Source organism: Rhinolophus hipposideros (genome assembly GCF_964194185.1).
Source record: "Rhinolophus hipposideros genome assembly, chromosome: X".
Classification (NCBI taxonomy): domain Eukaryota; kingdom Metazoa; phylum Chordata; class Mammalia; order Chiroptera; family Rhinolophidae; genus Rhinolophus; species Rhinolophus hipposideros.
Window position 1 is genome coordinate 118,934,249 of NC_138046.1, and position 72,089 is coordinate 119,006,337.

The 72,089-nt window shown below is 40.9% G+C and overlaps 1 protein-coding gene across 3 annotated transcripts; it reads left to right on the forward strand.

Annotated features, from left to right (window-relative positions):
• Positions 1 to 12,743: 12,743 nt before the first annotated feature.
• Positions 12,744 to 32,291, forward strand: GEMIN8 (gem nuclear organelle associated protein 8). 3 transcript variants are annotated; one of them, XM_081042782.1, is made up of 6 exons: positions 12,816 to 12,950; positions 17,349 to 17,439; positions 20,276 to 20,313; positions 20,429 to 20,474; positions 21,075 to 21,522; positions 31,271 to 32,291. In XM_081042782.1, exons 4-6 carry the CDS (start codon positions 20,463 to 20,465, stop codon positions 31,525 to 31,527), a joined length of 717 nt encoding a protein of 238 aa, XP_080898908.1. In that variant the 5' UTR covers positions 12,816 to 12,950; positions 17,349 to 17,439; positions 20,276 to 20,313; positions 20,429 to 20,462; the 3' UTR covers positions 31,528 to 32,291. The 3 variants fall into 3 exon arrangements, with proteins under 3 accessions (XP_080898907.1, XP_080898908.1, XP_080898909.1); XM_081042783.1 differs by lacking the exon at positions 17,349 to 17,439 and having other exon boundaries at positions 12,864 to 12,950; XM_081042781.1 differs by lacking the exons at positions 17,349 to 17,439; positions 20,276 to 20,313 and having other exon boundaries at positions 12,744 to 12,950.
• Positions 32,292 to 72,089: the final 39,798 nt, after the last annotated feature.

Consider the following 72,089-nt stretch of genomic DNA (forward strand, 5'->3'; position numbering starts at 1 on the left):
TTCATAATAGAAGTTTTCTCCTTCAAGATTAGTCTTTTTTCTCCCTAGCACCCATCCCATTTCGCAATTGAGTACATGGTCCCAGCATCTTGCCTTATGTGCAGTAGGTACTCCATAAATGTTTGAATCTGAATGATAAATGTGCAGAAGTATTCCCATATTCATGATTTGACATTCATAGTGGTTTTTTTTAAAGGTCTGGGGGTTTTTTACTGTCAAAAAAAAGGGCCTTTTGGGACAATTAAATTAGTTCCGTGGCACATCTTTGCATACAGAAGTGGTAAAGTAGAAGTTAGGGAAATAATTTAAATTAGCAGAAGATGGACTCTATAAGCTATCTAATTAATGCATTGGGAGTTAATGTCACTCTGATTTTAAATCAATTTTCTGAAGTAAGTAGAAGAGCCCACTGAAACTTTCTTCCATGTATTTGTATGAATTTTGCTCTTAAATATAATATAAATGAACTAGAAGACCAAAGAAAATAGAAACAAAAGTTACTTTTCTCCGAGGCGATTTCCATGAAGAAACGCCAGCAGTTTCAGAGCTCAGGGGCTGCTGGGCATTTATTGAAACTGCCAGTAGGTGGTTTTTCTCAGGCTCAACTGCTGGAAGTAGTTCAGACCTGCTAATGAATCAAAGATGCTCATTCAGGGACCCTGTAGAACAGGGGTGTGCAAACTGCAGCCCGCGGGCAAACTGCGGCCCGCAATCCATTTTTTATTGGCCCGCAGCAAATTCCAAAAATATGTTTAGTTTACTTAAATAAACCAGGTGAGGCAATACGTACTTCACCTCGAGTGAGCGGCCCAGCCGTTTATATATTTTACCACATATGGCCCTTGGTAAAAAACGTTGAAAAAAGGTTGGACACCCCTGCTGTAGAAAGAGGCAATGATTATTGCCAAGGAAGGGGATTTTTTTCCTTCATTCCTTTTGCTTATATTTCCTGTTTTTTATACAACAAAATCTATTTTTAGTTAATAAATTTAAGTGTCCCAGCTCAATAGTGAACATTGCGAGTTCTGTTTTTATTCAGGTAGAAATTAGAAAGGACCTTTCCATCTATGTTCAAAGATGGATTAGGTGGCCAAGTGTTCACTACTTAGTTGGAATCCTCTCTGTTGGGTGCTGTCTGCCAGTTTTAACCTTTGATGAGAAATATTAACCCATGATAAAATACTTTCTCCATCACACAAACTTTCCCAGTTCTGTATTCCTTTAGGCATTCTTCATGGATAAAGACTTCAGAAAGGATCTTGAAAGTAGCTGAAGAAAAATAATCCAAACATTACAAAATCTATGCAGGAAAATCTATCTATAACTGTAAAAATTTGAAAACAAGTGTCCTAGATAGAGGAATGGTCTAGCAAATTATAATATAGCCATTTGAAAGAATACTTTGAAGCCATTTTAAATGTTGATTATAAAAGATAGCAACCTGGAAAATTCATATCAAATTACATTTTTAAAAAACAATATATAATTAACACCACAATGATATGCCCCTTCATACTCACTAGGTTGGCTAAAATAAAAAGAAAGGTAATAAATGTTGGATAGGATGTGGAGTAATTTGAATACTCATATATTACTGATGGGAATGTAAAATGGTATAACCACCTTGGAAAACATTCTGGCACTTCCTCCAATAGTTAAACATAGAGTTACCGTATGACCCAGCAATTCCACTCCTAGATATACATCAAAAAAACAGGTTTTCAAACAAATGTTTATACATGAATATTCATAGCAGCCCTATTCACAATACCCCAAAGGTGGATACAACCCAATGTCCATCATCTTATGAACGGATAAACAAAATGGGATATACAATGGGATATTATTCAATCATAGAAAGGAATGAAGTTCTGACACATGCTACAATATGAATAAACCTTGAAAACATTATACTAAGTGAAAAAAAGCCAGGCAAAAAAGACTATATATTGAATTAATCCATTTATATGACGTGTCCAGAATAGGCAAATCTATACAGAAAATCTCTAGGGCTGGAAGGGTTGGGGAAAATGGAAAGTGACTACTAATGGGCACAGGGTTTCTTTTGGGGGTGATGAAAATGTTCTAAAATTGATTGTGGTGATGGTTGCCCAAGTCTGTGAATATACTAAAAACCATTAAATTATATACTTTGAGTAGTTGTATTGTATGGTATGTGAATTTTATCTCAATAAAGTTGTTATAAAAAACATCCCTAGCTATATGCAATGAAGACTAGAGAAAAGCATATGCATAGAGAAAAAATTCAAATTTTGAAATATTTTGTAATGTGAGTATATAATTATAATGCCAAAAATAAAAGATGAATCCAATTAATATAGAGCCATCACCACAGGTATTTCCAAGCTAGTTTAGTGAGTATTCCATATTATCTTCAGTAAAGATTCATTTTATTGGTTGCAAGCCAGACTTACAACACTTGAGAATGAGAACTGAGGGAGTAGGAGGTGACTCTCCCTAAAAGAGAAGTGTAGTATAATAGACTAGAAAAGTGGCAAACACACAGTAGATCTGCAATAGATATTAGCCAAGCAGATATTTCTTGGGCTATATCCTGAGTTTAAGCGGAGTACAGCATTAGGAATAGAGACAGTGGAAATGTAATGACTCTGTGCGATGTCAGAGGGATAGTGGATGGGGGAGGGGGGTTCACACAGTGTGAGGGATATAAATGATAAACATCTAAGTATTACTTTGTCTTGTGAACCTGAAACTAATTAAAAAAAACATGTCTCCAACATTGCCAAATGTCTCCTAGAAGGTAAAATCACCTCCAGTTGAGAACCACTGATATAGATGGCAGTGGGGGACCCCTAGTTTAGACATTACATAAATTTCCAATCTATGATAACTAGTAAATAGCCCAACCTGTTTACACACCCAGAATGACCTGATACCAGATGATCCTATATTGATCAATATGGCAGAAAAACCAAGAGAAAAGAAAAAGAAAGGAAGAATAAAAGAAAACAAATAAGACTATTCTTTTGGAATGACTTGCTTTTGTTTAAAGCAAAAGAAACAGAACAGAAATAATCCCTAAAGACTGTTAAAGAAACAGACCGTTCAAGATTGTTAAAAAAAAGAGTCCCTAATGTACTTAAACTTAACTAAGAGTAAGTAAGGATAGTCTATAAAGCAGTGTTTCCCAGACTCAACTACATATTAGAATCACCTAGTGAACTTTAAAAATACTGGTATCTGAATCCCAGACCCAAGAGAGTATAATGTAGTTGGTCTGGGACGTGGCCTGGATTTAGGGTTTTTAAAAGTTCTCCAAGTGTTGCTGGTATGAATCCAAAGCTAAGAACCACTGTAAAAACAATTAAACTAGTCTTATCAATTATGCGTATACATTTGTTTAGCTTAGTAGAAAACCAAATGGTTAGCTGATAAACTGAGTACATACATTATTTTCAACATTCTTTGAGCTACTGATCATCAAATTCGTAGATGTTCATAGCATCCTATTGCCACAAGGAAAGGTATCTCTAGTTCCTAACCTTTGGGCCATCTTGTCTCCCATCATTTCCAATAGAAAACGAGCAAAACAGGTGGAAAGGATATTGATAGTTTCATAATTTTTCACAACATTGTAAAACTGTGATGAAAGATTTTTTTTTAATTATTGTGTAAAATGTGGTTTGGAATGATTTCAGGGCTGTAAACATTGTCTTTTGGATATTCCAATATGTTTGATTTGGTGATTTTTCTAAAAGTTAACTTTGTCCCTACTATCATGAATAATCTAGAATTCAATAGATGTATCAGTTTCTAATACACAATTTATTCAGAGGACAACAGGACATTATAGGTTTTCACTAATATAGCCCTCAAACTATGGAAAAGATTGCCATTTTTCTCAACTAGCTTTCTGTCACAATGACCAGCAAATCTTGCCTAATGTAGACACAACGCTGCTGTGCACCCCAAATATACTCCCTTTCCTTCCCAGGACAGTCTACACCTGCATATAAGCAATAAAACAGTGTGGACTTTCTGAGCATTTCTCCAGTCCTGATGATCATTTCTAATCACATTGAACAAAAATTTGTCCAGCAATTTGCATTGATTCTTAGGAGATCAGCATTTCTCATACATGGATCTAAGTGTAGGTCATTTCTCACACACTGATCCATGGAATCTGTAAGATTCTTCAGAATTAAACAAAAGAAACCAAAAATTATGTCCTGTTACAAGTTATATTTTAATCACTACTCTGAAGATTAAAGGATGGGTTTGCTTATTTTGTTTTGTGGTTATTGCCCATTTTGGGGGGGTACTTTTTAGAGTAAGGAGAAGGCTGGGAAGTGTAAAAAGTTTTCCCAAGCTCTGAAAGTGCATAAATACCTTTAAGAGTGGGATGGCGCTCAATAAATTATGGTAGAAACGCTCCATAGAGTTTTGAAAAGAGTGCCTATAAATCCATAATGGCTAATGTTGAATTCGAATCTTACTTTAGATACCAGAACTAAAAGAAAATAGCACTGACCCTGGATAGCAGAAAAACCTGAATTATATAGCACCTAGATTCCCAGTTACGTATAATTTATTTTAATTACATTTAATTCAATTTTAATTGCACAAATGGTTCACTCCTACAGTTAATTCTTTTGCAAAAAAATTTTAGATAATCAAGGTAGGGAGCATAAATGCCTACTTCTTTTGAGTCTCCATGGTGTCTAGCAATCTGCACGATATGTTTAAAATACACATTTTATGTTCAAAACGTGCACTATTTATTGGTTGGCTAGGGGAAAAGATCTTTGCATCACATAATTATTCTCCATTTTGTATAACTTCTACTTTTCCTTGTTTCATTGCTCCTTTCTCAACTGGAGGTAAATTTGGACCAGGATGAAGTCTATGAATGGAAAGGATGAAGTAACAAGGAAAAAGAATAGAGCAGATACAAGCATGGGTTTTTTGATGACGATTGATTGCTTGACTCTGCTTTCAGTTTCCATTGATTTGTTGGGGTCAACAGATTTCCTACTACTATGTTTTGTTCCTGAGAGGCAGTATCTTATTTTCCCTGCTGCACCATATCCTTTTTGCATAGGTCATTTTCCTGAGACCTCAACGTATCCAGGAAACAGCCAACAGCTGAGAAATGAACCAAAACACCTCTGAGCAACCAAAATAGATATCGCCATGTCTCCACTGTCCAAACATTTAGGTAAAGTGGAAAGCCCTCTGGAGCTCTCTGCGTTTAAGTCTAGTAAACTAAATTGTGTGATTTTCTAACAAAACATGTTAGAAGCAGCAAATTTGTTGGGAGTTTAAAAAAATAAGGCTGTCAAAAGCTGGAACACCAGCAACCATGAAAATGACACCTAACAGACTGCAAGGGAGGAAAAAAACAACAAAAAAAGAAAAACCTGTTTTTTAAAAAAATCAAGGAATCAAAACTCAGAGGAGATTTGATCATGCCTTATAGAGGCAAATAACCCTATAGTTGAACTTCACATCATTGTATTCTAGTGTGAGAGAGAAACTGACAATCATAATGGCAAGCCTGAGATCTGGCTTTGTCCAGAAAAGAAAAGAGTAAAATATGTTCAGCAAATTGTTGTAGAAGGCAGAGAAGTATGCAATACATTTTAGAAAGATTTGTATCCAAAACGGTTTTGTTGTTACTGTTTTTGTGTTTAAATGAGTAAGGATTAGAAAAAAATGATCCTTCAATTTTTAATATTTCAATCAGTTAAAAAAATAACAGAAAAAAATCAGACTTATAAGTCGTTTAATTATGCCACTTCTTCCCTAACATGCTGGATACATTAGGCATTACTATATTTCAAATAAATCATGAAAATCTCTTTGGAAGTATTGTGTCCTGCAAATATCACTATAACAGCAATTATGTGATTTAGGAAGGAAGGAGGGAGGGAGAGAGGGAGGGAGGGAGGGAGGGAGGGAGAGAGAGAGAGAGAGAGAGAGAGAGAGAGCTACTAACTCTCTGACATGTCAGGGGTTATTACCATTCCATCTTTCTTGCCATTTTTTCCAGCCACATATGCTTTCAATTTTGACATAGTTATTAATATGACATGTAACTTATTCTGCTTTTATTTTACTTAACATTCATCAGACTTACTTTTCCATGCCCCTCTATAATAGTCATAATTTTCATTTTGATGACTTGCTAATAGTCCATGTTCCTAAATTGCTTCCAACTTCACTAATTATCCATAAACAATACTGTAATAAACATCTATACATACATAGCTATTATGTCCTTTTATAGTTTTGAATTACTAGCAAAGGATAAATTCCCCAAAATGGAATTAGAAATGTAACTAAAGGAAGAAACATATCTAAAGAGTGACCAGCTTTATGAGATTGTGGTAAAAATAAGGTCGTAACGCTAATCAAAGCCCTCCTCCCCAGATGGGCAGAAATCTAACCCCTGGAAATCACTTCCCACTGCTCTGAATTGCCCAAGAACCTGGAGATGCCTTCAGTCAGATTTTTCGCAGAGAAAACTAGAGATGGCCCGCCATCTGGTGGACACTTCATGACGGCTGCCGTTTTCAGTTAACTCCTGTATTACGGCCCAGATGATCCCGTGGGTGACGTCCATGGCTCTTACACTATGAGCACACATCGCCCATCTGTGAAGGGGGCCCAGTGGGCATTATTATTCCTCTATTAACAGATGAAGACAGGCTCTAAGAGGTAGTTATTTGACCAAGGTGTCACAACTAGTAAGGGACAAAGCCAGATCTTCCAACCCCTAGAACAGGCCTTTGTCTATTTTACCACATGACCTCATCACCTATAATATCCATACCAAGCAAAATTTGAAAATATGGGGGAGGGACACTTTTAACCTGATTTTTTTTTTAACTATGATGGGGATACTTGCACAGTATGTGTAGGTGTGCTTCTGTGTCATGACCTATAAAATATCTTGTGAGAACAGAAAACATACCATAAGTGAAATTATGCTCTAAAGAACCCTTACACACTGTTGGGCTCAAATGATTTTAGCCAGTTGAAATTAACAGTGTTATTTAGAGATTAACCTAATCCTGAGCTTATTGAAGATATAACTTAAAAAACAATGTGAAAGAATAGAATTGGAAATTCTATCTACCAATAAAGTTTAGATGTACAGTTACACTCATTTACATGTCACTATATAGTGACATATGTCACTATAGCATATGGCTGTGAGATTAATGCACTTCCTTTGAAAGTATTTCTCCATCTATAACTAGTATGTACAGCTGTGCCCTCTGCTGGATGGAAATGGGTACTATTTTGTAGAGCTATACATAGACATAATATAGTGGGTTATAATCACATTTAAGCAGAAATTTTCATTATTTCAATTCTGATTAATATTTCATAAATTACTTGGCTTTATCTCACACCAATCTCCTAATCCTCTTTATAAGTTACTGATAAAGAATCTCATCTACTGAAGATTCAAAACACTGTTAAAGATTAGCTCAGTACTGTTTAGTATTTATTATCTATCAGCTGATAGTGACTCTTGTTACTACTGAAAAGGTACTCGTAATTTAACATAATGATGTAAATATGGATTAATCTTTTGGGAGTTTCCCAAGTCTCAAGATAATGCATATTGAAGCTTTTTATTATAGTATTTAAGTTTGTAACTACCCAAATAAGCACAATTATCCTCCCATTTCATTATTTCATTTAACCAGTATTCCCATGTAGTACTATGTTTTGATGACACAGAACCAAATAAGACGTGGCCCCAATTCTCAGGAGTTTTATCACTGAGTGGAAGATGTTGAGAAGCAAATGAACAATTCTGGAGTAACACGTGTTGTGAACACTGGTATGGCTCAGGTCCCCCTTCAATGAAGGACTTGTTGCTCCAGTCACAAAGAGCCACCTCACCCAACGCCATGCCCCCAAGGGCCCATGTCCAGTGACTGCTCTGTATGGGAGAATAAAGGCCCCACCATCTCAGCCCAACTTTGACTACTCAGAAGGGCCATTTTAGCTCCTGAGATGCCTGTGGGGTTCACGAAGACTTCTTACGCCACACCCAAGTTCAGCTCTTCTCTGTACGCCCATGCTTCTCAACTGAGGGCGATTTTGCCCCACCACCCCTATTCTTGGCAATGTGGAAACATTTTTGGTCATCACAACTGGAGGGTAGAGGTGTGTGTGTGTGTGTGTGTGTGTGTGTGCGTGTGTGCTGCCATCTAGAAGGTAGAGGACAGGGATGCTGCTAAATATCCACAATGTATAGGACAGCCCTCACCACAAAGTATTATTACCCAGTCCAGAAGGACAATATGCCAACGGTTAAGAAACGCTGTTCTATCCCACCTGCTTCCTTAATTTCCCTTTCATAGGTATTGGTCCCATGGTTGCTCCTTAATAAACATCCTGCACCCTAAACTCCATCAGAGAGTCAGCTTTCTGGAGAACAGTTACAACAAAATTTACAAGAAACAGTTTGGTTTTATATATGCGTGTGTATAAGAGAGTAGTATGTACATGTTTAAATGTATTAGTACACAACAAAACTGGGAGTACATACACTAAATATAAAGAGAAGTTATTTTAAAATAGTGGGAATGTTTGTTGTTGTTTTCCTTTGTGCTTAAGTGCCTGTGTTTTCTGAGATTAGTGTTTTTGTTCTTGTGTTTGTTTTCTTCCTGTGTTTTGTTTTGTGCATTAAGCACACACTACTTTTGCAGTTTGGGGAAAGAAAATGTGGCAATTGCAAAGAAAGAGCATAGTGAGAAGTATCCAACACTGCAGGAGGGCCAAATAACAGTCGATAGCAGATAGGAAAAAGTCAGCAGAGGGCTTCAGGGAGACAGCTGTGCTGGAAGAGAAATGGCAGTGGGTTGAGTGGAAAGAAGGCAAGGGAATCAAGGTAGCTCACTATTTACAGAAGTAGGATCAAAAAAAGAAGTTGAAAAATAGAACAGTAAGGAGATGAAAACCCAACCGAAATTATTGTAAAGATCAGAGAGCCTGGGTGTGGTTGATGCTAATGAAAAAGGGGCCAGGAAAGAGAGCGGTGCTGACATAAGAGAGGTGCACAATTGAGGGAGAAAGATGCCTGTGGGATCTTGGGAATGGATGCAAAGAATGGATTGGCCTGGGCGGAAGCCAAGAGACCTCTTCCTCTAAAACCAGAAGCACAGTGAGAGCAGAGTTCAGATGGTGATACATTTTGAAGTGATGAAATTTGCACCTTGTCATCTTCGTTTTGTCAGTAGGAGGAGAGGTCATCCACTGAAAGAGAGGGTCTGGGTGGTGGGACAGAGGCTTGCAAGGAAGGTGAAATCGAAGGGGAATTGGAGGAGAAGGCCTCATAGGGGCCTGAAGCCAGGGCCTGCTAGGGGGTGCTCCTAGGAAGCTGACCTTTCCTTCACTCATTTTCAAAGTAAGATCTCAGAAGTGTTTGCACCACCTACTTGACCCAGGCATGGGGACTGGTTCTCAACCAGTTTCTTCACAACACTCAGGCGGCAGAGGAGTACACAAAGCCCCGTAAGATTAGCTATGGCTTCCTACACCTGGCAGGATCATCCACGCCTGTACAGCTCTCAGGGAAACGTTGGGGCCCAATATCACAGTCTAGGACTATTCTGTGTTACTTCCAGCTTTAGCTAATGGCCTCTGTAGATTTCCTTGCCCTGGGGTTTAAAGAAACTCCACCTCCTCTCACCGGGCCTCTTGGCATACCTCGGTCAATCTCATCTCCAGCTGTTGGGACAAGCATGAGCAGAGTTTTCCAGAGTGTAAAAAAGAGGACATATCATACTACAGCTGGAGCCTCATTTTCTCTAGTTGTCTTTCTGTCCCTCCCAGACACGCCTCTCCCACCCCCCATACACTGGTATGAGATTACTGTGGCATGTGGCCTTAACAGACTGTGGAATTTTTAGGGGCCCTATTGAAAGGAATGGTTCTCAACTAGGGGCAATTTTGCCTGCCTGCCCAAGGGAGATTTGGCAATTTTTGCTAAACATCCTACAATGCACAGGGCAGCCCCCAACAACAAAGAATTACCCGGTCCCAGATGTCAGTAGTGCCTTGAGTGAGAAACTCTGCTTTAAAGTGTTCCTCATCTGCAAGAACCTTTTACAGTATTGCTAAAATCCATAAAAGGGTTATGTACAATTTGAGGTTAATGCCTGAGACAAATCAAAGAAAATACAGGAGGGTGAGGAATGGTTGGATTTATAAATTTCCACAAGATGGCGCTAAAACACAAGTTAAAAAATCCAACCTCTAGCTTCCACTTCAGAATCCAGTTAGTTTCTCATTCTGGTCAGCTTTTCTGGGGTAAAAGATGGGGTAACAACGCCCATCTTTTTCAAAAGGGATTGTCACTTTTTCAGTGCTTACTGTTGTTCCCCACCGCCAATATTTTCGTGCAAGTGAATTGAAATGATTAATGAATGACTAAAACTCAGCCGGGAAGATGAAAAGCACAGGGCTACCTTGTCAATCATCTACGGAATTTCCACTCCCTATAGCAACAAGGATGTGAAAGAATCTGCTAGCTTCTTGCCTTCTTCTTTTGCTAACTTTTAGCTGGGCACCATTACCCTTAGGTTGGCCGAATGATGAAGCTCTGGCCATCAGTGGGATTTAAGCAGAAGTTTTGTTGGAGACTTCTGGTTCTCAACTAGGGGGTGACTTTGCCCCTAGGGCACATTTGGCAATGTCTGGGACATTTAATTGTCACAACTGGGGAATGCTACTAGCATCTAATGGGTAGGTCACAGGGATGCTGCTAATCACCCTACAATGCACAAGAGCGCCCCCAAAACACAGAATTATCCAGCTTCACATGTGAATTGTGCCAAGATGGAGAAACCCTACCTTAGACGGAAGGGGCATACCCTGGCTTCCCACAGCTCTCTCTTACCCCTGGCTGGGAGGAAGGTGCAGTAGTGCACCATCTTGGGCCATGTGGGCCAAGGCAACAAACCAGGGAGCATGAAGCTACAAGATAGGTGGAATTTGAGTCCCTGGTCCAGTGATCTACCTTACCGCTCTGGACACCTTCCACCCAGAAAGACAATATATTCCACACTCATAGTACTATAGTATATGTACTCGTAGTACTCCAGTAACTGTTCTACCTGAAACATATCCACTCTAGGCCTGCTTTGTTCTGCCTTTCCCAACAGCCTTCTCAGCTCTTTATCCCTGGTATCTCACCCCTCTTCTCTCTTTCCTTCCTCCCCTGATGTGGTTTCTTCCCTAAAGCAGAGATTTTACCAGGCCCCAACTGATTTATCAGCCTCAATCCCTACCTGGCTTTTCCCATAAGACACCATAAGACTCCTACGATTCCCCACCCCCCATGCTACCCATAGATATCTCATTTCCTCCCACATCCATTTTCTAAACAGTAGAGGAAGAATCTTGTCTAAAATAATCCCCCTCAATATGTACATACTTTCTGGCCCTTACCTGCTACATTTTCTTCATACTACTTACTGTGATGTACACTTATATATCTGTTTATTGTCTATATTCATTGGAGTATTAATTTTATGACGTCAAAAACTGTCTTGTTCACCACTGTATATCCGGTAAATAGAATACCACTGTCCAATTGACATATATACATGTATAATGAATGCCACATATCATTTTAAATGTTCTAGTAGCCACATTAATAAAAAAGATAAAGGTGAAATTAATTTTATTCAACCTAAACAGTCCTTCCCTAACATGCTATAACTATTTTAAAAATGAGGTATTTTATATTTTTTCTCATACTAATTCTTCAAAATACACTGTAATTTACCCTTACAGCACATTTCAATTCATCTACCACATTTCAAGCTGTGAATAGCCACATGTGGTTAGTGGCTGCAATGAACGCTGCAGATATAGAATAATACTTGAAGATAGTAGGCATCCAGTACGTGTTTGTTAAAGTTAACATTCTGTGTGCTATTTGATTCTTCTATAGTACAGGAAGAACATGGTAATAATGTCCATGCCCGTCATTTTGCCTAATTGACTTCGCCATCTCCTATTAGGCATTTTCACTTAAAATAATTCTGCAATGAGCATCCGGTTTACAACGGTTTTTCCTTGGAGTAAATTCCAAGAAGTGAAAATTCTAGGACAAAAGTATACCCTCTTTTAGGGCTCTTGCTGCATTTTGCCAAGTTACCCCAGAAAATATATGCTGCTTAGACTTTGAGTGATTTATACTTGGTTATTAATGAATCCCCTGCGATGCTAACAGGGCAGATACTGCTGATAATGATTGTAATGATAAAAATGTTAATGGCAACTATTTGTCTGCTCTAACGCACCAGGCACTGTGCACTAGGTGTTATTCACATCTTATGGGCAAGAACCTGAGTCTTGGGAGGTTAATAAACTAAGGGTTAGATCACACTCAAAGTCAGATCTGGGCGGCTCTATTTCCAAAGCCCGACCGTTTCCCCCTGAGCCACGACCACCCTCCGTTGAGAGAAGGGCGAAAAGTCAAAGGCCAAAGAACTGTGGCGGGGACGGGGCCGTACAGAAATGACCTCATCTTCCCGATCCGCCACATTCGTCCGCGTAGACACCGCCTTCCGATCCGGGCACCAGTCTGGGTCCCGGCCCTAGCGCCGCGGCCCACGCGCAGCACCCAAGTCCTCCCCCCCTACCAGCCTCCGCCCGCCATTCCCACGCTCCACCCGCTATTCCCACGCTCCGCCCGAGAGGCGGATCCTCATCCTGCGCCCGTCCCCCAGCGTGATGCAGAACGCGACGCGAACGTGGCGTCTGCTGCATCACAAGCGGGACGTCCGGCGCGCAGTAACACGTGACCCGAACCGGAAGCCCACGTCTTGTCGCCCCGGCAACAGCCCCTCCCACTCACGTCCTCTCTGCCTGTCCACGGGAAATAGGCCCCTGCTAGCCCATCGCCCAGGATCAGCAACCAACGCGCCCACGAGGTGACTCCCGGGATGGCTGGGTTTTCTTTGGGAAGTGAAGGTGGAGCCTGGAGGCCCCGGAGCCTGGCTTCCTCTGAGGCTCGGAGAGCCGCGGGCTTGGGTGTCACGTGGACCCAGAGAACCTAGAGATTCTAAATCATTGTTGGTTATTTGTGAGGGGAGACTGGTTCCACAGTCTCTCAGCTCTGCCGTGCATCAGATGACTTTTAAGAATCTGATGCCCAGGCTCCCATCCCACACCAAGTAAATTCGAATCTCCAGAAGTGGGGCCCAGGCATCGGTATTTTTATTAAAGCTCCCTATGTGATTCTTATGTGCCGGTAGCACTATTAAGCCATGTCTGGAAGGTGAATTTGTCCTTTGCCCATCCAGCCTGGTATCTGAACAGAAGATCGCTCAGGGCAGCCTCATCCTTAGAGGGATATCTAGGATATTGGCCCGTCTACTCATAATTTGGGGTTTTCTTTCTTTTCTCCCACACTTTGATCTCTGAGAGGTTAGGGGGGTTGGTGGAAGTTATCTGGAGAATATTTGCACGTGCGTTTTTTTAAGCGCCTTCCCTGTGGAGGTAGAAAATGTCTTTGCCGGTTTTTCTTCCTCAGTAATTGAGTTGAACCAATACCCAACAAAGTACCTTTTAGCTTTGAAATCCAGAATCCCATAGTACAGACCGGATGGTTCTGAACAAGTTTATTTTTTTCAGGAATAATTTTTAAAGTTGTTTCATAGGCTAGGTTCTTTATTCAGCTATTTTGCACCTGAAGTCAGAACAACATTAAAGTCCAGACTGAAGATTCATAACGCAAATAACACTTCTGAGGTTATTTACTCTTCATGAATTGGGGTGGGATACCCTTTAAAAATACAATTTATACTTATATAGTTTATAAAAGTAACACCTTGTGGTGTGGCAATGCGAAGAAAACTGCGTTGTTTTAAAAGATTGTTAGTAATTTTGGAGAGGTGTGATTGAATGCAAGTTCATTGTAAAGTGTACAAAACCCCTCTGTGTGTTATTGCTGTACTGGGGAGGTATACATACTAAAGCTCCAGAGAGAAGTTTTCATTCTAAAACTTTTACAGATGGTGAAGGATTATTGTGCTTTTTAGGATCCACCATTGAAGGATAGGGTGAGATGCGAAGGATAGGGGGGGAATTGAACAAGGCTACAGTAGAGGTTGGAGAGTTTACAAACTAGGTGCAGAACTCCTGGAACTCCTGCTCTACAGTAGGAAATCCAGCTGTAGAACAGTAAAAAAAAAAGTGAACAAGTGAAAAATGTATAACTGTAGTTGGTCAAAGGTTAGATGAATTGAAAATATTTTTGAAAACATTCATGTGTTTAAACGTCTGCTTTCTGAAAGGATTCGGAGCTTTAGAATCAGTTATTTCAGTCTCGAGCTACTCAGTGATTTTAGGGAGGATACAGGTAGGAGGAGAGAGTGTTATCAGGAAACTACAATCCCAACACCATCTAAGGGCAGGAAATATTAGCTATGATTTTTATGCTGGAAGGAAAGTAGGAAATTTAAAAGAAATAGATTGCAGAATCCATGCCTACAGGTAATTGATTAAACGCCCAAATGAGTGGGGCATACATTCAGAAAAGAGAGGTTAACATGGAATTACCATGTATGTGTTAATAGAAGTAAAACTTGAAATAAGGTGTAGGGACGGAGTCCCAGAGAGCAGTTTCCAGGCTCTCGACCTCATGTGGAAAGGTGCTGGCTCGGATATTAAATGGTCATCAGCTGTAACCAGTCAGCCATTAGCCACTAATATAATTGCCGTGGCTACGCTGGCAAGCGTGGATGTGCAGCTAGCAAGTCCGGTTAGCAAGCACATTGTGGATTGCGGGTCATGTTGATCCTACTTCCTGTGTCTCGCCCGGCCACCAGCGAGACTGGGGTGCAGGAAGACCCCTCGTTGGGGTACTGGTGGATGTTTGCTTTTCTGTCTTGACCAGCCACCATTGAGAATATAGTGGTATGACTTCCCTGTCTATAGCTCCGTGGGTGTTCCTTTTTGGCCTCACCGTGTCCTGCGTTCTTATGCGGGGAGCGGGAGCTGAGTCCCTGCATTACGTAAGGCTCCTGAAATCTACTGGTGGTTTTAACCACTTTAAATTAGTGGTTTTTGCTGGTAGGCTCTTAACTTGTATTACCTGCCTATTCAACCATATTCCTTTAAGGTCACACTAGGTTTTGCTGTATGAAAGATAAACTTGCAGAAAAGCGATCTTATCTATTTCCTCTTTTGAGTTGTGTTATGTCTTTTTCAGTTATCCCAATTTTCAGCTATCCCATTGCCTGTTGTGTTTTTCAGTCAGAGGGTAACTTTGTTTACAAGTGTCCTCATATTTCACTTCTTATTGCGAGAACCCATTGGGGTTGGGGTTGAGAGAATAAAAAGGAAATGAAACTCAGTTTGGGGGCTCCCTCACCCATCATTTTTAACAGTGGAGAGGTGCAGGCTTTCCGAACATGGTAGCATGTGCACTTGTGAGAGGCCTGTGTCCAGCCAAAAGATGGAGCTTGGACTACTGAGGGCAGAAGAAGGCCATTCAGACTTGAACCATCTTTGATGTCCAACTCACTAAGCAGGGACCAGGAGGGCATCAAGCCAGATGAGCTTGCCAGCCTTATCACGCGGCTGGGGGTGAGGACAGGAAGCAGTGCTCTCAGAAAACCTCCTTTTATTGTTTATCTTAGTAGAGGAAGTTCCAGTGTGTGCATTATTGGAATATATCTTCTCCAATAGGGTTATTACTGCATATACAGAGATTCCTTAGAACCACATATGACTCCATTTATGTTATTTAGATTTCTCACCACACCTTTATTTGAGCTATCTCCAGCAGACACCCTTCCTTCTACCAGTTAGACCCCTCAAATTATATGATTTGCTCAGAGAACCAAATGTGTGGGAGCCTTACAGGAAAGGTTTGACATTCAGGGCTTTCGCTAACATAACTTATTTAATGATTGATGTTTTGTGTGTTTCTGTGCAAAAATCAAAGCACGTGAGTTTTCATGTATTTCATTTTCAGAACTCTAGTGGAAAAGGAAGATAGCAAAATCTAGTTGCATTACCACTTTTAGTGGCATTTGTGATGTTTGTATTTATCTGGTTTCTGTGACACATCCTAGATCCTATATTTACAAGAATATAAATATGCAATGAAAAGAAGATATGCAGCGTTACTACTTTCAACAAAGCCACATTACTTATTTGTGGAGTTTTTAAATAACTCGATGGAAATAGCACAATGTATCCATTGAAAACTACAAAGCTCTTGTCTGTTATTCATGTATATTTTTGCATTTAAAAATGTATCTTCCAGGAGAAGCAGATTCATTGAAGAATGAGTGCACTTTTTCAGAAAGGCTTTATGGGAAAATACATTGTTGAAGACTCAGAGGCGCTGTATTGCCTGTGGACCTCGGCAGTGTTTAGTGAATGACCTCAATGCTGTTTTTTTCCTTCCTTCTCTGGTGTTTGAGGACAGACAATGAATTCAGTCTCTGTCTGAGCTCAGCTGGGTAGTGGCTATGATGCCATTGTACTCACTGGGGACGGCTGCCCGGCTGGTAGAGCTGTGGATCACGGCCTGTCCTGACATTGCCAATCTCTTCTTTCAGCTCCACCATCCCAGTAAGAGAAAAGTTGCTATTCAGTTCATGAAGTATGCCATAAAAGAGTCGGAGACACTCCTAGGGAGGTAGGGAATGAAAGATAAAATTAAAGAGAACTGAATATGCCGGGATCATAGCCCTCTTTTCTTTGAGATTGCTGGTATCTAATGGTGGTGTTGCTATAATGTCTAGAATTAATGTTGACCTTTCAGAAATGCAGGCGTTTTTATTAGATCCTTACGCATTCTGTGGGGAAAGAGTAACCAGCTTTAAAAAGTGAACAGGACCGTTTTTTAGAGGAGGTTTTCCTCTTCCCTTGGGAGCTAACTGATGCGGTTAGCAGGAAAGGGTATGTATTCCTTCTTCTAGGGAACAGACACTTGCAAGTCTCTCCTGCTTCCTGTCCTCGTTGGGTCACTATCTAGCACATAGCAGCTGGTAGGGTCTCCATCAGAAATCATGGCACCGCATATGCATTCTAAGCCCTATCCACTGATACTGTTTTGCAGGAGTTTAGGGTTGGGTTTTTGTTGTTGTTCTGTTTTTGTTTTTTGTCTTTAAAGGTCTATGTAAATCTTTAAGAAATGGTCCAGTTTGTGGTGCAGCCGCTATGGAAGGCAGTGTGGAGGTTCCTCAAAAAATTACAAATAGAATTGCCGTATGACCCGGCAATCCCTCTCCTGGGTATCTACCCAAAAAATCTGAAAACATTTATCCATAAAGATATGTGTGCTCCAATGTTCACTGCAGCTTTATTTACAGTGCCAAGACATGGAAACAACCAAAATGTCCTTCGATAGATGAATGGATAAAGAAGTTGTGGTGTATATATACAATGGAGTACTATTCGGCGGTAAGAAAAGATGAAATAGGACCATTTGTGACAACATGGATGGATCTTGAGAATATGCTAAACAAAATAAGTCAGACAGAAAAAGCAGAGAACCGTGTGATTTCACTGATATGTGGTATATGAACCAAAAACAACAAAAGAACAAGACAAACAAATGAGAAACAAAAACTCATAGACACAGACAGTAGTGGTTACCAGAGGGTAAGGGGGGTGGGGGGTGGGAGATGAGGGTAAAGGGGATCAAATATATGGTGATGGAAGGAGAACTGACTCTGGGTGGTGAACACACCATGGGATTTATAGATGATGTAATACGGAATTGTACACCTGAACTCCATGTACCTTTACTAACAATTGAACAATTGTCACCCCAATAAATTTTAATTAAAAACAGAAAAGAAATGGTCCAGTTTGCTTTAGTCATGGAGACAGTTCTTATTCCCAAATATTAGGAATTGGTCACCAAGATTGCTATTGTTCATAATCCCATTTCTGTTGCTTCCACTAAGTCTTCTAAGTGTGAGAATCTCGAAGTTTCTCCACTGCTTTCCAAGGGGAAAGTGAGGAACAATTAGAACGTTCAGCACATTGAGGGCAGAGTCTATACAGCTTCATAATGTATTAACATAAAACACGGCGGGGCAAATGATGGTTTGTTTTTTGTACTGACCATGAACTAAGAATGGTGTTTACATTTTGAAAGGGTTGGGTTTTTGTTTTTAAATGAAGAGTATGAAGAATATGTGCTAGAAACTGTGTGGCCCACAAGCCCATAATATTTACTATTTGGCCCTTTACAGAAAAAAATTTGCTGGCATGAAATACCAGGATTTGAATCCTGGAAATAGCAAGTTACTAATAATTATAAAGCTCTATATAAGCTGCTATTCCTTTAGGTCAGGGGTGTCCAAACTTTTTTCAGTTTTTCACCAAGGGCCATATGCGGTAAAACACACAAACAGCCGGGCCACCAACTCGAGGTGAAGTACGGATTGCCTCACCTGGTTTATTTAAGTAAACTAAATATAGTTTTGGAATTTGCTGCGGGCCAATTAACAATGGATCGCGGGCCGCGGTTTGGACACCCCTGCTTTAGATATACTTTATCTTATTTGATTTTTGAGAGATTAATTGATTAATTTGTCATTCATTCTCAGGAACTATTTTTAATTGCCTATAGGATTTTAGGAATCTTAAAAATACTTCAAATGTATAAGGATATGATACATAGGTTTGGAAGTTTGAGAAGGAAAATTATAAAGCCAAGGATGAAATGAACATATTCAACGTACAGCCCCAGAACTCTAAACTTGCTGGAGGAAGGCAGCAGATTTGATTATAAGTGTCCCAGTGTCCAAAACAATGCAGAAAGCATAATCAGACTAAAATTGATGACAGAGTTGTCTGTATTCCATCATTAATATAAATTCATCTTTCCTTAACGGCTTGGGTCTTCAGAGTCTAGCCCGTCAGCTGATTAGTCGGTATACTTTATAGATATAGATACTTTATATACTGGTTGATATACTTTATAGATAGTTGGCACACTCAGCTGAATCAGAGCTGCTTCTGGTCCAAATGCTGGAATTGCCTTTCTTCAGTCATCTCAGCTCATTGTCCTAGCTTCTTTCTTGCAAAAGCTCAGAGTGTGCCTTGCATGATCTTTGAGGCAGCGTAACATGGCAGCCGTTCTATCAAATTATTTGTTGAATCAAAATAAGTAACGGCTCCTCAAATTAGCACGCCCTCCCCCTTTTTAATCACAGCCATTGACATTTGAGCAGCCTGGCAAACATGGATTACACTTGAACTTTACTTAAACAGTTGCCTACTTTATCGCATCTGCCTACACTTCTCACGCTGCAAAGTGGAGCCTCTCATAATCCATCTCGTGCATTTTCAGAATGTTGGTATTACTTTTAAAGGCAGGCTGGATTGTCCCAATTATAAATAAAAACAGGATTTTCTGAGGTCTGGAGGACTGTTCAATCACAATAATGTTCATTACATATTTGAGGCTGTCAGACTTCCCAGTTTGGGAGAATTACTGTTCACATTACTTGGGCTCTAAGTATATTTCATAAGGCAGAGAAGTCTGGATTCAAAACTCTTTATCTCCAGAAGACACGCAAATGTCTCTTAGACTTTTCTAATTTAATTCCTATGCTACTTGTTAATCTCTAAAACAAATTTGATTAAGACACACATGGAGTTCACTTTAATGTCCTTATGTGCTGCAGACTCTCCGAAAACTATTCAGATTTTCAGTGATAGAAAGATGACACCCTGGCTAGAGTGAATTACCCACTTAAGGCTGCACCTTACAGTTTAGTGCTCAAGTGTGGACTAATTTCTTTCATAATTTCATTTGTGTTAGTTTTACTTCTCTGGGTGGTTAGCCCCTGGATTGTATTGACTGTGATATGTTTTCTTCAGGAGCCTGTAAAGCACATAGCAGTTAGCCAGGTTTTCAGATAATTGCTCATGTTTTAAACCTTCAAATTATAGCTTAAAAGTAACAGGAACTTAATTTGTGCTTATGTTTTCACAGCGTTTGTTAGCTTTCTTCCAGTTTACATTCAGAGAGAGAGAAAAAGAGAGAGAGAGAGAGAGAAAGAGAGAGAGAGAGTTTTCCTGAATTTAGAACAATGAACAGGAAATGTGGGCCACGTTTAAGGTAAATTTACAGAGGGTCATGTCAGCTGTCTTGGAAATACCCTATTTGAAAGCTTATACTTAAAAAGAATGCGAATGATTTCCTTTAGGCTATATCTTAAAAAAAAAAAAAGTCATTTAACATCTTAATTTTCAACATTAACCATTTCCTCCTTTTCAGACCAAGGTCAAAGCCCAGGTGCCAGCCCTCCTGTAGTGGTAAGTTGTGTGGAGAGGAGGCGCTCTGAGGAACTGCTTTGGAAACCCCAAAATAGCCATGAACATCACACACGTGTGCTAACCAGACGTTTGCACTGTGCTTGTTCTCTCCTAGTTTGGGTGTCCATTTGGAGTCTCAACAATCAGAGATGGAAGCAGAGGTAAGATTTTTTTTTTTAACTCATAAGAAAAAAAAGTGAATTTTAGTCTTTAAAGTCTTGGTGTTCTCATTCCATGGTGGAGAAGACCAGAGAAATACATCAACCAACAAAAAGTAGAAGTGCCACGGACTGTCTTGCTCCACGTCTCTTGTCCCAGGCACTACAGACTAGGCTGGGCCAGCAGGAGTTTGGGGGGCAGAGAGGGGGGACCAGAGGACATCACATTCACAGGTCCATGTGGTTCTTGGCACGAGTTGCTAATTACAGTGGGAAGAAAGGGCCAAGATGCTAGACTCAGCCTTCTCCCCCTCTGCGTCTTATCTAAAGATGATCGTTGTCAGCCTCTGTCCCACTTTTTTCACAGCCAGAACCTCAAACCAGCTGTCCCCCGCCTACCTCCTGTATAGTACTTCAGAGCAAGTGTGCATACACTAGGTGTCCATTGTGGACACCGACCTGTCATGTCCTGTGACCCAGTAGCACCCTAATGCATGGTAGTTGTTCAGTAGACACTCAGTGAATACGTGTTGATTCACCACATGAGGATTTCTCTTGAGGATGAATGGTGGTGTCTAGCCTACACCTCCCTTTATTTTGTAGGCGGCATCATCGAAACCTACCGAGTCTTGGTCTTCTCATCCCGTATACGCGAGATACTGGCAACATTATTATCAAGCAATGGCTTGGATGCGAAGCCACCAGAATGCCTATCGGAAGGCCGTGGAGTCCTATGCCAGCTCCCCATGGTACTTCGGTCCCCCATCTTTTCCCCAGGGCTCTTACGCCGAAGACGGCCAGCCTCCTCAGTCCCTCTATGACCATCCGTCGGCCTCCCAGCACGCCCCCTGCGGTTATTCCCAGGCTCCGCCCTGTGGGCAGCATCCGCAGGGCAGCACAGGAGATGACCCAGCTTGGGCCACAGACGAGAGGGAGAGCGAGAGCGAGAGCGAGTCAGATGACGAAGTAGAGTGTGACCTGAGCAACATGGAGATCACCGAGGAGCTCCGCCAGTACTTCGCGGAGACCGAGCGGCACCGGGAGGAGCGGCGTAAGTGCTCAGCTGTGTCCGCATGTTCCCTCCCCCCGCCCTGCCTTTGCAGTTTTACCTTCCCTAATCTACCAAGTTAATTCCTAACTCCTCCATTGGGTACACATAATATTCCAAATCCAGTCGTAAGCCTGGGACAGCTACAGTGATGTTGCAGCTCGATTCTGTTAGTTTCCAGAGCTGTTTTCATATAGGACTTTTTTTTTCAGTTCTAGAACAAAGCTTATCCTAATAGTATCTCTGCCATTTATTAACCATTAGAGATTCCACCAGATGGAGAGTGTGCATGTGTGTGCACAAGCACATGTGTCCGTGTGTGCACACATGTGTCCCCTCATCTACACAACAGGCCTTCAAGGCATTAAACCCATTTTCCAAATGAGGAAGTGGGCCTTCAGAAGGTGAATTGACTTGTTCCGTGGTCCACAGCTAATAATTTGCTGTTAGGATTCAAACCAACATCTGCCTGACTCTGATTCCTGTGCTCCTTCCTCAAGTGCAAACTTAGGGATTAGGTTTTATCCCTGACACTGTTAGGTTCCGTTGCCAGCTCACTGGTGCACAGCTCTGAGACTTCCTGGTGCTCCAGAGCTGCCAAATCTTAAATATTAGCTCTCTTCAGAGTTGAGCTCGGTGTGAACCTAAATAGAATAACAAAATGCCTAGTACTTAAACTTTCAGGTTTGATCCTGCATTGAGGTAGTCTGTCCCTGGGGTTAGAGAATTATGGTAATGGCCTTATATCTTCAGTGAGAAAGCAGGAATTTTCTTTTTTTAATTTCTGACTAATTTAGTACAAAGAGCTAAAACTGCTTTTGGTGCTCTCCTTACTATTAAGATTACCACACCATTTACATTTTAAGTGTCTCTAACAGATATACAGATGCTTTTCTTTATTATAATAAGTAGCCAGTCTCAATAATGTTTGTATTGAGTTCTAATTATATGACATTTCACTATAATTCTCTAATGAATAGAAACATAGAAGCCTGGGAATGGGCGAGTTTCATTTCCATTTTGAATGATCCATATTTTCGTAATGATGGGCTAGCATTTCTTGATCCCCACTGGGGGCCAGGAACTGAGCGATGGGCTTTGTATAAACTGTCATGCCCTTTGGTGTCTTTGCCCTGATTCTTCACTAAACTACTCACTCAGGTTTTCTTACTTACCTTCTTTTGATTAAACTGTTTACTTCTTTGATGTGTATTAGAAAGCATATCCAAGTAAGTATTTTTAAAACAGTACTTTATATTACACATAGAATACATTTCTTTCCTTGATCTCCAGAAATAAATTTTACCTTTTTTCAAAATACATGCGAAATAACCATTAGTCTGACACATAAGGGAGAGTAGGCATTGGATCATGTCCACATGTGGTTGCAGTGCTGTTTGTTACTTTTGAAAAAGAAAATATGATGAAGATAGAGGTTATTTCTATTGTCCTTGCCAGAAGATAGAATAACATGTTTTTCCACTAAGAGATTGTTACTTTTATGATGGAAGCTGTAAGTAAGGATGGGAGCAAACCCCAGTCATCAAAGGTTATTTTGAATTATCTGCTAATTTAGCTGTATTATCTGCTGATACAGTTATTCAATAAAAATAGATATGAATAAAATGAAAATAAAATAATGAAATATTTTTATATAGTTCTTCCCCTGTAAGCAGATCAGTTACAGATATGTTTAAGAACCATCCCTGTTCCTCTTGCCCCTGTCAGATAAAATCCTAGGTAGGTAAAAAGAAGTCATGAAAATTATCTGCTACGTGGTACCTGGCACTTAATATTATTTTGAATGAATGACAGGTTTTCAAATCTTATCTCATAAAGTGCTCAACTTGACCTTAAGGGAAAATTTTAGGCACAGAGACAGACACGCAGGGAGAACGCCATGTGAACATCAGTTCTGCTGCTATGAGCCAACGGAGGCTGGGAGAGGCCTGGAACACATCCTGCCCTAGCCCTTCAGAGGGGGCACGGCCCTGCCGACACCTTCATCTCGGCCTTCTGGCCTCCAGACCTGGGAGAGAACACATTTCTGTTGTTCTAAGCCACCCAGTTGGTGGTACGCTGTTACAGCAGCCCTAGGAAACTAATCCCATCACCGTACGAGAATTATCTTCCCAAATGTAGTCTGTGGCTGGAACATAAAAGTGAACTGGACAGGTCTTACCATCTCTGTGACGAAAATGTGTGTATTTGTTTTACTGTGATCTAGATAGCAAACCAACAAGAAAGGGAATTTTACAAAAACCCATACAACCTCCATCCTTAACCTTACTTTCCGATATTTACATTATTGTTAGTAACATTGTACAGAGGCAGCTATGGCAGAACCACTCCAATCATGGGGTTGCACCCTTTACCATCTGGAGGTTCTTATCCTCCTGTGGGCCACCTGCCCTAAGTGGTCTGTGCCTCAACCTCCTCAGCTGTGAAAGGGGGGTCCTAATTAATGGGTGGTAATTATAAAGATTAAGTGAGATAATGAGAGAAAAGTTATATATGAACAGTGCTCGGTACCAAGTCAGTGCTCAGGAAACGCTAGTTGTTACGGTTAGTTGGCGATAACTCACCCTTTATTGTGGCTTATTAACCACAAACTGGTTTTCCTCTGATAACTGTTTGTATTGATTAGTGCTTGATGGAGACTCTGCACATGTTTTATAAAGATGTCCTATAACTTCAAAAAACGTCATGTATTTCTGCTCTAGGCAGCACTTATCAAACTCGGAAAGAATTAAAGTTTGAGTGTCAAATTTCGTCATTAACACTATTCCGTCCCAGTAGTCATTAGCACAAGTTTTAGTTCTGTTTGCAGGACTTTCTTACTCCAGTAAAATACTTGGGCTGGAAAAATGAACCCACTTGCACATTACTAATAACAGCGCTGAGCGCATCACACTTCCGCTTCTTTGTGCTTTTTAAAATGTGTAGCTGTAGGAAAACTCAAAACCACTTGTCCCAGTGTCTCTGCCATGCTTTGGTGTCTCGCAGTCTGCTCTGAAAGGATTATGAGGTCCCTGGGAGATGTGGGAATTGTGTGGCGAGGGTGAGAACAGGCTGTGCTGCCAGAATCTTACTGCTAAAGACTTGGTCTCTATTAGGAGAAGCTGCCGGGGCCTGACCCTGCACCCCCCAATAACAAAATAACGGGGAACAGTTCACCAGCACGATTTTGTTCCCCAGCACTTTTGGTGGTGTGTAAGCTGAATATGTGTTCCTTCCAGCAGTAATGAATGATGGGATTCAGATGTAAGTCATCTGAATGCCCAGGGTACTTTCCGGTCCATTACCTTTACTAGAAACATTCATGGAGGTTTAGTTACATGCACAGTTGGGAAATGTTTAATAAGGAGAAAAGGGACCTGAGTAGTGTGAATACTTGGTTAAAGTTGTTCTGTTTTGCTCTTTGAACCACTAGAAGCTACTTCTTTAATAAGGGCAAATTCGACTTTGAATATAAATCATTTCGTGAACACGGAATTTTATAAAATATTACTAGCAAGGGAAAACGTAGCTAACCTTGAAAGATTAGCTTTTCAGTATTATTCCCTTCCGCAGAAACGTATGTTATATAATCCATTATCATCTGAATCTTATTTAATATTTTCTTAAGGTAAAACCCTTTAGACTAGACAGCGTGTTCTTGCTTGTGATTACTCCTCTTCCAGATAATCTCTAACATATTTCAATGATAAAAACAAAAAAATTAAGTAGGATAAAGAACTCCTGTTGTGCAGTGGGAACAGGCATGTTTTTGATTGTGTTATATGTCATCATTTCCTAATGAGATATTTCCTTGTTTAAAACTTCAGTGGTAACATTACTTATGGGAAAGTTGCGAAGTTTTAAATGTCAGCTGTTTTCAGTTACTTCTTAGGAGAAATGTTTATTGTTAGGTTAAGAAAAGTATCCGTTTTTAGGCATAAATAACCATCAATTGAGACTGCAAGGTTGTAGTCCTAATACTTAGAGGGAAGGTGAGTGCAAGTTACCATTCCCGGTAGAGAAGAGCACTCCAAAACAAACACCACCACTGTTGTCTTGGGCTTGAGCTAATCAGGTATGTGCCACCTCTGTTTTGGGGCAGATGTTGAGTCGAAACAGGACATCCTCACAAAGAGCAAGCCCAGGTGGGAAGAGGAGACAAAATCAAATTAAAAAATGACACCTAGGAGAGCCATCGTGGTGTGGTCCATGGTTACTTTTGCAAATGAGGAGGTAGAGCCAGTGACCTTGGCCATCAGAGGAGGGGCTCCGTGGGCTCATTGTGGAGAGATGGAGTGTGGTCCAGGCTTTGAGGAATGGCGTCGACTGGGAATGAGGGAAAAAGGAAGGGGGTAAGTGCATCCCGCTTAGCACTCACAGTGCTGTTCTTACCAAAGGGCCCAGATGTGCTTTTCATACATTTGATGGGAGACATCTGCTCCATTGTGTTTGGATGTCCCTGAGCAGGAAGGTTTAGACGCTGACAGCCTACTGGAACCCCATCTGGTTCTCCCTCAGCCCACCCTGTATGGAAAATCTAGAGGATATAGCGAAGGTCACAGCCCAGTATTTAGTGAGCCGTTTCAGTTTAGTCAATGAGGTTCAAGTGTGGAATCATACTGATTGAGCACAGTTCCACTATGTGTGTGCTTTGTCTAGACCAGACATTCAAACGTATATGCGTAAAACCAATCAGTGAGAAGATACATGTGAAAGGCTACAGAAAAGTAGAAAGAAGGGATGGAAATGCACTGTTATTCTAAAAATGCAAATGGTGATTTATCCACTGACTTCAGGATTACATTTGTCATGGAGCAAGGGATGTGGGCTGAGGATGGAAGACCCATCAGAAATGACTCCAGGTCTGCACCTGTGTTCTAGGCATATTGCTGGTAATCCAGAAGTGAGGCCTTTGTGGTGTAAATCAAGTCTGCACTTTTACTCGATTGTGCTAAGATTATTAATTCTGGCAGTGTAGCAATGAATATAATCAGAAAGACATGCTAATCCTGGAAAAATGAGGAAAAATAACATTCTTTAACACTCGTTTGTCTTTGTGCTTTGACCTCCAAAATGTTCTGCCTTTGGGCTAATTATCTGTGGAATACTGAATGCATGTGTTCCTGCTATGTCAGGTTTTCTAAAGTCTGAGTCTCTCCCCATGATATTTTTTTCCTTTATGGACTGTTAGTCTATGTTGGTAACATCATGTAAATGTATAGACTGAGGCAGAAAATATCCAGATTATATATCCTGAGCCCAGATGGAATCCAGTAGAGCCTCTCCTTAATAATATACGAGGTCTGCCAGTTAAGTTCGCAGACTCATCCTAGAAACAGTGCTACCTATCTCATTGCTGAATATCACTATGGTCACCTTCCAAGTCCTCCCCTTGGGAAGCTATGCACTGACACCAGCGCCTAGCCCACCCTTTAGAGCAATTTTGCAATGCTCTTTCTGGAATGGCCATCAGAGCTGTCGTCGTATTACCCTTGATGTCCTGAATGTCATCCAAATGTCTTCCTTTCAATATTTCCTTTATCTTTGGGTAAAGAAAGAAGTCATTGGGGGCCAGATCAGGTGAGTAGGGAGGGTGTTCCAATACAGTTATTTGTTTACTGGCTAAAAACTCCCTCACAGACAGTGCCGTGTGAGCTGGTGCATTGTTGTGATGCAAGAGCCATGAATTGTTGGCGAAAAGTTCAGGTCATTTTCGTCTTTTTCACGCAGCTTTTTCAGCACTTCCAAATAGTAAACTTGGTTAACTGTCCAGTTGGTACAAATTCATAATGAATAATCCCTCTGATATCAAAAAAGGTTAGCAACATCGTTGCAACAAGTCCGGGAACTTAATTGTCCGACCTCATAATACTGGTTTCCTTGTTTTAACCCTATGTGCATGTTAACCTGTGTATAAGTTTCCTAGGACTGCTGTAATAAATACCACAAACCGGGTGACTTGGAACAACAGAAACGTATTTCACTAGCAATTCTGGAGACCAGAAGTGTAAAATCATGTGTTGGCAGGACCACACTCCCTGCAAACACCGTAGGGCTTTGCTTCTTCCAGTTTCTGGTGGCTCCGGGCATTTGCTGGCTGTGGCAGCATAGCTCCAATTTACAGGCTTTCTCCTTGTGTCTCTCTCCCTGTGTCTCTCTCTATGTGTCCTTCTCTGTCCCACATAAAGACACCTGTCACTGGATTTAGGATTGACCCTATTTCCAAATAAGGTCACATTCTCAGGTTGTTGTGAATTTGGGGAAGGACGGTAGTCAACCCAGTACAACCCTGTTTCAAAGCTCAAATCTAAAGATACTCTGATTTGTATTAAAACAAATGCCCATGACCAAATATCCTACAAGAAAAAAGCGCTCGGGAACATCAAGTCCCACAGCTGTTTTCAGTAAAAACGACCAACCTTTCGATGACAAAACACCTGAATGTCTGTCGTGTCTGAAATGTGATGTTCTCTGCATCTGTCAGCTGATTCTCCATCTGGTTGGATGAGCCCTCACCTTGTTTAGACAGGAAGAAACACTGCCAGTGACTGAGAATCCTTTCTTTCACTGGGAAGAAGGAAGTAATAACTAGAAAACAGCATAAGCGGATGCCTTCAAAGGAGTATATTCCGTCCTCAGACTTCTTGGTGCCCTAGGTCAGTATACTCGTACGAAAGTACTTTCAGCCAGTCCGAGGGTATTTGGTTTTAAGCCGGCTGCTTTTCAAATCTGTGGTCTAGCCTTCAAACATTTTTTTTTTTAATTGCGTGAGTGAGTGGAGGTGAAGTGACTCAAACGTAAGGGAAGAAGATTAGACCGCAGATCATTGGTGCCGTCCCCTTCCCCCTCCCCTAGCCTCTCCGCCATGGAGGCTCTGAGGAACCTACCAGAGGGGAGCTCCGCCCAGCACCTTTGTGATTTGACCATCTGTTTCTCTATCCCTGGGTTGTCATAATTTTTCTTTAAACAGCATCTTGAAGAAACAGTTGTTTACAAAAACTAACGTGTGGCCTTTGTCCGAGCTTTCTCTCAGCAGTCATTTCCTGAGCACCTGCTTTGTGTCAGACATTGCATGCTCCTGGGGCTGGGGGGGTGGGGATAAAGGACCGGCCCCTCTTCCATAAGTGACTCCCACAGGTCCGTCCTGGCTGCTAGCTGGTATTTCAGTGTGGGGGACAGGCTTTCTGCCCCTTAGATCTATGTTTTAGGACAACTAGCCACCTTGCAGGAAACTGGGAAACCTCCAAACCTCTTGCCTAGCTGAGAGGGGACAGGGCCTTACATTTTCCTGAGGAAGGCTGGAGGGCAAGAAGACAGTGGAGAACTGAGCAGAGGGCTGTGTCTTTTATTCTTACACTGTCGGAACTTGGTTAAGAACTAAAACCCAGTCAGTGATGGTAACTCATGAGCACACGCCGCATGTGAACTTGGAAAATGGCACAGACTTCATGGACTGCCAGCTGGGGTTGCTTTGTATTAACAGTGTTTCATCCACAGATGTCAACAGTAAGAGAAAATGTCTCTCAGCATAGAATTATGACACCAATTTAATATCTGTAAGAGAATTTTTGTCAGAAGGGTAGCAGAAAGAGGCATAATTATAACCATGTTAAATTATAAAGAAAGAAAAAGAAAGGTACAAAAGTAAAAAGGTTAAATTCTCATGTCCTAACAGTAGAGATCACTAAGATAGTGAAGATTCCAGTGTTTATTAAAACTTCTCAACTCAGAGACTCAGATTTAGACAGGAAGTTGAACATCTGTTGTGTCGCTAAATTTGTCAGTAAGGCTGATGATAGTCTTGGGACAAATTTGAGAGTGAAAGGACTGCCGTCTGAGAACCTCTTGAGGCCCCTGCAGCCCCACATGGGACCGTGTCCTCCGGGTCAACAAGGAAAGGAGAACCCCAGGATCGGTCATGGGCCCCAGGCTCTCATAGGTGGGACTCTGCTGTCCCTGGCTAATGTAAAGACGCCAAACCCTCAGAAGAGCAGTCCTTGGGAGGTGGGGGGAATAGAATTTAAACACCCTTGAAGACTGAACAACTTACATCCTTAGGTTTCAAACAAGGCAGAAAGACCAAAAATGAGAAACAAATGCTGTTGACCTCCCATTCATTTGCATATTAGGTCAATATTTTTGTTTAGGTCTATATTTCACAGTAAGTCAAGTCTATTTTTTCCATGGATAAGGTAACAGTTATATGGTATTAATTTTGACAGTCATTTGGCATATCCATTTATTGTTTCCTTATGTGAAAATGAACTGCAGATGTGCTAAGACTGAAATGGCCACATACATTTTTAATGTTTCCAAGTTTATAAAACTCCTTCCCGCCAACTCCAAGGTGTTACTTGAACAAGATTTATGAGAGTGACTGTGCATAGCCACATAAATAACTTCGTGTTCACACTTGATTTGCTCACTTTTGTGGTCCCTTCCATACTAACCTTTCTTCTACTTTGTTTTTAACGAGGAAAGAATGATTTATATGGTGGTTTTATCTGCTACAACTATCTTCACTCCTTGCTTAGTAGCATTTCTCTTGGTAGCAACAGGAGCTACTACTAACGTGTGCATTCTACTATCAATTTCTGTTCTTGACAGTTGTTTACAAAAATCTATGTAAGTAGGCTAAATTTTACATTCTGCGGCATTGTTTTGTTGATGTTTTTGTGTTTCTTTACATAAGAATAAAAGTTATATTGGTACTTGTTATACTAAAAAATAGAGGGGAGAATAAATTATATAAATGTTTCTTGCTTTACAGGAATCCATTTACATTAGTAGGGATGAAAGCATGTAACAGTAGCACTTGAAACTGAGACTAAGGTAACCTGTGAAGTGGAGAGTCAAATCACGTAGTGAGGACCTGGACACATAGTTGCAGCTTTGTTAATGGAGCAGGAAGATTAGACCTCAGGTTTCCCTTCCATCTGCAGAATTGCCATTGCTCCACCCTTTTACCTTCGACAAGTGTTGAATCACTTGACTTTCCATTGCCTGGTAGTATTTGTGTTTTGGGATATGTGGCAGGGTCATCGATCATCGGGGCCATTGTGTAGTTACTGGCACTTGCTCTTTTCCAGATTACCTAAAATCAATAGCTCCCCCAAAGGGCTGCTTTTTCCCCCAGCGCTTCGTTTGTGGTGGGAAGTACTACTATGTTTCCCCGAAAATAAGACCTAACCGGAAAAGAAGCCCTAGTATGATTTTTCAGGATGACATTCCCTGAACATAAGCCCTAACGCGTCTTTTGGAGCAAAAATGAATATAAGACGCGGTCTTATTTTTGGGGAAACACGGTACCTCTTGCAACACTGGCTTTTCCAGGAAGCATTTCATTTCCCTGCTGGCCTGGTACAGCATTTCAAACCCAGTGAGCTCCAGCGGCCATTCTTCACTGGGCAGGCTGTGGGCCAGCCGGGCAGAGGAAGAGAGGAACCCAGGTCGGGTCATTTTCTCCTATATTTTCAGGGCTCCTTCCAAAGGTTTGATAGTTTGGACTGACTATCCTTGTGGCTTTTTGCCCTTTCTCTCAGTGTATAACCCAGATAAGTGAACAGTGAGCTTTATAACTAAGTAGTTGAGAATATGCAGATCGTGCCATAGAATCTAGTGAACATCTCAGCTGGCACAGCTGGGCCTGGCTTCATGGTTTGAAAGGGGAAGCTGGGGGACGTGGGAGGCTGCCTGCTGCGCGTGTGGCAGCCGCAGAATTCTCCCGTTCACCGTGTCGGCTCGTTCTCAGGGCGGCAGCAGCAGCTGGACGAGGCGCGCCTGCAGGACTATGTGAGCGCTGACCACGACCTGTACTACAACACACAGCGCTCGGTGGAGGCCCCATCCGAGAGGCCCGGAGAACGGCGCCAAGCCGAGATGAAGCGCTTGTACGGGGAAGGCGCAGCCAAGATCCTGGCCATGGAGGCCGCCGTGCAGCTGAGCTTTGACAAGTGCTTTGACCGGAAGCGGCCCAAATACTGGCCGGTCATCCCGCTGAAGTTCTAAGCCCTGGAGCCTGGGCCCTCAGTCATCACCCTCCCTTCTTTTGGGATTTGCTCTCTTCATTTCCTACCGTGTGTTTTCTTGGGGAAGGGGACTTTATCCTGAAAAATCGGCATGTTCACCAGAGTCCGAGGGGCCCATCACAGGGGTAGATGGAATATGTCAGCCACTCAGAAGCGGCAGGGCACGCACTTTTACCAACATGAGATTTATTTTTTTGACCTCAAATGAAATACTTTTTTGTGTTAACAGTAGTGTTCAGTTCACTCAAGTTCTCACTTAGAGATACTGCTTAGTTTTCTGTCTTTTTCTGTTTTCTTCTATCTTGAACCCCACTGAACTAGGCAGATGCCTTAAATAAGTGCTCTCCCACTCAAACTGCTTGAGCCCCACTGAGAATGATTCAAGCATGCGGCGAGACAAATCCCACTTCTCTCCCATGCACAGGTCAGCATGCATGCCCTATAAAGGGCAGCAAGTTTATGTTTTTGGCTTTGCAGGCCACACGGTCTGTGTCATGACTACTCATTTCCACCCTTGCAGCATGAAAGCAGCCATAGAGGGTAAGTAAATAAATGGGTGTGGCTGTGTTCCAATAAATTTTTTTTATAAAAACAGGCCCGTCGGCTAGATTTGGCCTATGGGCAGTAGTTGGGACCCCTGCTCTAATGGAATGAAACTAACAGTCTGACATTTTTGTTACCGCCTTATCCCTACAGACCTTGAATGTCAAACAGATGTGAGAGTAAAGAACAGTGATTCCCAAACCTCCTCAGCTCTGCAGTCTCCTTTGTTGTATAAAAGGTATAATTGACCTCTTTGTATAGCAAATTCTGTTTTAATAAGAGAATACATTTCTGAGAATGAAAATCTAAAAATTGATGGAACAGTCCATTTTAAAAAGCCTTTTAAATAAGTTATTACAGTGCGGTGCCAGGGTGAGCCTTGTTGTCCTGAGAAGATTAGCACATCCATCAAAGGTTGGTGAAAAGATTTAGTATTGACATGTTTTTCCCTAAGAACACTTAGCTCCACATTTCAGCCCTTGCCCTGTGACAAATGCATTACTTTCATCAGCCCCAGGTGCTTATTTTTCTAAGCTCTCGTTTTATTACTGGAGTTGCAATTTGTGCTTGGGTATTGCAGACAAAAATCAGAATTAACTTCCCCTGAGGTGACACATGACTAAAATCTCAAATCTTTAGTAGTTCTCTTTATTTTAAACTCATATACCTAAGTAGAAAACAGACGCGATCCAGGCATGAATACAAACGAAAGCCGGTAATTGCAGCAGGTTCTTAGCTGTTTGAGAGTGAAATGTTTCTCTTTCCAAAGGACTCTCCTACCTTTCCCCAAAGACAGCATCACGTGGGGCCCAGCCCTGATGGCTTTGTGACTGTGGACTGTGGGAGTTCCTTCCACCTCTCACTTGCTTCTATGTTCACTGCTCTTGAAGTAGGTATTAATGCTTCCCTCACATGGGGTGCTTGTGAGGACCGTTGAGTTAGTGCCTGTAAAACACACAGTGCTAGCCACTCAGTACATGTTGACATTTATTCCCTAGCTTTCAAAATTGCCAAGGAGAGCCAGTGAAAATCCCAGATATGAAACTTCTTCCAAATATGGAGAAATGTTTCCCTGTCATCTCTTCAAATGGATGCATTGGCTTCTTTTATCTCATTCCTACCTGTCCTTCCCAAGATGCCTCATGGATAATTTGTGATAGGAGGGACCTATGACTCAGTCATTCATTTATTCAGCAAATATTTGACTTCTTTCCATTCCACGTAACCAAACCATAGTCTCTTTCCCCAGGGAATTTGTGTTCTAGGAGGATAGGCAGACGTGTGCAATGATAATTGCGAATCGTGCACTGCAAGAGCATGTGAGAGAGATGACGCCGGGCCTTCTCAGCTTCAGCACTATTGACACCGGGGCCAGATCACTCTTTGTTTTTGGAAAATAGTATGGATGTATATATATGTACTAAAATTGAGATACTTGCATGCAAATGATGTACACAAACACACCAGCTTCACAATAATGGTTAGTTCTGAGCAGGGAAGAATTGGAGTGCCATTCAAAAGGGGTTTTTCTGTCTCACTGATGTTTAATTTCTTTATAACAGAAAAGCTATGGTGGGTACCCCGTTTTGCTAGAGGACCCCAAGTTCATCTATTCTGACACAAAATAGTGTATTTTTCACTTCTAGGGTTAACTGTTATGTGAAATGTTTATTCAAATATTTACATAAGGATTACTATAGGTCACATACTCTTCAAGTAGCTTTACAAATATTAATTTCTTTAGGAATCAACCTATGACGAACCTATTAAGTAATTATTACAGGTACACAACCTGTTCTCCAAAACACTTAGGTCAGGTGTGTTCCAGAATTCAGACATTGTTGTACTTTTAATTCCATTCAGGGCAGACTTTGTCTTCAAATCCTTAGAGTCAAGTCAGGTTTGGCTGCCAAACAAATTGTTGTAAACAAAATAAAAACAAAACAACAACAAAAACAGCTTCTAGTTTCCAGAACGTTGGGGATTTCAGAAAAGGAGTGAAGGAATGTTATTCCCGTTTTGCAGATTAGGAAACTGAAGCACAGAGAAATTAACCAAGTTACCAGGTTCACTGTCAGTGATGAAAGTGTGTCAAACCCAGACAGTCTGACTCCTAAACTCCCCACTTTTAGCTGCTTCGCCCTGCTGATCTTGGCCTCTACAACCATACTTACAATATATGTAAAGTACAATGTATCCAAAGCACAGCGAACGATCTGGAGCCTCTTACAGCCCTCAGCAGGATTCCAGTGTATTCCGTGCTGGAACATGGGGCTAGGTTCTAGTCCTAGCTTGGTTTGAGAGTGTGTGACTCTGGATAATGCATTTGTACTCTGTCCAAATTTCAGAACTGAGGCTATAGCCATGAGAAGAAGAGGGGACACACCTGAGATCTTGAGGAAATAGACATTCCCGTGGCTTGGCAGTTTGGGGTAGGTGAGGAAAAATCTAGGATGGCTCAGGTTTCTGTCTTGGATGGTAGTTCTAGTCGTTGAGGTAAATAAAGAAAACAATGAGAAACCTGTTTGGGAAGAAGGATAATTAATTCTGTTTGGGACACTGAGTTTGTAGAGTTCACAGGACATCTTGTGATATTCTGTCAGTCACTGGATACTTGGGTCTGGAACTCCGTGGAGAGGGTCTGCATCAAAAATACGGACTTTAAAGTCTGCAGCCTTAGGAATATGGAAAAAGGGATCATATGTAGACTAGGAGGAATGGACCAGTTACAGTGGGTCCTGAAGAACAATGACTTCAAAACAGGTAAAGAGGAATCTGTGAAGGGAACTGAGAAGCAATGACAAAAACAAAGAGGAGGAAAACCAGGAGCTAGAGGTATCTCAAAAGGGAAAATCATAAGTGGAACAACCAGACAGTACAGCTTCTACTGGATACATTAAGAAGTTGACTTCACCACCAATGAAATAATTTTGCAAATAGGTATATATTTGTATAGATAAATATCGATATTTGAGATATATCAAGATACATATCTCAAATCTTTGTGCAAATATATGTATATCAGAATCTAATTAAGACTACATCTAAGTACCAATTTACAGGAAGTTCAGAGTGGACTAACATGTTAAAACACACTGTGCAGATAAAATCAGCCAAATCCAGAATCAGGGAAATTTGATAGGACAGAAAATTTAGTCAACAAATGGACTTAAGAAGTGTGTGTTGGAGAAGAGGTGAGAGCAGGGGGAAGGGACTATTCTAAGATGTAATGTGTAGACTATATGGATCCTAATATGAACGAATTATTAAAATTTGGGGGGGTTGCATATGGACTGTTAGAGAATATTAAAGAATTATTAAATTTGTTAGGTATAATAATTATTTTGTGGTTTTACATATATATAAAAGTTCTTACCTGTTAAAGACACTGAACTCTGCAGTTGAACTCATATGCTATCTTGGATTTCCTTTCAAGTATTCCAGTGGCAAAGCATGGGAAAGGTGACAGTTGAAACAAGATCAGCAAAATGTTGAGAATTGTTGAGCTGGAAGATGGATACATGGAGACTGATTGTGGGGACAAAGCCCCAGAAAGCAGTTTCCAGGCTCTCAGCCTCACGTGGAAAGGTGCTGGCTCAGGTAGTAAATGGCCATCAACTGTGATTGGATGGCCATCGGCTGTGGCTAGTTGGCTGTCAGCTGTAACCAGTGAGCCATTGGCCACTAATATAACTGCCCTGGCTATGCTAGCAGGAAAACGGGGGCTAGCAAGAGCAGATTGCAGAGAGGCAGATGCCGCCGGTGAGAATATAGTGGTATGACTCCCCTATCTATAGCTCCGTAGGTGTTCCTTTTTGGCCTCACCATGTCCTGTGTTCTTATGTGGGGAGCAGGACAGGAGGCCCCGCAGGCCGCCCCACACGACAAATGGCGCAGCGAGCAGGGTACGGTGCCGGCCAAAGCTTTCCAAAGGGCAGTGGAGCAGTTTGTGTGTATGAACACAGTCACAGGAAGACCAGGAGGAGCAGCTGCCGGAGAGCTGGACCCCCGTGGAGGAGTGGGAAGACATGGATGGTTCCCCAGCCAGCATAGGCTGGAGAAAGCGAAGGTTGTTGCGGCCCTGTGGGCTGGGAAGTGCTTGCTGAGGCAGCCCGGATGCAGGACTTGTAGTCCCAGGAGGAAAGGTTTGCTGAATCCTTTGCTGAGTCCTCCGTGGGAGATGCGGGTGAGGTCAAGGTCGTCCCTCACCCCCAGGACAGCCCTGGCGAATGACTATGGGGAATGGCCTTCTATCCCTAATTTAATGGACCACTTGACTGTTTGGGAACATGCCACCATGTAGTGGAACTGGCAGATGTTTGCTTTTGTGTCTTGACTGGCCGCTGTCGAGAATATGTGAGCACCTGGACTGTGAGTTGCTGTTTTTCCAGCATGGTACCCTGAGAGGCCCAGGAGAGTGTCAGTGACCTGAGAGCCCTGGCTGAGTCCAGGAAGTCTGGCTGTGCCCAGACTGGTGGTACCCTAAGAAGCCCAGGAAGTCTGGCTGTGCCCAGAAGTACTGGTGGTGCCCTGAGAAACCCTGGCTGTGTCCAGGATATTGCATTCACCTCCAGGCTGCTCGCACAGGACCCCTCGCGGAAGACGCTTGTCGCGTAGATTGTGAGGCGAGACCCTGTAGGGGTGGAGTGTGGGGACAATGCCCCAGAAAGCAGTTTCCAGGCTCTCGGCCTCACATAGAAAGGTGCTGGCTCAGGTAGTAAATGGCCATCAACTGTGATCAGATGGCCATCAGCTGTGGCTAGTTGGCCGTCAGCTGTAACCAGTGAGCCATTGGCCACTAACATAACTGCCGTGGCTATGCTAGCAGGAAAATGGGGGCTAGCAAGAAGATGGTGGCTGAGCCTGTAAGCGGTGCAGTGAGGGTTGAGAACAGTGTGGCTCCTGCTTCCTGTGTCTCCAACCCAGCTGCCACCAAGAGTATAGTGGTATGAGTCCCCTATCTATGACTCCGTCAGTGTTCCTGTTTGGCCTCACCGTATCCTGCGTTCTTATATGGGGAGCAGGACAGGAGGCCCCACAGGCCGCCCTGCATGACACTCATTATGCTCTTTTCTCTAGCTTGAGAATTCCATAGTAAATTTTGAGAAAGTGAAATGGAATTTGAAGGTGAGACATGAATAGCATTGTCACAGAAAGGTCTGCTAAATTAAGAACAGAAAAGTAGACTTTGGCCTGACAATCTGGAAACCATTATAATCGAAGGACCTTAAAGCAATCTCAATGGATTAGTGGGGAGAAGAAAACCAAAGTTTACATCGAAAGCTGAGATACTGAGGATGGGGGAAAGGACTGGGGCGTGTCAAAGGGACACCGGAGCCAATCTGAAAGATCTCCCAGTGGCCAAACTGCAACAATTTGAGCAACAAAATATGTAACATAGTATTGGATTGTAACCCTAAGTATAAAAGAAATCACACAAGTCCATACTGATAGGTGATTGAATAATAAATGGGGATAAGAGACAAACTTCCTTATAGAAGAATTCCAAATAATATCTGTAGATATTGCGCCCTCTATGAGGCACCTTATTCTCCCTCCCCCACTGAGTAAGGACTAACCTAGTGACTCCCAGAGAACAGAGTACAGAAAGAAGAAAAGGACAACTCTCAGTGGAAAAACCTAGCAGACACCACATCAAGTGCTCAAGGTTAGCATCACCAGTGATAAATTCTGTGGGTACCATGTGCTACCTGATGTGATTCAACGTGATGAGAAGGGCACTTCACCTCTGGTAGTCTCAAACCCATCACTCCAGTCTAGTCATGAGAAAAACATCAGATAAACCCAAAGTGAGGGACATTCTACAAAATACCTGACCAGTATTCTTTAAAACCCTCAAGGTCATGAAAAGCAAGGAAACAGAAACTCACAGAGGAATCTAAGGAGACATGATAATTAATTGCAATGTGGGATCCTGGATTTGATCCTGACACAGAAAAGAATCTTAATGGAAAAACTGGTGAAATCCAGATAAAGTCTATAGTTTTATTTAATAGAAATGTGCCAGTGTTAATTTCTTAATTTTGACAAATGTACCATAGTTTGTGAAATGTTGATAATATGGGAAACTGGGTGAAGGTATATAAGAACTGTGTACAATCTTTACAAGTTTTCTATAAATCTAAAGTATTTCCAAAATAAAAGATGTTTTACAATCAAAATGGAAATTTAATGTCAATTTTTAAAATATATTTTTAATTCACGTTTATGGGGGTGACATATGTTAGTAAAGTCACATAGGTTTCAGGTGTACAATTCTGTAACACATCGTCTATATATCACATTGTGTGTTCACCACCCAGAGTCAGTTCTCCTTCCATCACCATATATTTGAATATCAATTTTTGCTAATTGTATTTATATGTAACTCTTGTTCCACTTTTAAAAGGTGGGAGAGATTTTTATTTTTCTAAAGAAAGAATTTATAAAGCATTTTTGCTTCTTTTGAGTGCTATGGATTCTGACACGTCAGACACCAGAATGACAAGATGGCAGGGTAAGTGAAGTAAGGATCCAACCTTTGTTAGGTACCTACCTATTGTCTATAGTATTGGATGATTTACATGTATTACCTAACTTATTTCTCCTAACAACATGATGAAGCACAACCCCCCATTTTCTGATGAGCAAATTGATTCAAAGTAAGAAGAAATAGCATGCCTAATGGCTGGGGGGTTGGGTGGAAATGGGGAGTAACTGCTAACGGGTGTAGGGTTTCCTGCCGAGGTGATGAGAATGTTTTGGAACTAGATAGAGATGGTGATTATACAACACTGTGAATGTATTAAATGGACTGTTCACTTTTAAATGGTTATTTTTTTTTTTTGGTGTAAGCATAGGATTTATTATCCAGGGACACTTGGGACATTGCAGAGAAATGACATTAACATCTTGACAGTTGGAAAGGATCTAAAATAAATAGCAACAAGAGCTTTACAACTGAAAGGTTCATTGAATCCAATGTACAGAGTGCTTAGAAACAAAGACATGTCTGCCATGTGGTGCCCCAGGTAGGTTGGTAGCAGTGGATTTGCTTTAAGGTTGGTGAGTCATAAGGCCTAATCCTTAGTCCTCTGCCCTTCTCTCCAAATCCTCCCACCATCATCCAAACAATTCAATGGTTACTTTTGTGTTATATGAATTTCAGCTCCATGAAAGAAAATGCAATAAGTTAAAAAAAAAAATTGAGATGCTATGGTTTAGGGATGAGAGAAAAACCTGGAAAGTCATGGGCAGAAATTATGTGGTATGTAATATTTCTCAATTTTTATTTTTTGGCCAAAGAACAGTTGTTCCATAAAATAGGTAATAGTACATGACAGAACACTAACATCCCATAGGACACAATTTGAGAACCACTTTTTCATTCAGTGAGGCCTCATTTTAAGAAAGGAACAATGCAGGAGGGCTTATTTGGCTACAAGTGCCATAGAAGCCATCCATGTGGCGTCAGGAAGTTGAGAAAAGAAAAGGATCAGAGACCAGTTGGAGGAGAAGCTATATTTGGGCTCAGTCTATTTCTAGAGTGGATAGATTTGGCAATATGCAGATGGCACGGACACACACTCTAGGTAGAGCGACCAGCAAAAGTCAGAAAACATGGTTGTGTATAAGAAACAGAATGTAGATCCATCTGCCAGACTCCCAAGGTTCTCAGACCTGGCTGCACATTAGAATCACTTGGGTCCTGCTCCAGCCAATTAAATCGGAATCGCTAGCAGCAGGGGCCCAGGCGCTGCTCGTTTTTTGAAAGCTCTCCAGGTAATCCTAATGTATAGCAGGTTTGAGCTGTTCTCAAATATGGTGTAGGGATGTTCTGATGATGTGCAATTTGAAGTGTGATGGTATTCTCTAAATCTCAAACTTTAGCATGTGTAACAGTCAGCTGGAGATCTTTCTAAAACACAGATTCCTGGGCCCTACTGTCAGATTCTGATTGAGTAGTCTGAGGTGAGGCCCATGAACTTGCATTTCTATTAAGCTCCCAGGTGACGCTGATACTGCTGTATGGACTTTACATAGAGTAGCACCAACGTAAGCAATGTGATAACAACAATAAAGGTTCGCAAATGCTTTGATTTCTTAAAGTATGATCCACAAAAGTGGATTCAAGTGTCTGAATGGGAGACAAGTTGGTGGTGGTAGGGCAGCCGTGCCAGGACTTCCAAATATCCCACAGCTCTTCATCCTCCGTAGCATGTACATTATGATGGGGAGAAGGCTGTGAAGCCCTGAGCTAGAGTAATGGGTTCGTGAACGGGCGTGATGACTCAGAAGTACGGAAAACGGCCAGATTATGAAGGGCCTTCCCTGCTAGACTATGAACTCTAAGCAACTGCAAGGTCTTTACAAAGGCCTGGGCTGAACAAAGCCATTTTTCAAGAAGAAGACGTTTGCAGTATCTGTTCAAAGGCGATTACAGTAATGAGAATTAATGGAGCTTGACTAGAGAAGTGGCAGTGGAACTGGAGAGAGAAGATGGATGTGAGAGGTGGAGCAGAAATAGCAACTCCATCCTTTCAGGTGCTCAAACAACTCTTCTCTTTCACTCCTCCAACCAATCCATCAGAAATCCCGTTGGCACTACCTACTTCTAACATTCTCATTACTGCCTCCGTGTCCACAGCACCACCATCTCTCACTTGGATTGGTTCAATGGATTCCTAACCGCCTTTGCCCTCCTACCATCTGTTCTGAACACAGCTTCTGCAGAGATGCTTCTAAAACATAAGGCAGATCACATCACTCCTGCCCCCATCCCATTTGGAAACTCAAGTCCTTACAGTGGCCTTAAGGCACGACAAGATCTGGTCCCCTATTATCTTTCTGATATCAGTTCAGTTTACTTGCCTACTCTTCCATTTTGCTCCAACCCCATTGATCTAACTTTCTAGGGCCTTGCTACCCAAAGCGTGGTCCCTCGACCAGCAGCATCGGCATCAACTGCGGAGCTCATTAAAAATAGTCTCAAATTCCACTCCAGACCTACAGCGTCCATCTGCATTTTAACAAGACTCCCAGGGGATTCCTCTACATCAATAGAGTGGGAAACAATGATCCAGAACAGCCAGCCTGGCACACTGCTGCCCCCAGGATTTTGTATTCGTCAATTTAAAATTGCAGTTCCCTCCAACAGGAGGGCACTCCTTCAACCCTCTATTGCCTTTATTTTCCCATAGTACTTATCACAACCTGAAAATGGTGGCCTCTGGGGAGTGGAAGCAGGTGTGGAATGATAGGGTACAGACTGTAACTTTTTTGAGCATAAGTCTTGCAGGATTATTTGACTTCTAAAATATGCACATATATACCTTCCATTTGTTTGTTGAGATTAAAAACTGCCAGTGTCTAGTTCCACGCGTAAGGAGCTTGAGAGGCACCACGCCATTCTAACAAGTAAAAAAGCTAAACAGACTGAAAATCAACTCTTTTAGGATCTGTGAGAGGGGAGGATGCAGAACAAACCACTGCCCCCATGATTGGAGAGTAGGGAACACATGGAGTCGTGGCTTACCACAGCAGAGACTCATGAGATGAAACCACCGTGGGAACAAGTGTTGGGGCAGGAAACAGGAACTGTAATTGACAAATTGCTGGACGCTCAGTTTGGACAACGCTGGGAGTTAAACACTCAGGGGGTCCCAGTCATAGGGGGCCTCCAGCAGTATTGTGAGATTTATCTCTAGGAGATTGACCAGATTCCCACGGTAAATATTGGAGAAAAATCCCCTCTGGTTTCCAGTAGGAGGAAGGGAAATGGAACCATTTTGAAATCTGCCAGAGCATTGTGTTTTTCTTAACAAGGCCTAGCCTCAGGGGAAACTAGTTAAAAAGAGCCCAACCTGCTGGGATATTATCAGAGCCTAACTGACCTGGGGATGGGAAACTCCCAACTCCAGCCATCATGTCTCACCTAAAGGGAGAATAAAAAACAGAAGCACTAGGGAAGTTCATGGTCCAGAGGCACAGGCTCAGTAAAAGACAGAGACCTAATCCTAGGACGACAGAAAGCTTCTCCTCTACACCTCACCTCCACATCCCTAAAGACCTATTTCCAGCAGTTCCTTTTACCTGGTACATCATGTCCAGCTATCGAGAAAAAAGGATAAGGCATACCAAGAGGCAAAAAACACAGTTTGAAGAGACAGAGCAGCCATCAGAACCAGACATAGCAGGAATGTTGAAATTATCAGAGCTGGAATTTAGAATTATGATTAATATGCTAAAGGCGCGAATGGATAAGTAGGCAACATGAAAGAACAGATGAGCAATGTAAGCAGAGTTGAAATCCTAAGAAAGAGCCAAAAAGAAATGCTAGACATCAAAAACACTGGAACAGAAATGAAGACTGCCTTTGATGAATTTATTAGTAGACTGGACCCAACTGAGGAAAAATATCTCTGAGCTGGAGTATATATCAGTAGAATCCTCAAACACCAAAAAACAGAGAACAAAGACTGAAAACAAAAAAACAGAACATTTATATCCAAGGACTGGGGGACAACTACAAAAGGTGTAACATAGGCATAATGGGAATACCAGAGGAGAAGAAAGAAAGGAACAGAAGAAATATTTGAAAACAATGACTGAGATTTTCTCCAAATTGATGTCAGATATCAAACAGATCCAGGAAGCGCAGAGAAACCAAGCACGATAAACGCAAAACACAAAACACCCAAAACAGTACACCCTGGCATATCATTTTCAAATTCATAGAAAATCAAATATTTAAAAAATCTTGAAAGAAGCCAGAGGAAAAAACACCTATAGAGGAACAAAGATAAGAATCACATCCAAATTCTCAGAACCATGCAAGCGAGAAGAGAGAGGAGTGAATATTTAAAGTGTTGAGAGAGGAAAAGATAAAACCACCAACTTAGATTTCTGTACCTGGCGAAATTATCCTTGAAACGTGAAGGAGAAATGAAGACTTTCACAGACAAACCAAAATTGAGGGACTTTTTTTGCCAGTAGACCTCCCTTGCAAGAAATGTTGACAGAAATTCTTTAGAGAGACGGAAAATAATATAGGTCAGAAACTCGGATCTCCATAAAGAAGGGAAGAAGAACAAAGAAGGAATAAGTGAAGGTAAAATATAAACTTTTATTTTTCTTATTTTCATTTGAAAGTTTGGTTATTTTAATGCAATTTCATTATTCAAGGTAGTATGGATATGCTAAGTGGTTGCTTTTTTATCGTTAAGAAAACACTAATAGCTTCTTCTGTAATTTTGTCAAATTCAAACATGGCTCTTTGGCAGTTTTTAAAAAACATTTTGTTTACATATCTTGATGAGTTTTCTGAAACCTTTTTTAAACCTTTAAGTAGTTTGGAAACATTTGCCTATTAGCTCATTCCTCTGGGCACAGCCTTTCAGAGCACTTACCCCCTTGAGCTGAAAATCTGCATTCTCTCAGCTGGTGGTAGGAGGTAAAGGTGATAATAGAGAAATGAGGGGCCAGCAAGCTTTGTAAACTACTTCTAATTCTCTTCATTAGTATGCTGTGATCCACCTCAGCTTCTGCAAGGTCAGACATTCAAGAGAAGTACTTGGCCAAAAAAGCAGGATTCTAACAAGTATAAAATAGATTTTCAATGAAACAGAATCTTTGTAGGAAAGAGAAATTAGGTTATGCTTCACATTCCCACTCTTGCTTTAAGATATCTGTGTATTTAAGTCCAAAGGGGACTTACAGAGTTGGTCTGCCCTAAGTAAAAATTGAGAATGTCTGAGTACATTCATTTTGCAAAGTTACAGGTAAGGCTTTTCAGGAAATGCTGCAGGACATCCCACAACAATGGATGGTGATTAGCAATATACAGTAGTACCCCATTTTTGAATGTCTCTGTTGACGAACATTTTGGTTTATGAATACCGTAAACCCGGAAGTAAATGCTTCAGTTTTCGAACACGACTCAGAATTCGAACATGTCACATGGCTTCCGCTGAGTGCAAGATCCTGAGGCTTAGTTGTCGGCTGTTTTCCAACGTTTCAGAACTCGTGGATTTCGTTTGAAAACCGGGGTTCCACTGTAGTTGGTGTGCTATCAAGTAATTTGTAAGATATTTAGGTCAAAGGGGCCTAACTATAGTCTAAAAAACAATTCTGAAATGTGACCATTTGAAACTTTAGCTAATCATAAAGTAGAAAACAAAACTCATCATTTAACAGGATGCTTGTTAACCTGTCAGACCTCTGTTGGAAGCTAAATTCCAACACAGGTCTTACATTAAATTTTCTTTTTGCTTATTTTACTTAAAATTTTAAAAAATATCTTTATTGAAATATAATTGACACATAACATTGTATTAGTTTTAGGTGTACAATAATAATTTGGTACATGTATATATTGCAAAATGATCACCACAATAAGTTTAGTTAACATCCATCACCACACATAGTTATATTTCTTTTCTTGTGATGACAACTTTTAAGAAAATTCTCTTAGCAACTTTCAAATATACAATACAAATTGTTAACTGTAGTTGCCATGCTATGCATTACATTCCCAGGGCTTCTTTATCTTTTAACTGGAAGTTTTTACCACCAACCAGTTCTCTGAATTTATGGTGGGGTTTTGGCGCTTTTTTTTGGCTCTTTTTTTACATTTTACATATAAGTGAGATCAGAGGGTATTTGTCCTTCTCTGACTTGTTTCACTTAGCATAATACCCTCAAGGGTCATCCATGTCTACTCAAATGGCAGGATTTCCTTCTTTTTGTGGCTGAATAGTACTCCATTTTATGTTTATATGACATTTTCTTACCCATTCCTCTGTGGGACACAGAGGTTGTTTCCATGTTTTGACTGTTGTGAATAATGCTGCGGTAAATATGAGAGTGCAGATATCTCTTCAAGATGCTGTTTTCATTTCCTTTGGCTGTATCCCCAAAAGTGGGATTGATGGATTATATAGTAGTTCTGTTTTAATTCTTTGAGGGACATCCATATCTTTTTCCACAGTGGTTGTGCCAATTAATATTCCCACCAGCAATGCACAAGTGTTTCTTTTTCTCCACATCCTTGCCAACACTTGTTTCTTGTCTTTTTGATAATAGCCATTCTAAATTATGTGAGGTGATAGCTCATTGTGTGTGTGTGTTTTTTTTAAAGATTTTATGGAGAAGGGGAACAGGACTTTATTGGGGAACAGTGTGTACTTGCAGGACTTTTTCCAAGTCAAGTTGTTGTCCTTTCGATCTTAGTTGTGGAGGGTGCCATTCAGCTTCAAGTTGTTGTCCTTTCAGTCTTAGTTGTGGAGGGCGCAGCTCAGCTCCAGGTCCAGTTGCCATTGCTAGTTGCAGGGGGCACAGCCCACCATCCCTTGCGGGAGTCGAACCGGCAACCTTGTGGTTGAGAGGATGTGCTCCAACCAACTGAGCCATTCGGGAGCTCAGCGGCAGCTTAGCTCAAGGTGCCGTGTTCAATCTCAGTTGCAGGGAGCGGAGCCCACCATCCCTTGCGGGATTCGAGGAATTGAACTGGCAACCTTGTGGTTGAGAGCCCACTGGCCCATGTGGGAATCGAACCGGCAGCCTTCGGAGTTAGGAGCACAGAGCTCCAACAGCCTGAGCCACCAGGCCGGCCCTCATTGTGGTTTTGATTTGCATTTCCCTGATGATTAGTGATGTTGAGCACCTTTTCATCTACCTGTTGGCCATTTGTATGTCCTCTTTGAAAAAATGTCTATTCAGATTCTTTGCGCATTTTTTAATAAGATTGGGGGTTTTTTCTATTGTGTTTTATGAGTTCTTTACATATTTTGGATATTAACCCCTTACATAATTTGCAAATATTTTTTCCCATTCCATAGGTTGCCTTTTCATTTTGTTGATGGTTTCTTTTGCTGGGCAGGAGTTTTTCAGTTTGATGTAGTCAGACTTATTGATTTTTACTTTTGTTGCCTTTGCTTCTGATGTCAGCTCATTGCCAAGACCAATGTCAAGGAGCTCACTCACTATGTTTTCTTCTAGGAGTTTTATGGTTTTGTCATACATTCAAGTCTTTAATACATTTTCAATTGATTTTTGTGTATGGTTGAAGGTTATTTTACTTTGTAATTTTGTTTTTTACTTTTTATTTTTCTTATTCCTAATTGACCTAACAGATAACAGTTTGTTGAATACATTGTTGCTATTATTTTCAATAATGTGTGCTTGTGTATATGTCTTAGGTGTGTATATATCTTCTGTGTGTATATATGTGTGTACTTATGTATGTTTATATATAAGCTAAATGAATGACAGCAATGATACAAGGAACAAGAGGAAGGAACTAGAAATATTTGGTTATGATAAGGTTCTCACACTACCCGTGTAGTGTTATAGTATTATTGGAAAGTGGACTTGGATTAGTTGTAAATGCATATTACAAACTCTAGAGCAACCACTGAAAAAAATTTTTTAAGTATAATTGATATGCTAAAAAAGGAGAGAAAATGGAATTATGTAAAATGCTTAATTATAACCACAAAAAGCAGGGAAAAAGTAGAAGATAAACATAGGAGCAAAGAACTCTAAGACGAAAAGAGGCACAAATTACTAATATCAAAAATGAAAGAGAGTACATAACTATAGATCCCGTGGAAATTAAAGGGATGATAAAGGAATACAGGGACCCTTGAACAACACAGGTTTGAACTGTGTAGGTCCACGTATACGTGGATGTTTTTTCAATTGACCTGTGCAGTTCAAACCCATGTTGTTCCAGGTTCAACTGTACTATCAACAACTCTGTGCCCACAAATCTGATAACCTAGATAAAATGGACCATTCCTTGAAAGACACAATCTTCCAAAATTCACACAAGAAGAAATAGATGATCTGAACAGGCCTATATCTATTAAATGAATTGAATCAATAATTAATAAGCTCCAAAACAGCACCAGACCCAGATGTGTTCACTGATGAATTCTACCAAACATTTAGGGAAATTATAGTAAGTCTTTGCAATCTCTTTCAAAGGATAAAAACAGAGGGACTACTTCCGAACTCATTATAGGAGGCCAGCATTACCCTAATACCCAAACCAGACAAAGACACCATATGTAAACTACAGACCAGTATTTCTCATGAACATAGATGCAAAAATCCTCAACAAAGAAGATACAAATAAATTGATGTCAAAGAAACAAATGAAAAGATGCTCCACATCATATGTCATCAGGGAAATGCATCCTATTAGAGTGACCAAAATCCAAAACAGTGACAACGCCAAAGGCTGACAGGGATGTTGAGCAACAAGAACTCCCATTCATTGCTGGTGAGAATGCAACATGGTGCAGTCATTTTGGAAGACAGTTCAGAAGCTTCTTACATGACTAAGCATACACTTACTCTAAGATCCAGCTATCATACTCCTTGGTATTTACCTAAAGGAGTTGAAAATTTATGTCCACACAAAAACCTGCACGTGGATTTTTATAGCAGCTTTATTCATAATTGCCAAAACTTGGAAGCAACCAACATGTCCTTCAACAGGTGAATGGAGAAATAAACAGAGGTCCATCCAGACAATGGAATATTTTTCAGTGCTAAAAAGAGATGAGCTATCAAGCATGAAAAGATGTGGAGGAGCCTTAAATGCATACTACTAAGTGAAAGAATCACACAGTATGTACCAATCTGAAAAGGTACATACTGTTTGATTCCAACTATATGACTCTCTGGAAAAGGCAAAGCTATGGAGACAGTGAAAAGATCAGTGGTTGCTGGGGTTGGATGGAGGGGATGAATAGACAGAACAGAGAGACATCTGGGTTTGCAACCCCTGGCGAGCCAGATTTCCAACCCATTGAGAGAAGATAGGATAGGCATTATCATTCTCACCTAATAGACAAGAAAACAGAGGCCCTGAGAGGTCAGGAATCTTCAGCAATGACACAGCAAGTCAATGGCAGAGCTGGGGTCTGAACCCGGGGCTCCCAATGCTTCTGTGCAGGACATGCTGCCGTTGCCCTACCCCGAAGACAGCTGCCTTTTGCTACTGCAGTCATCCTAGGAGGCTAATTTATTGATTTCATAGTCCATTGTCTAATCAGCCCACACACTGCTGAGTTTATCACCAAGCAAATTCCCACTTTTTTTTTAACAGGAAAATGGCGCTGTCCTGCAATGCCTTGAACCAAACTCTGCAGTCTCAGCAAACCACTTGCTTTTGAAATCCATAACTAAACCCGAATCTTCATATTCTTTCAGCCAAACCATTGTGAGTTTTTTGCCAAGTCTGAACTTTCTCGTGATAGAGACAGCTAAGTGGAGGAAATGGAAGAAACGGCCACAACAAAATATCTCCAGGATATACTGTTAAGTACAAAAAGCAATGTGCTGAAGAGTGATTATGGAATAATCCCATTTCTATAAATGGGGGGGAAGAAATAAGTATACTTACATGTATTGGGTGTATTATAGTATTTATCTATGCAAAGATGTGTCTAAGGATATGTGTGAAACATGGTTGTATCTGGAGAGCAGACTGGGACCTCAGAGTGGGGGTGACAGGCACTGTTGGTGCCTGAGCACTCACTCAGGCCCTGCCAACCCCAACCACTGCCCTCTGTGACATGGCCTGAAGCCTCCCTCTGGCCACAGAGCTTTCTCCGCTTGTGCTCTTGACACATGGAAGTACTTGAGAGTTAACACCCCCTGGGAGCAACCTGCAGTCGATGACTGATGGGAATTGGTGGAGAAATGCACCAAGTCCTTGTTGGATGGGATGATTCTGAGACCATCAATGTGTGTTCTGCACTTATTCCCAGAGTTCCCTGCATCACTTGATTCCCAGGTGCCCACCTATAGTGTGGACATGCTCTTTTCTAGCTGCCTTCCTTTCCTGTCTCCCTTTCCCACTCCCTCACCCTTCCAAATAAGTTCTGAACCCTGTTGCAGGGCTGGTTTCTGGAGGAACAATGCATCTAATAGAACTTCCTTCAATGATGGAAATGTTCAATGTCTGCACTGTCCAATATACTAGCCACTAGCCACACATGACATTTACACTTAACTCACTTAAAATAAAATTTTAAATTCAGTTTCCCAGTCACACTGGCCACATTTCAGGTGCTCTCCAGCCATGTGACCAGCACAGAATGGAACATTGCCATCATCACACGAAGTTCTATTGGACAGTAGTGTTTGGGGTTGGCGGTGGAGGAAATGAGTGTAGATTTGGACCATATGCATCAAGAAGCAAGCAGGTAATTTTAAAGGGGGAAAGGCTATAAGCTCACCTCTGGGTCCTTCTGACATCAATGTGTGGAGTCTGTGTGAAGCCTGATTCTGACTCAAGTATTCTCTTAATATCTATTACCTAAGCCTTATTCTTTTCCATTCTCAGCTACTGGGAAGGCTGCCACTGTCCCATATGGCATCTTTATGCAAATAAGACCAAGGTGCCCCTCTCTCCCAGTGTATGTCACGCCATGCCAGTGCATACTGGACCTCAGCAGTGCCACCAAACAGGACATGAACAGGGCAAGGAAGAGGTTCTTCATTGCTCTACTTTCTGCATTTCAACCCTTCCCTTGGTAATGAGCACAGACAGAATGGCAGGCCTTGAATTTGTAAGTTGGCAGGAGGGCCAAAGCATAAGTACCAGGAATAACAATTTTTAAAACATAACACTAGTAATACCACAAGTCAAAAATATGGTCCTACCACATTAGTATTAATTTTAAAATAGCTTAGATAGTCTAATAAAGGAATTAATGGTCGTCCCATCTATCTATATATAGAGAGGGTGCCAAAAAAAGGTATACACAATTTATAAAAGTAAAAAGCTGTATTAAAATTACACTGATGGTAACCACTTTGAGCACCTCTTATAATTACAGAAATCAAACATGACTTGTATTCATCTTTTGTTATCAGTATATATTGAGTATTATAATTTTAATACAGTTTTTTCCTTTCTTAATATGTGTATACATTTTTTGGCACCTTCTCTCTCCCTATGTATATATGACTGGACAATAGCCTGATTATGTGATTATGTCCATTTAATGACAAATATGGATCTCTCTAGTCTATTTAACTGTAGCAGTACTACTTATGAGGATGATTAAATTCATGGCCGCACACAGTATCTGAATATTGTATAATTCTATCCATATAAAATGTCCAGAATAGGGCCGGGCCGGTGGCTCAAGCGGTTAGAGTTCCATGCTCCTAACTCCGAAGGCTGCCGGTTCTATTCCCACATGGGCCAGTGGGCTCTCAACCACAAGGTTGCCGGTTCAACTCCTCGAGTCCCGCAAGGGATGGTGGGCTGCGCCCCCTGCAACTAGAAAATGGCAACTGGACCTGGAGCTGAGCTGCGCCCTCCACAACTAAGACTGAAAGGACAACAACTTGACTTGGAAAAAAAAAAAAAGGCCTGGAAGTACACACTGTTCCCCAATAAAGTCCTGTTCCCCTTCCCCAATAAAATCTTTAAAAAAAATTATTAAAAATCACCACATTGCACACATTTGTTTACATTTCAACAGAGCCCAGTGAATACTTTGTTGTGGATTGGAACTGGTTCTAAGGACCAGCATTTGGGAACAATACATGGAGGACATGTTCCAGTGATCAATTTCCAGCTCTTTGTGACAGATGCTGCCGGTTGTCCCCCAATATCCAATGTCTCTTCTTCCATAGTAATAGGAACCCTGATTTTTAGCTGGACCCATGGAAAGACTACATTTCCCATCCTCCCTTGCAGTTAGGTGTGGCTATGTGACTAGGTTCTGGTTAACGAGGCGTGAACATAAGGGTCCCATGGCTGCTTCCAGGCACCTCTCTTAAAAGACAGCTGGCACATGCCATTGTGCAGTTTTATTCTTCATCACTGCCTCTCCTGCTGCCCAGAGTTCTGATGTGGTGGCTGGGGTCCTGCCCTTCATCTTAAACCATAGATGGTAGGTCACACCCTGGGAATGGTGGCTCAGTGACATGAAAGGAGTGTGGGTCCTTGAGGACTCTGTGAAGCACCACAGCCATGCCAGGTCCGGACTTCCCTGTCCTGACTTTTATATATGAGAGAAATAAATTTCTATCTTCTTGAGCTCCTATGATTTGGAATCTTCGTTACCTACAGTTACACCTAATCCCTTCTGATATGTGCCTCCCCTGGCCATACTGTGAGAAGGGCCCATGTCAGGACACTCAGGATCTGGGCTATTCAAATGGGGGGTAGCCATGCAACTTCTTCCCATCATTGACACATCCTCTGCCTACCTCAGTTACATTTATAATAACTTGCTTTGTCTGACTTTTCTATTTCCCTACATATTGCCATTTTTCTATTCGGACTATTTCATGAGATGTTTCAAGCTTTTTAAGAAAAGTACGGTAGAAATAGAAGTAGTTACTAACAGTAACAACACAAGTAGCAGAGAATCTCATTATAACCATGCATGAAGTGAAAAGCAAAGGGGTATAAGAATCAAGTTTCTAAAAAGAAACCATAAAAGGCATCACTGTTCTCTTGTCTATGGCTCCTTCCGCTTTCCCTGGGGTAAATGGCATTCCCTATGCAAGTCTCTCCTTACGGTGGACATGCACATCTGTTATTTCTATTTTAGAATATAGTGTGTCTCTTTAGATCACCAAAGGCCATTGTTGCCCAAGTTATGAAGAAAAGAATATTAATCCATCATAAGCATTTTCCAGAATACAGCACTTTTCTGTCATCGTTCCAGAAGAACAGTTTTGTGTAGTAGTTGGAAAAGCAGATTTCTGATACAACATTCTGTACTCTGTATTTAGTTTTTTTTTTATGTAAGGAAACAAACGTCCTGAGCGAATATAACCATAAGACACCCATTTCACAAATTGGGCATTATTTCAGTTTTTCACAGTAACTTGGCAGGTTATGTAAAGAACCCAAGGAAGTCAATTGGTCCATAGACATAGTAATCATTTGTGGGGTTCAAGAGCCTAATAAATTGCAACCCTCTATCCAACCAAGGTCAGGACGAATTGAGAAATTAGTTCAGGAGTCCAACCAATGGAGACATAAATATCAACCTTGTTACTTAAAAGATGATTGAAGATTAACTCCACAGCCAAATGGAGTTCCCAATATATTCCCATCGACTTGAACTTAACTGTGGGCTCCTCTGTTTCTGGGGCAGCACCCCCCCATAAGCTCCTCTCAGTGGAAAGAAAACCAGAATAGACCTCTATGTGGGCAGGCAAATCTGGAAGAGAAATAACTCCAGAAACTCTGAGCAAAACATATTCATCTCCCTCTACCAAATATGCCACTCCTTCTGTGGGGAGAGGTTATTAGAGGCATGGAGAGAAGCTGGACTTGTCTACACATCCCTTCCCCTCCTCCAGCAGACCCTGTTCCTGCCCCACCTCTATCAGGACTTACTACTTAAGGCTGACTGTTGTTTGCATTTACTATATCTTATATTACATAATCACATATACGATCCCAGGACATTTATTAAATGGCTAGAGAGGATTCCATTGTATGGAGTCTGAATAGTTTACTGAACCAGTGTTTCCTTATTGTTGGACAATTAGATTTTTTAATTTTTCAATGGAAACAATGCTACAGTGTATATAGACATCTTTTTCCACTGTCTCTATAGTACAAATTCCTAGATTGTGGAATGCTGGATCAAAGAGCATATCCAACTTGAATTTTCACAGATTCTGCCTAAGTGCTCTGCAAAGAGATCACTGAAAATTGCCCTCCCATAACAGTGGGTGAGGGTGTCTATTTCTCTTCCTTGCCAGTAGTAGCAATTAACAAGTTGTTGGATCTTTGCCAATCTGTTATTTTAAAAAATGTATTTTCTTGCTATTTTAATTTGCATTTTTGTAAATTATAAATGAAAGTAAGCATTTTGTCACTATTGACCACTGGGACTTCTTGTTCTGAAAACTGCTTATTCATGTCCTGTCCCATTTTCCTGTTAGGTTCTTTATCTTTTTCTTATTGACTTATACGAGCTTTCTGTAAATTTAGGAAATCAGTCATGCCATATATGGTGCAAAATTTTAACTAGTGCATATTATCTTTTAATTGTTTTTCACTGGTTTTCACTAGTACACGTTGTCTTTTATGGTAATTTTCTGTGCAAGAGCTTTTCTATTTTTGGTGAAATTTATTAATTTTTTCCTACATATCTTCTTAGTTTTGTGTCTTGCATGGAAAGGCTGTCCCACGATTACAAATTAATTCCCCCAAATTTTAGTGTTAGATTTTTTTGTGATTTATTTTTTACATGTATATCTTTGGTCCATCTGGTGTACCAAAGAGGAGACGTAGACATTTCATCTTATTTTCTCCAAGTGACTAGATAGGTATTCCAAAACTATGTATTAAATAATCCATCTTTTCTTGGAACGAGGTGGTAAATGAGATGGAGAAAGACAAAATAAGGAACAAGACAGGAAATGAGGAGTATACAAAACCAGGTGGTCATGGCAGGTCTCATTGAGAACATGGTGGTTGAGGTGAGGGAATGAACTGTGCAGATAAGCAAGAACAACGTGTGCAAAGGCCCTGAGGTCGGACCAGGACTCCTGGAGCAGAGTGAAGGAGAAAGAGAGAATGAGATGAGGTCAGAGAAGTAACAGGAAGAGATCAAGGAGGGCCTTGTGGGCAAATGAAATCTGGGCTGTTTCTCTGGGCAACTCGGGGAGCCATTGGAGCATATGGAGCCCAGGTGCATTATGAGCTGATGCAAAGTTCCCAAACTTGATGCTATAGGTATTTTGGTTGGGATGACATTGAAATCTTACATCATTTTAGGAGGACGACATCTTTATAATCTTATATCCTCATCTCCAAACATAAATTATGTGGCAATATTATAAATGGACAAAGTGATAAACGGATCTGCTTCTATGAATGTATTCTACAGGTAACTGCCACATATGTGCTAAACGACTTGTGTACAAGCCTTATTTCCAATAGCAAAAGACTGAAAACAATGCAGACATCCAGACACCTACCAATATGGGACGAAGTAAACGTTCATGCATGCACGCCATAGAATATGCTACTACAAAAAAATGGGAAGAATGTTTATATAGTGATTTGCAGTGATCTACATACACTAAGAATATACTAAGAATAAAAGCAAAAAAAAAAAAAGAATAAAAGCAGGTATACAATAGTGTGTATACTATGCTACCATTTGGGTAAAAAAGCGAACTGTATATTACATGCGTATTTTCTTGGTAAAGATAAAATATCTTTATAAGAATACATAAGAAACTGCTAATAGCAGTTACCACTAGAGAGGACAGGGATATAAATGAAATTTTTCACTGGATACCCTTTTCTGTCTTTGGATTATCGAGCCGTGCAAATATACTACTCGTTCCAAAAACAAATAAATATAAATTTTAGTGAAATAAAGTATGTATTTATATTAGGGTCATTTTGGAAATGTATTTGACAATGGCTCAAGCAGAATTAGTAGAGACCTAAATCATATACAATGACCTATATGATGTATCTTTACATGTCCTTTGTAATATATACACAAATAGACAAATGTGGGGCTAAATACACAATGTGCTCATTTCTCTGCCCCCCCCAAAATGTTAGAAAGAGGTGTGGGGGGGACAGGCACAAAAGATGCTTTTCAAATTATTGCAGTGCAAGCAAGCTCAGAGAGCTTAATCTTGGCCTGTCAATTATAGATTTAGGCCCATGATGAATAAGTAGGATGTGTGGTATATTAAAAGATGATCAAACTACAGGTAAAAAAAAATGAATCTGGCAAGAGGAATCAGGTGTGTGGGGTGAATACCTAGGATGATAGAGGGGTATACAGGTCTGAATTGGACAGTTAAGATGGCTCACTGGCATATTAAATTATCCATATTCATATATGCATATGAATATTAATGTGTGGGAGTTTATGTATATACTTGCCTATTAAATTCTAATATGCAGGTTGTAGACATTAAACCTGGGGTGAAGTCTGTCAGAGCAATGCTGCAGCTGGTAAATATCAAAGATATGGCCATTTGCCTTCAAGTTAATTGCAAATAAATTTTGTCTGAAATACAAAAAAAAAAAAAAAAAAAAAAAAAAGATGGCTCACTGAGAAGGTGACATTTGGGGAAAGGTGTGAACATGGGGAGGGAGCAGCCATGCTAGTGTCTGAGAGAAGAGCCTTCCAAGCAAAAGGAAGAGCAAGTGCAAAGGCCCTGAGGCAGGAATTTTCCCTGCCTATTGAAAAGACAGCAAGGAGGCCAGCATGCCTGGTATAGATGGACAGGGAAGCATAAGTGGTGGGGAGGGAGGCAGCAGATGCTACAGGGCTTTGTCAGCTGGAGCTCTGCTAAAGACACTGCCTTAATGAGATGGGAAACCACTGGAGAAAATTGAGTCGAAAAATGAAATCTGCTGTTACATGTTGAGCGCATCCCTCTGGCTGCTGTGCAGAGAACAGGCTGCAGGGAATGAAGGGTAGAAGCAGGGAGGCCAGTGCTGGAATGATTCCGTTACTCCTCACTTCACTCCCTGAAGCATATTCTCAGAGCTATTTCAAGTGGATGCCTACAAAGAATCTGCCTTCAACACAGAAGCAAAGTCTTTAAAAGCTATTTTCTTTCTGATAAGAATAACACATACTCACTACAGAAAACTTGAGACAAACAGAAAAATATGCCTGAGAGAAAAAAGTTACCAACATGATATTTGCCAGATGCAACTGCTGTTGACATTTGGGCGTATTTCTGTTCACCTTCACGTAGTTTTACATAGCGAGGTTCATAATAGGCGTGTACATGGATATCCCACTTGATCTATTAACTGAATAGAATAAGCATTTTACCACCAAAAGAAGTACTGATTCTAATGGAAGCATAACATTCTATTTCATGACCACATAAAATTTAACTCAGCCAGTTCACTAAATAATGTATCAATGAAGTTTTTAGGCATAAATTTTGGTCTGCATTTTAGATTTGCTCTCCATAGGATAAATTTCAGAGGGGGAATTAGCAAGTCTAACAAAAAATGTATTTTAGGTGTTTGATACCCACTGTCAAATTGTTTTCCAAAAAGGTTGTGCCTGTATAAATTCCCATAAGTTTACTAAAGTCATAAACAACCCTGAAGAAAAAATATATATCCTTCATTAGCATCATCCTCTTAAAGAAAATTTCTTTTTAAAATGAGAAGATGTCAGCATTTCACACATCATGTGCATAGCAGAGAGGGTGAAAAATAAGATTCTGAGTATCAAAGAGTCATTAGAATTGTTAGACCAAAGCTGCAGTTAAATTGTGATCCAACTGGAGGAGTACATATGAAACCAAGTGCATGCTGGGTATACTTTATAGGCATAGAAGTAGTCATCACTAAATATATGCGGTTGCTAAGAGACTAAACTGGGGACTAAGAATTACGTTTAACACATTCTCCTCAAATTGAGTTATTCCAAGACTAGCCTTCTCTTCCTAAATGGTATAACATGGAGACATTTGTGACAAATTGGTGTTCAGCCAGAAGGAAAGAAATATGTAGAACGATGAGATAAGATGTAGGAAAATGTGGGTTCTAGAACAATTCATTACTTCCTTATTCCAGGTCAATCACTTGACCCTTTGAGTCGAGTAAATTAGGACTAATATTTCCTGTCTTGTCTCATCTACCTCACAAAACTTTTATGAAGATCAAAGATGCTAATAAATGGCGAAGTGATATACAACCATAGTGTCTTATTACCATATTGAAGTCTCAGGCGAGCTGTTTTAGGTACTTATATATAATGAGGTGCTTTAAATTTCTCTCACTGGGTTTGTCTTATATTCAATTATAGCATATTCAACAGTCTGCTTTTGGGGAAGTCTATTCAAAAAGGAAAGCTTGTAATGCAGGTCATCATTCTGAGCCCCCAACGAGACAGAAATTTCCTAAAGGGCAAGGATTGAATGTGTGTCCAAAACCCCCTGGGTTAGGAGGAAACAGGATTATACACCCCTGTTCTGTCTTCTTTCTTAATGGTGTATTATAGATGAGGGCAAAATGGAGGTCCATATAGGAATTTCTTTCCTGCCTCTGAGCCTACCCTTACCCCCCTTCTTGCTATTCCATCCTCACCCTGAGCTGCCAGGCAAGCTACTCCCTCAATTCTAGGGAAAGTCATTCCGTCTAGCTTTTTCCCTAATGCCATCATCTAGTCCCAAACCTCAGTTCATTGGATGCTGTCACGCTCTTCTCCCCCCCAGAGACTAGCCAGGCTCCATGGGCTGACCCTGCTGTCTTATCTCCTTTGTACCTGCTTTGGCACCTAGCACAAGCTCCGTGTTCTTTGACTAAAAGAATGGATGAGTTTTCAAGGGCCCATGTCACAGAAGGAAGTGAATGCCTCCCTGATAAAAATGAAGCCGTTGTGTATTTTGGTTTCAGAAACATACTGATAAACCAATCTCTCTGCATAGATACATTACTATATACTTAAACCTGTTTATGCATACATAACACAAAATGTTGACAATAGTAACAAGTTGAGGTCACTGAGGCGTGACACTAAGGTCTTATGTTTAAATAGAATTGGAGTATACTCAGAAGACAAAGGGATTTTTAAATCCGGTCCTCCTAAATCTTCTATCAGAAATCTAATTCAGTGGCTCTCGGTCATCTGATGATTCGATAGCAATGAAAACTCTAATAAATACTAATGTCTGTGAACTACTTCCAGAGATTCCGATTTAATTCATCTGTGGTAGGGCTTGGACATCTGTACATTTTAAAAGCTCCCCTAGGGATTCTAATGTGCAGCCAGGCTAAGAACCACTGCTCTGAAGTGTCTGAGGTTGAGATGACTGATCTAACTAATTAAACCTCAAGTCTGAACACATTGGACTTCCCGAACATCTGCATAAAGTCTGTTGCTCTCACCCTCTCACTCTCATTTCCTTGCTCTCTCACTGCTGTTTTTCAGCCAATCAGGCAACAGTTCATATCCTAATGGTTCAAGCTGAAGCAACCTGAGATCTTTAAAACCCAGGACATAGTGGTGCAAATCAGGGACTATGAAAGGATGAGACAATGCCATTGGGTTTCCTTTGCTTCTTCAGCTTGTGTTATGTGGGTGGCCTAGTTGATGGGAGGGAACAGAAGAAGCCTAGAGAAAACACTTATATACCAGGATTTGGCAGACCTTCACAAGGTTTCACTCTTGGAATCAGGCATAAACCAAGTGGGATAACATCTGACTCCCATGTGGGGGCTGCCACATGGCCAATAATTATCCTAAGATTCTCTGAACCAGGCGGTTCCTGCGTTTTTATTATTAGTCCCAGGATCCTAAGGTGCCATGACTCTTGGGTTGGGATGGAGTGTGGACAGAAGTGTCTCAATATCAGTGACACAGAAGCACTCTTTATACAAGTTCATCCTGGCATGAGATGAGTCAACCGTGGTACTTCTTCAGAAGCCAACCTCGGATTGTAAATTCCCAGAGGGCTGGCTTCCTATTTCCCAGCTCTCACTGCCTCTCCCAGAGAGATGGTCCCTCGGCAGATGCTCAATGAGTGTTTATAGAACAAATACCCCTCCAGCTCCTCTGTATTTCAATAAACCACTGAAGCCCCATGATTTGTTTATTTACAATATCAAAAATGGTTAATCTAGAGACAACACAAGCCTTGTGGTTTCTTCCATTGGCCTTCTTAGAGCTGTAAGATATGAACCACAGAGTCCAAAAAGACAGGACTAAAAGAAACATGGGTTCCTCCCTGGTGCCATGTTGCTCTGGGGAGGAACTACACTTTCCTGGGGTGTCTTGATGAGCCAGGAGGTCACAGAAGACTTTGGGCTGCAGTGGGCCCCAAATCCCTACGTTAATCATCTCCCTGGCAACCAGCATGTCAGCAGGATTCTGATGAACATGACATCTAAAGCTCTGAGCTTGACAGTTCTCTCAGAGTTGTGTTATCCTGGGAGCAGATTCAACTGGTACCTCACTCAGCTTTGATTGCTATAATCAGGGCCTCAACTATCACGAGAATGAAAGAAACAAAAATCCAGTCAGATCATGATACTTCTCAGAAAACATCAACTCGAAAAATTGTACTATGCCTTTTATCTCAGTGTCTCAGTTCCATTTTTTCCTGTTATTTCTATTATTTGTTACCTCGTATAACCAAGATTTTTATGCTAAAAGAAAGGGTTACAAGAGAACGCTGTTTCTACTGCCTTATGGAAGTAGAATAAGCTAATCCTAAGGCTTCTGCTGGAAGGAAGCCCTACTTCTATTTTCACTGGAAGTTTTTCAAATCAAGATAATGAGGATTTCCCGGGGTCATGATGTTCACCTTTTTGCCCTCCATAAAATTAGCTGATTCTTACACAGATATATTTCATGTAATTCCGAAATAGATACATTTCATGGAACCTTTTCCTACACCATTTCTTGCTAATTCTGGAACATGCCATTCCCCTGACAGATAACATGACTTTTAATTACACTGGACAGCCTGACTCAAAGCCACGTGTGCCAGGGCCGAGCCAGGAGAGCACCAGGAGAGGCCTCTTGACATCCGCACTCATTTCTGAATTTGCTGTTGCACCAGCTTCTCAGCTTCCAATTTCTGTTTTTTGCGTTGGATTTGGTTTTAATCATCTGCCAGAAATAAGCCAGCATTTTTGCAGGGTAGGAGGTTGTAGACTTTTAGGAAACTCTGCCATGGTGAGTTTTAGGAAAACTGTCAGACAGAGCAATGCATTGTTTTCTTTCTGTCTGATACTGAATTTAATTCTTAGATTTTAGACTATTGAATCAGCCTAAATTAAACAGAGACCTGTATAGGTTTGCAGACATTGCTAACTGTGATCATAGTGACATTTATCAAACATCCCTTCCTTATGAACCAGGCATTCATGTGCATGAAAATCCCACCCCATGCGCAGGGGCAAGAGTTCCTGACAGGAAGTGAAGACACCCAGGTTCTAGCCTTGACCCTGACATTCACGGGTGGGCTATTTTGGGCAGACACTTTTCTAAACCTCCTTTTTCTTTCTTCTTTAACCTTCCTTGAACCTCCATTTCTTTATTGTAAAGTTTTGTGGTAGGCTGCATAATCTAGCTCAAGTCCCTTCCACCATCTGCAATTCTAAATAGAAACAAATTTCCAAAAACTCACTTGGCCAAATTTTACAAAAGGAAAATAAAAGATGAAAAAGAACCAAACAAATAATTCCAGGCTTCCTTCCTTTTGTTATTCTTTGAGTTCTATGACTATTATTTTTCTTCTTGTCATTTAGTGGGAAGGATAGAAGATTTAAAAAAAAAGAAAGAAAACAAAAAAGGACACAAATGGAAAGCAGAGGCACAGAAAGGGAAGAGGCAGAGAGGAAAAGCAAACAGTTTGGTGGCAGAAGCAGGGTCCCAGGGCCTGCTGTTCCCCTCTTCTGCCAGTAGCCCTGCGAACTGACAAAGCACAACCATAGGAGATGGTGTGAGCTGACCCAGCAGCATTTCCCACTCTTAGAGGCCACAATATAACTCACTTCAACAAAAACTTACAGAATCCCTTTGTATAGGAGGAACGACAGCCTCAAGCCCAGAAACTTGCGGGGAAATGGTGGAGACAAGAGGTTAACGGAAAAAGATAATCTCCAGCAGCAGAGAATCAAGTCCAAAGTTGTGTGGGAGGGACGGACAGCATGCCCTGGCGGCAGTCGGAGAGCAAGGGGACCTCGTGAGCTGATAGGCGTCTGGAGGATACAGGCTCGGAGAGGTAGGACTTGATTGAACACAAAGGTTGGGTGGTAGGGATGGGTGCAGACAGCAAAGAAGGGGTAGAACCTTCTAGATCCACCCATTCTTCCTCCTGACACTGCTCCAATATGTTGCAGGGGCCTGTGGGAGACAGTGTCCCGACGTTTCTTCAGATGCTCATCTATTATTTTAAATCAACCTGCATATACGTGTCATTAGGGAAGGAATCAGCACTTTTCTTCAGAAAGGACCATTTATCCAACACATTGAACATTTCTGTTTCCTGTAGATGTGGGGCTAATTTCCTGGAAATTTTTATTATTCTTTTCCAGTAAGACCTTATGCTGCAGTGAATTTCAGCAGGCTCAATTAATGGACTCATCCTCTCATTTGGGATATTACATTGTTATTTGCAAGATGATCCTACAAAAATGTGGATGATTATCTCTCTTTTCCATTCCTCTCTCTCTAGAAATCTATGTTTAGGTAGGAACTGTAGGGGGCACAGAAGGAGAAAATAAACTCTGATTTTTGTTGGTTCAGTTTCACTCACAGTAAGAATCAGATCCTAGACCCTCAGAATCTGACAGGCAAATAAATGGTCTGGTTCCTGCTCTGGGGGCCTGTTTTTAAAAGCTGCTTAATGTCTAGATTTAACACACACACACATCAGAAAACTGTGGTTGGAAAAAGACCAAAAGCAAATCTCTAAATGCTATAGCTTCTTTTATGTGTAAACTGAAAAAGATGTACCAGTGAAGACAACCCACAGAATAGGAGGAAATATTTGCAAATCGTTTATCTGATAAGACACTTGGATCCAGAATATATAAAGAATTCTTACAACTCAATACGAAGAAGGCAAATAGCCCAACTAAAAAACAAAAAATGGGCAAAGGCTTTGAATAGGCATTGAACAGTCATTTCTTCAAAGAAGATACACAGATGGCCAATAACCAATGAAAGATGTGCAACACCATTAGCTGTGAGAGAAATGCAAGTCAAAACCACAATCAGATACCACTTTACACCCACTAGGGTGGCTAGAATCAAAAAGATAGACAATAACAAGTGTTGAAGATGTGGAGAAAATGGAACGTTCTTACGCTACTGGTGGGAAGGTAAAATTGTGCAACCACTTTAGAAAACAGTCTGGCAGTTCCTCAAAAGGTTAAACACGGAGGTACCAAAGCACACAGCAATTCTACTTCTAGACATATACCCAAGAGGAATGCAAACATATGTCCACAGATAAGCTTGTATGTGAATGTGCATAGCAGCTTGATTCATAATAGCCCCTATTTGGAAATAACCCAAATGTCCTTCAACTGATAAACAAATGTGTATCCATACAATGGAATATTATTCAGCCATAAAATGAATGAAATACTAACACACGCTACAACATGGATGAACCTTGAAAACATTATGCTCAGTGAAAGAAGCCAGCCATGTACATTTGACCCTTGACTATCATGGGTTTATACTATGCAGGTCCACTTTTATGTGGATTTTTTCAATAAATATTGGAAAATGTTTTGGAGATTTCCTTAATACCGTGAAACAATCTCATTGATTACACTAGGCTACCATAAAGCTATCCTATTGCTGCTTCTTAGGTATCAACGCATGAATCATTATACCTGAAAATAAATAGGAATTTCTTTCTCACATTATCTTTTCATTTTTGATGTCTAGTGTTAGTAACGTGTAACATCTACAGTGTTTTGCATAATATTAGACAACATTGGTGTAGGTATTGACAGATGGACAGACGATTCATCTGGTAAACATATGATGTAAATTTACGGTATCGATAAATACCATGTAGTACTATAAATGTATTTTGTCTTCCTTGTGATTTTCTTAATATTTTCTTTTCTCTAGCTTACTTATTGTAAGAATACTGTATATACTACATATAACATACAAAATATGCATTAATCAATTACATCAGTAAGGCTTCCTGTCGACAGTAGGCTATTAGTACTTAAGTTTTTGGCGGAGTCAAAAGCTATATGTGGATTTTTTGTGAGGGCAGTTGGCACCCCTAACCCCCATGTTGTTCAAGGGTAACTGTATATGAAATATTCAGAACAGGTGAATCTTTGGAAACAGAAAGTAGATTAATGGTTGTCTAGGGGAGGTTTGGAGATCAATTGGAAGTGACTGCTATTGGTCCAGGGCTTTTTTAGAGGGGATGAAAATACTATAAAATCGATTGTGGTGATGGTTGATATTTAAAACCACTGAAATTGTACACTTAAAAAAAAAGATATGCCAGAAAGAGAAATCCCAAAACTTTGTCCCACTTTTGCTGACAGGTGTGAAAAATGAAGGGACAGAAATCAAATGACAATGACTCAACTGCTGTTCCTTTCTAATGTGACCCACCAAAACAGTTAAAATTGGCACCTGTCTATTTCCCTGAATCAATCCTGTTGGCATAGATGATTATAAGGATGAGTACATCCCATAACCCACTTTGTTACCGGGTAATGCTGATGACCAAGGACACTGTCTGAAGACAAGAACCCCAGGTTGGGAGCCGGTCATCCATCACATGGATGTCCCCGGATGTCTCCTAGAGCCAGAGTCATTTCCACAGGCTGAACCCAGGTCGAGTTTTGCAAGAGGCAGGGGTGAGATATTATCACTCTGCAGAGAAATCGAGATGAAAAAGATTCAATTCCTATGCTCCCAAAACAAGTCCCCAGTTTACACACACACACACACACACACACACACACACACACACACGAACCGATTTCTTCAAATGTGCTTTTTTTGGCTGTTTATTACCAAGGATCCAGTAATTCTACTTTTGGAAATCCATTCTAAACAAATAAGCTTCAATTTAGAAAAGAGCTATGTTCACGAAGATGTTTATTATCACAATATTGCTTAGATTGGTGAAAAATTGCCTAAAAATTGGGGAATGGTGAAATAAACCATTCCAGTATCATAAAGCCATTGAAGTAATGACAGTAAAAATGTGGCTTTAAGACAACATTCAGTGAAAAAAGCCTTTTAAAAGAATGAACAGTGATTGGATGTACAATGTAAATATGTGGAAATGTACACATATAAAAATCGCGGTTTTATTAGGGTGTTGGGAGGGCAGGTGGTGTTCTTTTCTTTTTTCCCATTTTTCTGTAATGAGCTTTTATTTTAGGATAAAATAACTTAAAAATTTAAAAATCATTACAAGAATTAAAATGGTGATTTTTCCTTATAGAAAAGAATCATAAACTACTGTCTGTATTTTCTAATTGTGTGGAACAGTAGTTTCCAAACTTTAATGTGCATACTCGTGGATCTTGTTAAAATGTGGGTTCTGACTCAGCAGGGCTGGAGGGGCCTGAGACCTTGCATTTCTAATGAGCTCCCAGATGCTGCTGCTAGTGCTGATCCAGGGACCCCTCCTTGAAGGAACAAAGGGCCAAAGAGTTTCTTGAGAGAAACTGTCTAAAAATCAAAACCAAAAACAAACAAAAACACTGATTGAAGATTGTTAAAGAAATGTTTCCTATAAATTGGCACCAGGGATAGCCAGGCCAAACTTTACCCACAGGTTGTTTTTTTTTTGTTCCCAAAGATGCTTTCATTCATGTGCATGAGCTTGAGAAAATGCCAGCTTTCCGTATCATTACAGATTTCATCACATTTAAATTATTTTTAATTGTGGTAAGCATACTTAGAATGAGCAGAAAGGCCATTTTTCTTCCCAATTAAGTGACTTGAGTTCATTTCTGCTGTCCTGGGAGGCAATCCATGGTTCCTTCCCTTTATTTTTTTCATAGTGAAATTATAACACTTTATTCGAATCAATATACAAAATTGAATAAATTTACAATATCATTTCATTGGTAATTTTTTTCAGATTATTTATTTATTTATTTTTTTATTAAATACATTGGGGTGACATTGGTTAGTAAAATTATATAGGTTTCAAGCGTACATTTCTATAATACATCATCTATGTATCGCATTGTGTGTTCCCCACCCAGGGTCAGTTCTTCCATCCCTTCTACAAATGGCCACTCAGCTCTTGGCTTCCACAGAATAAAGCAATCAAGAGTCAGGAACCCTTTTCTGTGAAGTGTACAATGCTTGGTCCGTCTCTCCCAAGGGCTTTCACTGGGCTGTAGCTTACCTGAATGTCCTCCAGTCTGACTCCTAAAATAAAATGTGGAGAAGCTTTTCTGCTCTGCCTCCCTCAGGTGGCTCGTGGCCTTTATATGCTGCTGTTTGTGGAATCACCACACTGTTCAGTGAGGGGTTGTATTCACTTCCTACTGCCGCTGTAGCAAATTACCACTATGTAGTGGCTTGAAACAACACAAGTTTATTCTCTTATAGCTCTGGAGGTCAGAAGTGTGCAATCAGGTGTTGTTGGCAAAGCTGTATTCCTTCTGAAGCCTGCAGGGGAGAATCCTGCCTCCATTGGCAGAGCACATCACTCCAACCTCTGCTTCCATCCTCACATCTCCTTTGTCTGACTCTGACCCTCCTGCCTCCCTCTTTTAAGGACCCTGATGATTACATTCGCCCACCCAGATAATCCAAGGTCATCTTCCATCTCAAGAGCCTTAACTTGATCACACCTGCAAAGGCCCTTTTACCATATAAGGTAACATAGTCACAGATTCTGGAATTGTGGACATCTCTGGGAGACAAGGGGCATTATTAGCCTATCAAATGGTCTATTCACAGCCCATAGCTACTTGCCCCTTATTGAGTTTTTTGTTCTATTAATAGCTTGATTGATACCCAGAGTTAGCCATAGTTAAAGTTATCAACCATAGAGTGGTGATATGTTAGCTCGTTGTGTTTTCGATTGCTACATAACAAATGACCACAAACTTAGTGGCTTAAAACAATGCAAAGTTGTTATCTCATAGTTTCCATAGGTCAGGAGTTCAAGCCCGGCATGGCTGGATTCTCTGCTCAGGGTCTCACAAGGCTGAAATCAAAACATTGGCAGGCCTACATTCCTTTCTGGAGACTCTGAGGAAGAACATACTTTCAGCTTCATTCAGGTCGTTGGCTGAACTCAGTTCCTTGTGCTTGTAGGACTGAGAACTGGGGTTCACATCCCTCCTTTAGCCAGGAGCCCCTCTCTCAGCTCTGTAAGATGGCTCCCGTTCATTCTCTCAAGGCCTCCATCTTGAAGCCATCAACAGTAAGGCGAGGCCTTCTCAGACTTCCAATCTTCCTGAGTTCCTCTTCTGCCTTCCTCTTCTCCCACCAGTCAGAGAAAGCTCTCTGTTTTTAAGGGCTCATGTTAGATTAGACTCCCCAGATAATGTCCCTTTTTAAAGTCAGCAATGAGAAAGAAGGCAGTGTGATGTCAGAAGCAGAGACTGGAGTGGTATGCCTTGAAGATGGAGGAAGGTGCCACAAGCCAAGAAATCCAGGGTAAGGAAATGGATTCTTTTTTGGAGCCTCTAGAAGGAACACAGCCCTGCTGACTCCTTGACTTTATCTTAGTGAAACTGATTTCAGATTTCTAAGCTTGAACTAGATGAAAATAAATCTGTGCTCTTTGAAGCCACTAAGTTACTGGTAATTTGTTACATCAGCAAGAGGAAACAAACCCACCACCTTAACGCAGTCCAACTTTAGCAGGCATCAGAATCACCCAGAGCTCCGGCCCCACCTCCAGAAGCTCTGCTTCAGGAGATCACAATGAGGCTCTGAACTGACAATTCTGATAGGCTCCCAGGTCAGGCTGATGCTACTGGTTCCAGCTCCGTTCTCTGAGTAGCAGTGGTCCAAGAAACTTATTAAAATCCATATTCCCTAGCAGATAACTTTAGATTCAGAATGTCAAGAGCACGCCTTTTCACAAGCATCCCCAGCTGATTGTACCAAGTAGCTGCCAGTCATACTCAGAGACACAAACTTAACAACCTGAGCGTCCCCGAGAGTGGGAACTCCTTGTTATCTGGTATGCCAGTGGCAAAAAGAGGCTTTGAGACCCCCTTGCACCAAGTAATTCATTAATTCATCGCACAGAGGGGTCACTCGCTATGCTTCTGAATCAGTTAACCCAAATGACCATGAAATAGGTTGCTGGGGCTACCAGGGCTTTGTCTACTGGCTACGCAGGGAAGATGTACACAGAGAGCATGGACCACTACGTCTCAGGACCAACAGACACACAACATCACTCGGCCTCCAGCTCCCAAAAAGCAGAAAGGGCTGGGAAGCCTGGTCAACATGGAGAATGGCATAAGAGGGAAACCTGCCAAGCTGAGCTGGTGGGTATCAGAGGAGGAACTGAAAGCCAAAAAAAAAAAAAAAAGTTGAGGAGGTGGAGGAATAAGAAGAATGAAATCAGAAAGAGACAGATTGAGAACAGTCAGTGATTATGAGTAAGATGTGGGAGAGGCAAGGGAGACAACTGCTGTGTGGTCCGAGCCAAGGATGGAGGTGGGAGAACCATCTGTGCAGCCAGTGGTCTCTGTGAAAACCACCGGGCTGTACCACGGCCCTCATACCCCACCTCGGAGTGCCCTTTTACACCCACAAGGACGCACCTGCTCCCATCACACCAGGCGAGGAGCCATGAGCTGCTGGATACTTTGACCTGAAAGAGCAACAAAGCTCCCCAAAAGAAAACTTAATGCTGGATTTAAAACTCCACTCCAGGAATAAAACCCCTTTTCTTGTGACAAAAAATGAAATGAGACAGCCAAGAAAACATCACTGAATGCTACCAAAAGTGGAGTGGCATCAATATATGTATAAGTACATATATATGGTACATTTATATCTCCACCCATCTACATATATACATAGTGAAAGTTTGGAGGTCATTGTCCAGTTGGAAGGTGTTGGTCCACACAAACACAAATACACCCACACACAGAAACTAAAACAAGCCAATAAAGAAAGTCTTCTGAAGAAGCCAAGTATAAAGAATGAAGACGAGGCCAGGTTCACCCCCACTAGGTCCTCCCAGGGCCACTCTGGCTGCTTTGTAACTGTAGCTGATGTTTATGGAGCACTTAACGAAAGCGAGGCTTTGCACCCTACTCTTTAAGTGCAGTAACTCATTGCCTCTTCCTAACAATCCTCTCAAGAGAGGCTCCCACTATACAGGGGAGGAAGGATGCTCAGGGAGGTTCAAGTCACTCTCTGAAGTACCTGCAGCGTCTATAAAGCCAGGGGCAGGATTTGAACCCAGTCCAGTGTGCTTTTAAACCCATGCTCTTAGCTGAATCACCAGGTCACACCTGTCAACTGTGCATATTTAACTGGGGCAGACAACGTGCCACCCACCAGCACCTCTTGCCCTTCTTACTAGGATGTAATAATTAACTTGTCTGAGGAGGGAGCCTGGCTCAAGGGGACCCATGGAGAGGTGAGACGCAATGCAACAGGCATCAGGAAGAGGTGGGGAGATACGTCGTGTCCCCAAAAGACCTGGCCTTGCACCAAGACCCCAAATGCCAAGCCATACGCAGGGGAAGCAAAGAAACCCTGTTCACAGCTGCTGTGAAGGGGCCTCTGTTCCACAGAGGAAGAGGAGCCTGGCTTTTTCAGACAGCCAATCTGCTCCCACCACCCACACAAAACTTCTTAAGAAAGCGGAAACCAAACACAGAGAGGATTAATCCTACCTTCACAGCCACACGCCTACATATTTTTTCCTGGCCCTTTGCGGTCATACAAAGACATACAAATCAAAAAGTCAATTAGCAAATTGGCTTCCTCAATGACATTTTGCTTGATAAGTTTAAATCACAAAACCACTGTTTTCAAATGCCTGCGTGTCAGGGAAACACAGGGAACTGTGAAGGGTAATGGGCGTGCTATTCAGCGGTGAAAAAGAACGCAGGGCTTTATAATTGCTGCAGAATCATTCATTTGACAGTACAAAGACAAAAATTAACTCAGATAAAATTCCCTTTTGGGGATATAATTATGATTATTCTAAAGCAATCATTATTCATTTTACAGATTGGGAAATTGCTCCCAAAATATGACCTGTTTGGAGATAGAAAGTGACTTCAATGTAATTCTTTTAAAGGATTATTTTTTGTCTCAAATTCAATTGCATTTTAAGAAATCAAAAGAAATATAACAGTTTTTAGAATTAGAATTATGTTTTTTGATTGCCTTGTAAGAAAAGGACATTATGTAGGTGGACTGATTTGCTCATATTTTATCCTTGTGTGTGCTGTACATTTATTTGTGAACCACAAAGCACAAAGGATATTTTTAAACTCCTAACTAGAGAAAAGAGGGACCAAGACTGGTTTGGGGCAGATCAGCTGACGGAGAGAAGGCAGAACTACTTACCTCCTATTTGCTTTGCCTTTGACAAGGAGCAAAAATGGAAAAGTAAAGTGGGTGCCATTATGAAAGGGGGAATTAAAGGTAAATTGAATGTGGGAAAGAGAAAAATACCTAGTAGCTATTATTTAAATATTCCTACCAACCCTGCAAGGAGTCTATTGTCTACAGTTTGCGGATTGTGAAACTGAGGCTCAGCTAATCAGGGCCCAAGGTGAGGTTTGGTCCCAGGTCCGTCTGATCTTTGTAGTCATTCATTCATTCAACAAACATCGGCAAGTGATTGTGGACAAACAGGAGAACAGGGAGAGGTGTCTGCCTAGGACTTAGGGCATCGCCAGGTGAGCTGGGAATGAACACCTCCTATTCCTTTAGCATGAGTCCAGGATGTCAAGCCTGTCAGTTTACATCCGGGGACTCTGCAGGGCTTTGCAGATATGATCACAGACCCTTTGCGTCATGGGAAGATGCACCAGGAAACTGAATTGAAGCTGGAGTTTCCATCTTGAATAAAGGGAGAGAGAGAAAGAGAGACATTGATTCAGCAGATCATGGCAATAACAATAAAAATAGCCTGAAGGCAGGACTTTACCTTAAACCATGTATTTTCTTTTCTTTTTTTTTTTAAACATAATGTGTTAGTTTTTTATTGCTGCATAAGAAATTATACAGACTTAGCAGCATCAAGTAACACATTTTTAACTGATTGTTTAATTAGTTTCAGGTGTACAAAACAATATAATAGTTAGACATTTATCATTTCTATCCCTCACACAGTGATAATCTCCCTCCTCCCATCCACTACCGCTCTGACATCGCACACAGCCATTAATTTCCACTGTCTCTATTCCTAATGCTGTGCTCCACTTTTTGTAAATATGTATATACAAAATACAAATATAAATACAAATATAAATATGAATATATAAACTTGTAGTTGACATTCATTATTGTTCAGCTTCAGCTTCAGGTGTACAATGCAGTGATCAGGCATCTACATCATCCCTGAGGTGGTCTCCCTAATGAGACAAGTGGCCATCGGATACCCTACAAAATCTTTACAACATTATTGATTACATTCCCCAAATTGACTTTCGTATCCCCATGGGAATTTTGTGGTTTCCGATTGTGCTTTCTAATCCCCTCACCTTCTCCCTTATCCTCATCCCTCCTCCCATCTAGCAACCCTCAGTTTTCCCTCTATGTCTCTGAGACTGTTTCTGATTAGTTCATTCATTTATTCTTTTCTTTAGATTCTACATATGAGTAAGATCATATGGTATTTGTCTTTTTCTGTCTGACTTTACTTCACTTAACATAATGTTTTCTAGGTCCATCCATGTTGTTGCAAATGGTAAGATTTCGTTCTTCTTTATGGCTGCGTAATACTCCATTGTATAAATGTACCACAGTTTCTTAATCCAGTCGTCTACCGATGGGCATTTCAGTTGTTTCCATGTCTTGGCTATTGTGTATAGTGCTGCAATGAACATAGGGGTGCATAAATTTTCTTGAATTAGAGTTTTGGATTTCTAAGGACAGATACCTAGGAGTGGAATTGCTGGGTCATAAGGTAGTTCTATTTTCAGATTCCTGAGATACCTCCATACTGTTTTCCATAGTGGCTGCACCAATCTGCAATCCCACTAACAGTGCACAAGGGTTCCCTTTTCTCCACATCTTCGCCAGCACTTATTTGTTGATTTATTGATGATAGCCATTTTGACTGGGGTGAGGTGATATCTCATTGTGGTTTTTATTTGCATTTCTCTAATGATTAGTGAGGATGAGCATTTTTTCATATGTCTGTTTGCCATCTGTATGTCCTCTTTAGAAAAATGTCTCTTCATGTCCTCTGCCCATTTTTTAATTGGGTTGTTTGTTTTTTTGGAGTTGAGTTGAGTGACTTTTTTATAAATTTTGGATATTAACCCGTTATCGGGTATATCATTGGCAAACATCTTCTCCCATTCAGTAGGATCCCTTTTTGTTTTATTGAAGGTTTTCTTTGCTGTGAAAAAACTTTTTAGTTTGATATAATCCCACATGTTTATTTTTTCTCTTACTTCCCTTGCCCAAGGGGATATATCAGTAAAAATCTTATTCCGGGTAATGTCTGTAAACTTTCTTCCTCTATTTTCTTCTACGAGTTTTATGGTTTTAGATCTTACATTTAAGTCTTTAATCCATTTTGAATTTATTCTTGTATATGGTGTAAGGAGGTGGTCCAGCTTCATTTTTTTGCATGTGTCTGTCCAGGTTTCCCAGCACCATTTATTGAATAGACTGTCTTTACCCCACCATAAATTCTTGCTTCCATTGTCATAGATTAAATGACCATATAGGCATAGATTTATTTCTGGGCTCTCTATTCTGTTCCATTGATCTATGTGTCTGTTTTTATGCCAGTACCATGCTATTTTGATTACTGTAGCCTTGTAGAATAATTTGATGTCAGGTATTGTTATACCTCCCACTTTGTTCTTATTTCTCAAGATTGCTGAGGCTATCCAGGGTCTTTTATTGTTCCATATAAATCTTAGGATTATATGTTCTATTTCTGTGAAAAATGTCCTTGGTAATTTGATAGGAATTGCGTTGAATCTGTATATTGCCTTAGGCAATATAGACATTTTAACGATATTAATTCTTCCTATCCATGAGCATGGTATGTGTTTCCATCTATTTGTATCTTCTTTAATTTCTCTCTTCCGTGTCTTATAATTTTCTGAGCACAGATCTTTTACATCTTTGGTTAAATTTATTCCCAGGAATTTTATAGTCTTTGAAGCAATTGTAAATAGGATTGTTTTCTTAATTTCTCCTTCTGATATTTTATTACTGGTATATGAAAATGCAACTGATTTCTGAATATTAGTTTTGTATCCTGCTACTTTACCAAATTCATTTATCAGTTCTAATAATTTTTTGGTGGAGTCTTTAGGGTTCTCTATATATAGTATCATGTCATCTGCAT

What these genes read in the sequence shown, in the direction of transcription:
- GEMIN8 (XM_081042781.1), top strand. Translation starts at nt 12,751, where the DNA reads ATGCAGAACGCGACGCGAACGTGGCGTCTGCTGCATCACAAGCGGGAC. An exon ending in GCAACCAACGCGCCCACGAG is followed by an intron (nt 12,951 to 20,428) that starts GTGACTCCCGGG and finishes GTTCTCTCCTAG; the next exon opens with TTTGGGTGTCCATTTGGAGT. An exon ending in AATCAGAGATGGAAGCAGAG is followed by an intron (nt 20,475 to 21,074) that starts GTAAGATTTTTT and finishes TTTATTTTGTAG; the next exon opens with GCGGCATCATCGAAACCTAC.